General features: G+C 39.5%; 1 protein-coding gene across 3 annotated transcripts; it reads left to right on the plus strand.

Moving 5' to 3' along the window:
- Nucleotides 1-5,078: 5,078 nt before the first annotated feature.
- Nucleotides 5,079-57,723, plus strand: EVI5L (ecotropic viral integration site 5 like). Of its 3 annotated transcripts, XM_058169165.1 has the most exons (20): nt 5,079-5,322; nt 18,984-19,210; nt 21,356-21,545; nt 22,751-22,975; nt 25,940-26,014; nt 29,147-29,272; nt 29,519-29,662; nt 30,205-30,294; nt 35,137-35,234; nt 35,585-35,645; nt 36,070-36,123; nt 37,071-37,103; nt 50,450-50,590; nt 51,582-51,710; nt 52,416-52,556; nt 53,131-53,289; nt 53,826-53,972; nt 54,606-54,701; nt 55,313-55,408; nt 56,614-57,723. In XM_058169165.1, exons 2-20 carry the CDS (start codon nt 19,029-19,031, stop codon nt 56,923-56,925), a joined length of 2,499 nt encoding a protein of 832 aa, XP_058025148.1. In that variant the 5' UTR covers nt 5,079-5,322; nt 18,984-19,028; the 3' UTR covers nt 56,926-57,723. The 3 variants fall into 3 exon arrangements, with proteins under 3 accessions (XP_058025148.1, XP_058025149.1, XP_058025151.1); XM_058169166.1 differs by lacking the exon at nt 37,071-37,103; XM_058169168.1 differs by lacking the exons at nt 36,070-36,123; nt 37,071-37,103.
- Nucleotides 57,724-63,630: the final 5,907 nt, after the last annotated feature.

Genomic DNA, 63,630 nt, shown 5'->3' on the forward strand with positions numbered 1-63,630 from the left:
GCTTTCATGACCAGTTCCCTTGCCAAACTTTGGACACTAGCCACGGTCATCCCAGTCTTCAAAAAAGGAGACCCCAGCCTAGTTGAAAATTACAGACCAATCTCTCTATGTTGTGTCACCTGCAAAGTAATGGAATCTATCATCAACCAATCCATTACCCTCCACCTAGAAACAACCAACCTACTCTCTAATAAACAATTTGGTTTCAGAAAAAAATTATCATGTAATTTACAACTTCTCCATTGCAAAAACATATGGACTACAAACCTTGATCAAGGCAAAGCAATATATGCAATTTACATAGACTTCTGTAAAGCTTTTAACTCAGCAGCACACAATAAACTTCTCCTAAAACTAAAATCCTACAGCATCTCAGGACCCCTCCACAATTGGATAACAGCTTTCCTGTCAAACAGACAACAAGTGGTCAAAATTGGCAATCCTCTATCAAATCCTGTTCCTGTCAAAAGTGCCGTTCCCCAAGGCAGCGTTCTTGGACCAACACTCTTCATATTATACATTAATGATCTCTGTGACCATATTACAAGTAATTGTGTTCTCTTTGCTGACGATGTCAAACTATTTAACACCATTAACAATACAGCTACCCTTCAAAAAGACCTTGACTTTGTATCCGAATGGTCTAAAACTTGGCAACTCCAAATCTCAACCAGCAAATGCTCAGTCTACACATTGGAAAAAAGAATCTGAATACTAAGTACAAGCTTGATGGACATTACCTTACAGATGACTCTCACCCTGTTAAAAACCTTGGAGTTTTCATACCAAAGCCCACTACAACTACATCACAAAAAAGGCTTTAAGAGTTGTAAACCTAATCTTGTGTAGCTTCTTCTCCAAAAACACTACACTACTAACCAGAGCATATAAAACATTTGCTAGACCAATTCTTGAATACAGCTCGACTGTCTGGAACCCATACCACATTTCTGACATCAATACAATTGAACGTGTCCAGAAATATTTTACAAGAAGAGTTCTCCACTCCTCTGAATACAACAAAATACCTTATGCCACCAGACTTGAAATCCTGGGTTTAGAAAATTTAGAACTACGCCGCCTTCGACATGACCTGAGTTTAACTCATAGAATCATCTATTACAATGTCCTTCCTGTCAAAGACTACTTCAGCTTCAATTGCAACAATACACGAGCACACAATAGATTTAAGCTTAATGTTAACCGCTCCAATCTTGATTGTAGAAAATATGACTTCAGTAACAGAGTTGTTAATACTTGGAATACACTACCTGACTCTGTGGTCTCTTCCCAAAATGTAGGTATCCTTTCTATTCTGAAAACATTATAACATTCCTTGAAATGCAATTGGCAATTTTCGTCTACAGGAGGTACAAGGCATTAATTGTTATCCTTACACAGTTTAAATTAACTACAAAATTAACCACAAAACAAGGGAAGATTAGAAGGTAACTTTACACATCCTTGGTCTGGTATTTCTTATAAAAGGTATATATTTCTTTTAAAATATAGGGCAATTAAGAAGATATCTACAGGGCAGTTGAAATATAGAAATATGTCCATTTAGAAAACATGATCAAAACAGAGGTCCTGCATGTGTGAACTTGCAGATTCAAACATTTGAAATACTCTTAAAACAGTAAGAGGACCTTGTGTATATAAATAATATGCTTACTTAATTTAACAATATTTTACAGGACTTGAAAAATACATCCACACCAGTGGTGAAATCCAATTTTTTTACCACCGGTTCTGTGGGCGTGGCAGGGGAAGGTTACTGCAAAATCCTCGTTCCCATTCCACTCCTGGGAGAAGGATATGGCAAAATCCCCATTCCCACCCCACTCCTGGAGGAAGGATACTACAAAATCTCCATTCCTACCCCACTCCGATCCACACCTCTCCCTTTTGGAATCCTAATGACACCTTTTGTGTTATTCCTGTATGTGGAGAAAAGGCATCCTATTTGTCATACGGACAAAAATATTCTTGCTTGGAGGTTTTGCTAGACTTTTAAGTGTTTAAAAAGTGAGGTTTGATGAAGCTGGTTTTGATACAGGTTCTGCTGCAATTGAGAGCTTAATGACTGTCCTTGTCTCCTAGGTCTCCTTGCAAAGAGCAGATATACACTGTCCTTGGCTGAAGAGATTCCATTGGTCCAGGTTCACCACCAGGTCATCAGTCTTGGCTGAAGTGCATTTCTCCTTCGAAGATGTGCTAGTTCGCCATTCCTTACCCGGAAGTCAATATTTTAGCAGTGAGAATTCTTCCCTCTCTGAGATGCACAGTTCAAAAATTAGTAAAATAAATAAATAAATGCTAGCATTTGGCTCCAACCTTTCCCTCATGGCAATATTTTCATGCTTACGCATCTATACTCACAACCTTGCAGAAATGCTTATTAACATAAAAATTTACATTAGTGCCTTATGTAACCCAATTAATTATCCTGCCAAAAGCTGTTTTGATAAAATCTGTTATGGTAACCAACGATGTCTGAAGCATGTAACTTTATTGCATTTGGCAAAACAAACAGAGTGTAGCCAGATAGTTTGGAATGAGCTGTTCTACAATTTTCCCAACCTAGTGGCCTCCAGATGGGTTGAGTATCACTCCACCATCCTCAGCCAACATAGCTACCGGTTGCATTGCCTGGAGAGGATGAAGTCGTAGTCTAGTTGAGCTGGAAAGCAGAAAACTGGAGAATCTGTTTTGAATTGCTACTCTGTGGTAATCTGGTTGGGCATATATTTGTAAATAAACCAGATTGTGGCACCCAGATATGCGTCAACACACTTATATACCAGCTTACCCAGAACAGTGAATATGTTGGGAATAAAGGTGCTGTAGTTGAGCCTATGCAGTGGCATATTGGGCAAAGTGTGCTACAACCAGATATGCAATCCTTATCATTAGCAGGAAAATGTTTCACATGACACACAACATGACAGATTGATAACTAAATTTACACAGTTTCTAGATTAAAAACTATAAAAAAATCTCAACTAAAATATGCTCGGAGCCTTAAGGTAAAGGCTCCCCTCACACATATGTGCTAGTTGTTCCCTCTCTAGGGGCCGGTGCTCATCTTCGTTTCAAAGCCGAAGAGCCAGTGTTGTCCGCAGACGACTCCATAGTCATGTGGCCGGCATGACTAAATGCCAAAGGCGCACGGAATGCTGTTACCTTCCCACCAAATGTGGACCCTATTTTTCTAGTTGCATTTTTTACGTGCTTTCGAACCACTAGGTTGGCAGAAGCTGGAACAAGTAACTGGAGCTCACCCCGTTACGCAGCACTAGGGATTCGAACTGCCGAACTGCCGACCTTTCCATCGACAAGCTCAGCATCTTAGCCACTGAGCCACCACGTCCCTTACAAACGCGCAGAGCCTTACAAATGTAATTAAAAGAAATAAAACATAATCAAATAAAAAACCATCAAATCAAACTTTTGAGGGTTGTATATTTATTAAGAAGCTGAGATATTTTTAATATACCAAATAAGTGAAGTAAGTATTTCAAAAGCGCCTGGGAAGAAAAAGTGTTAGTTTGGTGTCTGAAGTAGCGATTGATTTTTGGGGATAAAAATAAAACAATAAAACTAGCGTAGCAATTGAGAAAACTCTTGTGGAAATTTATAGATCCAGTATTTTAGTACCTTGAACTAGGCACAGAAGTGTGGTCCCAGGGAAAAAAATTCTGCAGTTTCCCAGTTGCATTCTCCTTGCTAGATGACACCAAAGCACTGAACTTTTTAAATGCAATTGTCCCTAGTCCAGTGGTCTCCAACCTAGGCAACTTTCAGCCTGGCGGACTTCAACTCCCAGAATTCCCCAGCCAGCAAAGCTGGCTGGGGGATTCTGGGAGTTGAAGTCCGCCAGGCTGAAAGTTGCCCAGGTTGGAGACCTCTGCCCCTAGTCCATCTACAACCTGGTGGCAGCAGTGGCCAATCTCTCTCTAAAGAGGCGTAGAGCAGCGTTAGAGAACATCCTTCGCGTGTGCAGAAAGGTCCTCGTTTTCATCCCAGCATCATATACAATGCATATATTATACTGGTCAGCGACGGGGGGAGGAAACACGTTGGAGTACCCCCATCTATTCTACAAAAACCGGAAGGGCAGCAGATACAGAAAGCAGCTCGTTGCCATCTTCACTAAATATCGTTTACATTTGTGCGGATGTATTACTACAATATATTGCAGGATTATATTATATGTATCCTAGAGCATTGATAGAGGAAGGTATTTCACCCTTTTCTTCTGAAAGAGTTTATCATCTGTGTATTTCGATATGAATGGAAATATTGTTATTTATCTCCTGCAAGGAACGGCCGCACACAGAGGCTCGATGCAGAGAGAAGGGCGGGGTGATCTTGCAATTTGAGACGTTGATTTCCTGAAGAAGCGCCCGTTATTAAATCTCATTGGCTGGCCGCTTTGTCATTCCCGTAAAATTCCTGCAGATGTTGGTAAACCTCACAGCTGGACTCTCGGGAAACGGGAGTATTTTCCTCCCTTTCCACGTCCCGTCTCCGGAATGCTCGCTCTTCCTTATACTTCGAAATCTGTATCGTCCGACTTTTCAGAGATCCCTCCCTCCACCCCCCAAAAAAAATCCCCTTTTATTTTTTTCTCAGAGCCGATAGGTCCTGGTCTTTCTGATCCTCTCTCAGACACTCCAAGTTCCCGCGTCCGTTATTATTTCTGAGCTCAAGGCGGCTAATAACTTCCCTCCCCCGCCCCATTTGCCTTACAAAACCAGGATAGGTACAAAGAATTGTCTATTGCTGCTTCCCGAGGCCCTATTGGTGGAGGTCGTAGAGGCGGGGTTAATACTCCCGCCCCACTCAGGTTTTCCTTCCTCAATCGCCACGCCTGACGCCGCGGGTGGCTTCCTCGGCTTCGCTTTGCTCTATGAACGGAGGCATCTAAAGGGGCGGGACCAGGATCCGGTGCCTTGGCGAAAGCTGAATCCTTATTGGAGAATGTGGCCAGGTAGGCGGGAACCGAGAGCCCGGGGCCCGGATCCTAATTGGCCAGACGGAGCAAAGGATGTAGAGCAGAGGGCGGAGTTCGCTGCCCATCAATCGGGGAGTGAATTGGGATTGCCGCGGGAGGCGGCGGCGGTTCTGGTGGTTGGTCGTTTTTCCGCCGCTGTCCGCAGCAGCTCCGGCTCCTCCATGGCCGCTGCGGTCCCTGGCGCGGTTCTCCCTGCCGTTCCGGTAGTGGGGGAGGCGGTGGCCGTGGAGGTCAGGCCCGGAGGTTTAGGACCCCCGCCTCCTTGAGGAGAAGGATCCGAAATGGCAACGCCGGCCGCGCAGGTAGGAAGGCGAGGGCGCCCGGCTCCCCCCTCCCCACTTTTTTTCTTCTCCCCCCCCCCACCCGCTTCTGCTAGCTAAGTAGCTGCAGAGGAATCCTTTGCTGCAAAGAGGGCGAAAGGCTTCCCTCCTTCAGCCGCCGTTTGCTCTCCATCCCCTTCTCTCCCCGTGGAGAGAAAACCACCTTCTCCTTCTGGCCCTTCACGCGCGTCCCCCTTTCATGCCCGAGGGGAAGGCCTCCCGTTTTGGTCTCCGAGATGGGGGCATTTGGCCTGCCCGGACTGGGACCTCCCGATTTCGTCTGTAGCTTTCCACGCCTTTGCTTGGGAGTTTTCCGTGGGGTGGGTGGGAAAGGCCAGGCTTTTCTCCCGGTATATCATTTTCTTACTCCGAAGGAGGACAAGGCCAGCAGGCGGGGGGGGGGGTCGGTCGGACATTGACCATCCTTAAAAATGAGAAATGAGGATTTCTCATTTCCTGCTCTCCGAGAGCCTTCCCTCCCCCCCCAGTTAGGTCAGTAATTATAACCATCAAGCACTCTGAATACAAACTGTGTTGCTTCTCAACCATGTTCAGTTACTTCGTGCATATATCGTGAAAGCTCTTTTCTAAACAAACATTGTTTGGGGCTAAGAAAACGTTGGAGGGTGGATATTGATCTGAGGTTTGAGCCTGTTTGCTGGAAAATAAGGTTATCTTAGTATGTTATCTCTAATATTGGAAAGAATAGGCACTTCAGTACCACTTGTTAGGGAGCATAAGCAAAAAGGTGCTATTATGCTCATATCCTGCTTGATATAGATATACCATTAGTCTCTAAATAACCTTGTTTGGATTTAACATGATAGTTTTTTACATTCCTCCATGAATAACCTGTCGACATCTAATCGACACAGGTTCAGTTGCATTTAGAATATTTTTTTTTTTAACCAAAAATGTTCTCCTTTCTACTGTCACTGATATACTTTGGAGAATAATGCAATTGCCGTTTACAATTCCTTTATATTTAGTATTTCTATTTTAGTTCCTTCTGTTTTCCTCTGAAATGAGTGGACAGAGGAATCTTCTCTCCTGTCCAAGAATAGTTTAAACCTATCTTCTTTTTTGTTAAGATTTTATTCTTGAAAACTTTTAGGAAATGTCATTGGGTTCATGTGGGTAAGGTTTAGACTTTCTATTACATTCAGTCTCAAAGATTTTGCGAACACTAATTTTAGGTTGGTGTCCAGTACATTTTTCGTGTTCTAATTGAGGGGTCTCCAACCTTGGCAACTTTAAGATTTGTGGACTTCAACTCCCAGAGTTCCTCAGCCAGCAAAGCTGGGAGTTGAAGTCCACAAGTCTTAAAGTTGCCAAGGCTGGAGACCCCTGGTTTAATTGACTGTTGAACACCCAAAGTAGATGCTTACATTGTCTAATTGTTAATATTCAGATTGCTTTTACTTTTGTAAAAATTTCTGACATTTGTTCCCTTGATATAACTTTTGCACAACATGTTACAAAACATGTTTTGCACAACATGTTACAAAAAGCACAACTGCTTTTTGTTGAAAGATTACCACACATATTTGACTTCAGTGTTAATGTCAATAATGTGTGCAAAATGATCAAAACAGAAGTTTATTTGCTATAATTATTTCTTCTCAAAGGAGAAATCATAGTTTGAAAAAATACAATTGAATCTTTTTAAAGGATGGTTAGAAATTGGGTTTGGGAATTGGCAGTATGAACTTGATTGGTGAAAGTATTGGCCTGGTTAAATACTTGAATGGGCTATATATTAGGCTAAGAAGTTTTTTTAAAAACCCAGAGATGGAGGCTCAACATATCTCTTGATTTGACATAAGACTATTTACAAAACGTCTGTAATATGTCAAACTGTAGTCACATTTCATTGTTGAGTATGCCTTTGATTCTGGAGAGTTTCATTTGGGAATACTAATAGCACAAGAGGACCAAATTTAAGCATAAAATAATTCTACCTTATATTTTACTGTTGTTAGTTCTTGCTGTTTCTTGCTACAAGTGACAACTTGGCTAATTTACAGTTAAGCATTTGTCCAAGCACAGAAGTACTACGTCTGGCCATTTTTAACCATAGTATGTTATGATGACTTCTGCATTTTGTAATGGTTGAAAGCAGTGTTTATAAACCATGCTATTTCATGTTTTGCTAAGTGAAGACGATTGGTAATATATCTTAATTTATAAAAAAGTTCAATCTCAATTGAAATAAATGGTGTTGTACATGCATGGTATATATGAATATTCATTTCAGTAGAGGTACATGTGAAAATGAAACCTATTACATTGTATCTAAATACTAGCAATTGATTTTGGAAATGTTAAATTGTAGTATCTTCTATTCAATCTACGTATAAAGATTCAAGCAGCCTGCCGGGCTGAAAATAGGATGGTTACAGCATCATTAGGTTGTGGATTACCTTGTTCTTGTACTAGTTCATTCCTCAGAGATTCTTTATCCACAACCAGATCTATTGAATATAGATTTGTAGCTTTAGATGGAAAATCATAAACAAGTTGTAAACTGAACTTGAAAAGAGCAAACCACTCTTACATTAAAAGCATAACCATGCCCAGACAGTTACAGAAGTTGCGTGTAAACTGAAGAATACTTAAACTTTTTAACAGAAATTGGACATTGGGGTAGCCTATATACCATCAAGGACCACTGGAAATCTTTCTAATATTAATAGACATTTGATTTTAGCTAGTTGAAGCCCAATGTTTCAGCTTAAACAAAGGGCAATTGTTTGAAGCAATGTCTGTCAAAAGAAAGAAGAATTAATCTATTCATGGGTATAGACTTTTGTTCAGTGGCATACACTGGAAAAAAAACTATTGAAAAGAATTGTAATTCTGATTGCTGGACATGGTTAACTATCTGTAAAAATCTTTTTCAGATGGCTACCAATATAGTGGATGATTATTGAAAACAATCCTAGATCAGGATGTCTTTCTTCTTCAGCTCTATTTTATTTAGAAATCCTTAAATTTCTAAAATCCTGATTTTTTTAAATGGTAGAATTGTCTTATATCTGAGCTAGTTACGATGTAAACCAGAGTTTCTTAATCTTTCTGTGTTCACAATCCTGCTGAGAATCAAATAAAAGTTGTGGACGCACACATCTTCAGGAAAATATAAATTTATATGCACAATTTATGTTAAATTGTAAATAAATGGTATTTCCTTGTCACCTTAATATCAAGTGCCCATAATAGAAACCAAATTTCTAGGTTCTATCATATCGCAAGATCTAAAATAGAATAGAATAGAATTTTATTGGCCAAGTGTGATTGGACACACAAGGAATTTGTCTTGGTGCATATGCTCTCAGTGTACATAAAAGAAAAGATACGTTCATCAAGGTACAACATTTACAACACAATTGATAGTCAATATATCAATATAAATCATAGGGATTGCCAGCAACAAGTTATAGTCATACAGTCATAAGTGGAAAGAGATTGTTGATGGGAACTATGAAACAATTAATAGTAGTGCAGATTCAGTAAATAGTCTGACAGTGTTGATGGAATTATTTGTTTAGCAGAGTGATGGCCTTCGGGAAAAAACTGTTCTTGTGTCTAGTTGTTCTGGTGTGCAGTGCTCTATAGCGTCGTTTTGAGGGTAGGAGTTGAAACAGTTTATGTCCAGGATGCGAGTGATCTGCAAATATTTTCACGGCCCTCTTCTTGATTCGTGCAGTATACAGGTCCTCAATGGAAGGCAGGTTGGTAGCAATTATTTTTTCTGCAGTTCTAATTATCCTCTGAAGTCTGTGTTTTTCTTGTTGGGTTGCAGAACCGAACCAGACAGTTATAGAGGTGCAAATGACAGACTCAATAATTCCTCTGTAGAATTGGATCAGCAGCTCCTTGGGCAGTTTGAGCTTACTGAGTTGGCGCAGAAAGAACATTCTTTGTTGTCCTTTTTTAATGATGTTTTTGATATTAGCTGTCCATTTGAGATCTTGCGATATGATAGAACCTAGAAATTTGAAGGTTTCTACTGTTGATACTGTGTTGTCAAGTATTGTGAGAGGTGGAAGTATGGAAGGGTTTCTCCTAAAGTCTACCACCATTTCTACGGTTTTGAGTGTGTTCAGTTCCAGATTGTTTTGGTTGCACCACAAGGCTAGTCGTTCGACCTCTCGTCTATATGCGGATTCGTCATTGTCTCGAATGAGACCAATCACTGTTGTGTCATCTGCGAACTTCAGTAGCTTAACAGATGGATCATTGGAGATGCAGTCATTGGTATACAGAGAGAAGTGGGGAGAGCACACAGCCTTGGGGGGCCCCTGTGCTAATTGTAGACAACTAACGTCAAAAACATCATTAAAAAAGGACAGCAAAGAATGTTCTTTCTGCGCCAACTCAGTAAGCTCAAACTGCCCAAGGAACTGCTGATTCAGTTCTACAGAGGAATTATTGAGTCTGTCATTTGCACCTCTATAACGGTCTGGTTCGGTTCTGCAACTCAACAAGAAAAACACAGACTTCTGAGGATAATTAGAACTGCAGAAAAAATAATTGCTATCAACCTGCCTTCCATTGAGGACCTGTATACTGCACGAATCAAGAAGAGGGCCGTGAAAATATTTACAGACCCCTCGCATCCTGGACATAAACTGTTTCAACTCCTACCCTCAAAACGACGCTATAGAGCACTGCACACCAGAACAACTAGACACAAGAACAGTTTTTCCCCGAAGGCCATCACTCTGCTAAACAAATAATTCCATCAACACTGTCAAACTATTTACTGAATCTGCACTACTATTAATTGTTTCATAGTTCCCATCACCAATCTCTTTCCATTTATGACTGTATGACTATAACTTGTTGCTGGCAATCCTTATGATTTATATTGATATATTGACCATCAATTGTGTTGTAAATGTTGTACCTTGATGAACGTATCTTTTCTTTTATGTACACTGAGAGCATATGCATCAAGACAAATTCCTTGTGTGTCCAATCACACTTGGCCAATAAAAATTCTATTCTATTCTATTCTATTCTATTCTATTCTATTCTATTCTATTCTATTCTATTCTATTCTATAAGTTAAATATGATATTAGGCATTAAAAAATCAATGAGCTTTTGAAAAATTTACAGTTTTACTTCGTTCACATTGACTTGATTGAGTAACAAATGTTCTTAATGGCCAGGTACTTTTCTTTAACTTTTATCAACAGGAAGGAGTTTAAGACATCATAACATAGCAGTGATAATTATGTATCTAGTACAGGGGTGTCAAACTCGCATCATCACAGTGTTGTCATGTGATGTATTGGGACTTTTTTCCCCTTTGCTAAACTGGGTATGGGCATAGCCAACGTGTGACGCATCCAGCCTAGGGACAGGAGTTTGATAGCCTTGATCTAGTATATTCTATACTTTGGAGTAAAACAAGATATAGAATATACTGTCTTAATAATTTAATTAGATATAAATACAAAATTTCCCCAAATATGTTTTTCAAAGTAATCGGAAAGAAATTGGAGAAATAATGAATGGTTTTGTTTTCTTGCTGTTGTTTTGTGTCTGGTTTATTACCTCTTTGAGGATCATTCATGGTTTCCCAATAGTCCATGCACCAAATTTGAGAACTTCTGGTGTAAAAAAACATTGCTTTCTAGCCTCTGCTAACATTAATGAATTATAGCTGAGGCCAGAAAGCTAAGAGTGAATGATTACTTGAAATCTGTCTTCAGATTTACTTAAAATTTAATATTTAACCTGTTTATTACTGAGTTTTAGAATCATGGCTCAAGTTGAACTGGAAATGGGATCAGAGATCTTTCATGAAGTATGATTTGTCTCTGGTAAACAAGCATTTTAGAAAAAAAAATTCAAATACCACAATATGAAATGTGAGGTTTTATTTCTAGTATTGGAAATACTGTATATGCAGTATATGCTTCCTATGTTGTTGTTCATGTTTTCTGTTACTTGTCTGAAGTCTCATTAGTCTAAAAACATCAGCTAAGTAGAAATTGGTTCCAATTCATCTCTATATTATTATTAAATCTTTATCCCACCTTTTTATATATAAAACCCAACGTAATGAACATATTAATCCTGTATCTTGTTCCCCTATAGAAACAACGCTTTGAGGTAGATTGGGCTGAGAGAGTGTGACTGGCCCAAAGTCACCCAGCAGGCTTCATAGTCTTTATGAATTAAGAAGAAAATGCTTGCTTTTCAATAATTTTTAGAGAAATGTTTTATATGGTGGTCCACCATAGTCACAATTGTTATATGTCTATTTATAGTCAAATAGTATTAATATTTGAATTGGAGTGCCTTCTCTTATAAAATAACTAATATTATAGCTTTGGGGTATGATTATGTAGTCTATTACAACAAAATTAATATTGTTTAATACTATTATTTAAATTATGCTTAATTGGAACATAAAAAGCAAAGCATATTCCCACATATTCTAATTGCTTAATAATGGCAAAACAAAAACCAAACCCACAGGCTCAAAACCCATATTCTGAATCCACTGTGTAATATTGTAGACCTTGTTTATGATTCTCAAGTGCTTCACTGAAGTCTGCTGAAGACAGGGTTATAAGAGGATGAGATCTTATGCATATGAAATTTGTCTTTCTCTGTCATCCCCTTCTTCTTTTGCCCTCAATCTTTCCCAACATTAGGAACTTTTCCAGTGAGTCCTTCCTTCTCATTAGGTGGCCAAAGTATTTGAGTTTCATCTTCAGGATCTGGCCTTCTAAAGAGCAGTCAGGATTGCTCTCCTCTAGAACTGACTTGTTTGTTCGCCTTGCAGTCCAAGGGACTTGCAGGAGTCTTCTCCAGCACCAGAGTTCAAAGGCCTCATTTCTTTGGCACTCAGCCTTTCTTATGGTCCAACTTTCACAGCCATACATTGCAACTGGGAAAACCTTTTTCACTGGACTTGCTCTTAATTGAGCAGTGCAGTTGAGCAAACTATTGGATCTTGGATTTGTTTTATAAATTTTACTTTCTGGATTTCACACAAATACCGTGACAAACAGCAAACAGTTTTGTTGTGTCATCATTAGATCAGAAAGGACTGAGTAATGTTAATGAAATTTTTCTCTATTAGTCAGACTTCTTGTCTGGCGACAAATGATTTTATTTTTTGGGAGCCAGCAAGCCCATTCTGGTTTCTCCTGGATGCTCCAAGAAAATGTAGATGTATATTAAAGATTGAAATATATAAAAGGGAAATATAGTAAAAGCCTGATAAGGATATTTTCCTTATTCTTCTAATGAAATATGATCAGACTCTGCTCTAGGATTAATAATACACAAAAATTAAGTATACAAATGCTTCTAAGAGCACCCATCCTCACATACTTTACTTTTTACTTCCTTGATGTAATAAAAAAGAACCTCTCTGCCTAGGAGACAGTTTTAAGGAACCTGACTCTAATGGCTAGTTTATAACACTGTTCTAGTGTGAAAGAATGTCAGTGGTATGTACTGATTTTTGTCTTCTGGAAGTGATTGTATCAAAGATTTTTAGAGAGAAATTCAAGGTTTTGTCAGCAGTAATAAAATGGCTACAGATAGTTGGTTGGTGTTTTAAAAATACTGTTTTCTAGTCTACATTTTATGGCTCAAAATCTACTAACTGGGAACTATTGTGAAATTGGTCATAGGCTGAGTGAAAGTGACTGGCCCAAGGTCACCCTACCAGCTTTCATGCTTAAGGCAGGACTAAAACTCAATCTCCTGGTTTCTAGCCTTAATTACTAGCCTAAACTAGCTCTTAATTAAATTAAGACTTACGCATTATCAACATTAAAATGCAAATTCAGTTAACTAAATTAAATCAAATATATAGAAGATAAAAAGAATGCTGAAAGGTTCAAGAGTAAACTTTGAAATGGAAAAAGAGAAAGGAGTTGGAAAATAAACAATCATGAAGTTAAATCTAATACTTGTAGTAGCATCTCTAACATTATTTGTGACCTAATATCCAAGTTTCACAGACAGATTTGTCACATTAAATCTAAGATATTTAACACAAAAAGTTTCTACATGGGTATTTCATTAGAAAGAGCAAATTTGGGAGTCCTTGTATGTACACACGCCATTGGCTCTGCAGATCAAGAAAAACATGGACATGTCTCATTGGACACAAATTTACCTTGCATAATTGCAGAGGATAAGACATTCAAACAGATTAAAGAAAAGTCACTTTGGTGCCTTGAGAGCAAATCACTAAAAATAGGATGGGATGAAAATTTTAGTTGAATTTCTGATTGCACAACAAGAGTTCTGCTAATGTAATTGTTTATCAGTATCCTGCGGACATGTTTTATAAAGTCTTTGACTTTTGTATATCTAACAGATGCCATAAGAAATGAAAAATGCTGCAACCTTTGATTTTGATTCCAGGAAAATTGTATGCCTGGAGTGAAGTTGATCAAACAGAGCTAAGGGGATTAGACCTTATGGACAATATATCAGCTTAAGTCAATCAGACAATCTGCTTTGTAAGATTGTCACTTCTAGGGTAAAAAAGACTTTATAATAAAAAAATCTTTCACTTATTTTCAGAGATGTTTTGTGTCAAATGTCCTTGGGCATTTCAACTGACCTTAACAAAACTGTTTTTGTGTAGTTTTCATATATGAAAATAAAGCTTTTAATCTAGGACTGAAATTTCTAGCTTTTTCCAAAGTGTGTCATTTGGGATATACTTGAAGACAAATTCAAGATCAATAAAGGCAGCATGAAGGGCCCCATAAAATTTGCCACAGTATTTTTCTGCCAGCTGTTGAAATTCAGGCAGTGGTCACTTTTAGTTAAACTTGCCAGTTGTAACACTAACCTGTTCATGGGTTTTTCTTAAACCCCCAGCCAATTGCAAAACAAAACATTCTTGACTGTAGTTTGCTGGTTACATGCCGCAGATTAATGGAATGACCATTGCTAAAGTCTTCACAGAAATCATTACTATACACGGGAACTGGGAATTGTAATTGTGAGTCTTTTGAAATTACAGCAGGGAATCAGTGGCAAAAAAAGGGCTGCTAAAATTTGTGCCCATCTGTGAATATTAATTTTGAAAAGTTCTACAGGGATATATCATCCCATCCCATCCCATAGCTTTGACTAATTTAACCTGTGCTTCTAATTCAGGGGTGTCAAGCTTAAGGCCCGGGGCCAAATTCGGCCTGCGGCGTGATTAGATCTGACCCATGGGGCCACCCTGGAAACAGTGAAGGACCGGCCCACGGTGCCATTGCCAGCAAAAATGAGCTCAAGAAGGCTGTGGGCGGCACTCCCAAGCTCCATTTTCACTGTCAGAGGTTGCAGGAGGCTGTTGCAGACAAAAATGGAGTTTGGGAGCCCGTTTTCACTGGCAAAGCGCTCAGACCACCACAGGTGCCCCCATACGAATGATATTGAACTGGCCACGCCCACCTCAGGTCCCCACGGTCAAACACAAATCTGATGCAGACCTCAATAAAATCAAGTTTGACACCCCTGCTCTAATTTCTTAAAACTATCATTATAATGCAGGCCAAACTGGGTGATTAAGGGGTACAAGGTTCTAGGGTGAGACACACTTCTGAAAGTAAAAGGTTTGAAATTGCGTTTGCCAATTCACTGGAGGAAAATGATAGATTTAATCAAGGAGCTTCATTTTTTGTCTTTTTGCTACAATCTGCCAAAAATTAACTGCATTTCTCAGTTGTCACTGTCCTTCATTTGACTTTTATTTACATTATTTGTACCCTATCCCTTTGCCCCTAAACATTCTTTATAGTAAAAACAGAACAAAATAAGACAGGAGAGTGGAATTAGGTTGATCTGACATACCTTTTAAAAGTGTAAGTACTGCAGAAAGGCAGATTAATGAGATCCTATAAACTATACAGCTGCTTAACAGATTCAGTAAAACTATTGACTATATTTTAAAATTATTTGAAATTTTTCCTCAAGCATTTGCCTTTCACCACAATTAACTGAGTTTAGTAATGCAAAATTTCACTATCTATCTATCTATTCATTGTATAATTACAAGGGAAGAGATCATAAGGAACAATGTAAACTAATAAATATTAAAAATAAACCAATAAACAATTCTCAAGTCTAGTGTCACATATATCTTCTATGTTTTCAGTTTTTCCTCCAGACCATAGCAATTTTACCTATATCTCTGTACTGGCAAGTACAGAGGTATATCTCAAGTTGTTAACATTCAGAAATCTGTACTCAAAAGCAACATGAATCACAGGACAATAATTCTTTGTTTGGGATCCACAATGATTTTTTTTTCAAAAGAGATTTAATTACTGCCTGTCTCAAAACACCTAGTATAATGATACAGGAGATTTACGTTTTCCTGAATCGCCTTGCCAATCCCTTTTTGCTACCTCTGGTCAGATAAAACAGATTGCATTTTGAGATTATAAACTATGAAATATATTGATTCAAGCATTTTGTTCTGTTTATAGATTACAGCAACTGTAGCTGATCTCCAAAATCCTGATTTGGTGGTCCTCTAGATATTTCTTTTGATATTGTGAAAAGTATGGAATATAGAATAGAAATAGAAATACAATACAATACAAAACAAAACTACATTTATTGGCCAAGTGTGATTGGACACACAAGGAATTGTATCTGGTGCATAAGCTCTTAGTGTACCTATTGTACATATAACATATCACACACACACACACAAATATATATAATTTTTTTATTATTTATTTTATTTTATTTAAATATTTCCAGTTCCAATATGCTCAGCCACTTGAAACAGTTCTCTTGGATGATACCTTAAGGGTACAAGGAGATGGTAATAGTAGCCTTTCAGTAATTCTCTATAAATCCATTTAGTTAGTTGTTAGGTGCTATTGAATCATGGGCCACCATCTGTTTTTATAGACAAAAATTTATCATCTCAGCCTAGTAACAACTGGTAAATCTTCCAAGGACGTTATTTCTCTGAATCTTCTCCATCTATCATGTCTGTAATCTTTTCCTTTCTTCCATCAATCCTGCCAAGTGTAATTATTTTTTTCTAGTTCGTTATCTTTTTGCATCACATGCCCCATATATGTGAGTTTCTCCTTGCTGATCATTGTCTCAAGGGGGCAATTTTTATTTTCTCCATGAACTGTTGAAATGCATAGTTAAGAGATACCTTTTTTTTCTTGCTTGTTTCTCAATATCAGACATTTAAGGCAATACATTATTACACTGAAAATAATCTTTATATTTATAATAGTCTGGTTTTTGTTGCATTTAGAATACCTGGTAAGTCTTGTCTAGGTTTATAATTGCCTTTCTCTTAAACTTTAATCAGTTTTCTGTTTGACCTCAACACTCTTTATCTTTCTTGTACTCCCCCCCCCCAAAATTATGCAGTAACATCTATTTATTTATTTATTAGAATTGTCAAACAAAAATGAGAACAAGAATAAAAGAATAAAAATACAATGACAGGGACGATAGGCACATTACTGCACTTATGCATGCCCCCTCTATTGACCACTTAAGTATGATGTTCATTAATTGTATGAGAAAACACGTGCCTACTGTATTTCTTTGACAGCTTTTAGAATAAATGTGTTGTTGCATTGAAATTATAATTTATAAAAATCAAGAGATAATAGAAGGTTCAGGGGTACAAAATTAGAGAGAGATTACGTTGTTCATGTTCATGATTTAAGCAGGATTCAAATAGATGTTTTAAGTATAAACTAATTAATGTTTAATAAAATAATGCTTCTCTTAACATCAAAACACAAGTCTTGAGAGCCGGTGTGGTATAATGGTTCAGGTATTAAGTTATGACTGGGAGACTAGCCCCATACAACCTTTAGATCATGAAGATTCACTATGAATTTTGGGCAACATGCTTCTGCAGGATAGTAATGGAAAATTATTGGAGGTGTGGGAATTATTTATAACAACTTGGAGGAAAGGCAGAATATTACATATTCAAAAATACTACTGTATGGGTTTACTTTTTTCACACATCCTCACAATCAAATGTTTGTTTAAATTTGTTTTTTTAAAAAATAGAAAAATAAAAGGTAAATCTTCTTTATGTCTTATATCAGAACAATTGATAGTTGTTCCAAATGACTAGATTTATGTGCTAAGTTTACTTATGGGACTAAGAACTTACAGGAGTTATGAAGTAGAAGTTTCCTGTATTTATGTGTTATAACACATAACATACCAGCTAGCTGGCCATGTTAGATCTTTACGTCCCCTTGCTTCTTTCTTTGTACTTATTTGGTGGTGCAAGTACAAGACAGTGGCTAGATATCAGCATGGTGATACTAGGCTAAAGTATGAAACTAGGCTGATGCTAGGTGATACTAGGCTGTGCATGAAACATAGCAAAAGCCACCAAATGACCAACCAGGTCAACAAAACAAATAAGGTAAAGACCAAATAAAATTATTTACAAGGCTGGAATAAATCAAATCAAAAACTCCAAAAGTGTATTCACTTATTTATTTAGCAAATGTATATAGCTGTTTACCCAGAAAAGTCTGGGTGATGAACAGAAACAGAAAAACAATCAAATGGTAGAAATCTATTAAAAAGAAACTGGGTTAAGTCCCCCCCCCCTTCACATCCATATTAAATGTAACCAAAGCCATGGCAGTACTCCATTAACATTCTGGCCATAAGGCCTAGGGGGGGAAAATCAGGTCTTCACAGCCCTCTGGAAGGCCAACAGGGTTGAAATTGTCTGTGTCTCATTAGGAGGCTGGTCCATGAGGAAGGCACCCTGACAGAGAAGGCATGCTTCCTGGGGTCCACCAGGTGACACTGCTTCATCAGTGGATCTGGAGGATATCTAGTCTGCCCTATGTGATAGGGTGAGCAGAAACCATCTGGAAGAAATGGTTCCACAAATTAGTGCTTGGCAGACTTCTTGACAAGCATTCTGCACCAAAACTCCACAATAGAAGTTTTTTTCCCCAGTCTGATTAAAGTCAGGAGAGAATGAAACAGAGCTGTGAAAGAGAAATGTAATTTACATTTATGATGTAAGTCCTTTAGCTTTCTTAGTTCCAAGCAGCAGCAGCAGCACCTCCAAATTGCTCCCATAGTTTCTGTATAATTTTCAGATTAATTATATTGATCTATGGTAGTATGAATTATATTGATTTAGTTACTCTCTAAGAGAATCCAGTTTTTTTAGTTTAATGCTGCAAGCAGAAAGTGTGACTATATGGATGTTTTTGTGAAGAAGGCTTGAGAATATTCATAATATTAATTCTGCTGTAAAATACAATGACCTGTCCTGAGTGTTTGGTAAGGATAAAATTTGTTACTTACATTCAAATTATAGTGTCTTGTTTTTGGAAAAGCAATTCACATCCTCTGAATATTTTACAATTTTGCAGTCAAATATTCCTAAGGATTATTGGGAAAATCTAAATGATTATCTGAAAAGAAATGCTTCTTCACAAAATAAATGTGAAAAAGAACTCTTGGTTATCTGTTATACTGTTTCTTTCTTATTTGGTCTGTATTCAGTCTTGAACTAGAACAATTATGTTCCAATCTTGTGAACAACTTATTTTGGCATCAATTATTAAGAAGAAGGGAGAAAAACCACTGCTGTTTTGAGTACTATGTTGTCTTTTACAGGTGATTCCTTAACTTTCCTGATCACTGTCTCCAAATACTTTCTAAATGAACATTCCTGTTACTCTCAAATTGCTGGAGATGGCAAGTCCAGCCATCAGCCCTGACTCTTCTTCCCATGAAGCACTTTCTTCTGTCAACTCTATGCCTGCATGTTCCCCTACTTCCGATTCTGAGAACCTGAGCCCAGATGAGCTGGAGCTTCTAGCCAAGTTGGAAGAACAAAACAGGTAGGACATTCTGAAGGTCCAGTAATGCTCTGATACTAACTGAAAGCCAGAGGATGTAAATAGTTTAATGTTTAAACATTTGTCAAATGTTCAAGTTTTAGGGGATGGCTCCTGTAAACACAACAGTTTAAATACATTATTTCTTGAAGCATTAATGTACAAATACTAAATAGATCTTATGGCAACACTTTTACAGCCTACACCAGAGATATATAACCGCAAAGCATAAATTCCAAGGATACTTCACCCTATGGCAATAGATAATTTTACTTAGTGGCTTCATGTAATTGATGAATAGGAACAGGGAGAGTTGAGCCCTGTGGCACCTCACATATCAAAGGTCTAGGGCTAGACCTCTCCTTTTCCCATCTATACCACCTGGGACTGGCCTCCAAAGGAGAACCACTGCAGAACTGTGCCCCACTCTTCTCAATTTCCTGAGCCAGTGCAGAATAATACCCCAATCAATGCTGTTATCAATATTTAAAGCTTCTAAAAGAATCAGAAGGATCAGGATAGATCCACCACTCTATTATTAGCCATCTAGTATGATCAGTGCCTCTAGTAATACAGCCTGACCTGAAACCCAACTGGATACGTCCAGGTACTCTACTTCCCCACCCACTGATGTTCAGCTATTTTTTGGTAACATATACCAGGTCAGCCCTCCCATTTATAACCAGCACTTTCATTTAGTAATTAACTTTAATCATATGGAACAATCTCTGTAGAGAATGAACACTCTTATTAATGATTAAAAGTCATTTTATAGTCTCCTTGAGCTTTCTATCATGTTCAGCTTCAATTCCTCCAAAATATCAAAAGATAGCCAGAGGTGCAATTTGGTAATATTTTAGTAAGGATTGACTACTTCTCATTCACAAAATCAAATGATACTTGTTCCAAAGAAATTAAATGTTTTCCCTTGTATCAATTATTGTATTTCCCATGCGGTAGATGTTAAAGCATAAACGCTAAATCAGACATTGAAGGAATGGTGATCGATGAATGGCTATCTATTTATTAATATTTTATTTTATATTTTGTATATTAGTATTGCTCAAGCTCCATCCAAACTAAGAATAGAATTTGGTTTAGGTAGATCCAGATCCAGATCCAGTACTGAGCTATTGGTCGGAATCCTAGTTTGAGTTTGTCTTCATTTAATTGGTATGCCTGGATTTGACAGTTGCTTAAAACATTTAAAAGAGTATATGTTCCTTTGGTTAGTTTATTTCTATTAATATCTTATTTGTTTGCTGTATGATTATGTTGTGACAATGTAACATCAAATGCTTTATTGTAGTGAAAAATCTTATATAATGAAAGTATTGAGAATCTGAATAAACAAATTCATGTTGCTCTATGCTGTGAAAAAGATTACTTATTGAAGTATAGTACTGTACAGACTATAAATATTATAAATGTACAAAATTGACTATAAATGTACAAAATTGGCTAAAAGGTGAAAGAATCCTTTCAGACTGGTACATGATGCAACCTTGTACAAAATGAAATTGAAAATGATTTGTAAAAAATAAACTGAATTCAGTTTGTTTTAATTGTATTTAGTCAATTTCTTTCACTGCCTATCTCAGCCAAGTGACTTTGGATGACTTAGAATTTTAAAACTATAAAACTGATAAAACAATTACAAACAAAATAATAAAAATATCCAAAAATAAAATACATACAGACAACTAAGGTAGTTAATCAACTAACAATAAAGCAAAAACAAAAACAAAAACCAGAATGCAGTCTAAAGATAGAAATGTTTCTCTATAGCTTTGATTTTAAATATATATTGAAATTCTTTTACAACTAAGAAGTATGCCATGTTCTGTCATATTCTCTATCCTGCTCCTCAAACAGAATAATTTGCATAAATTACAAATTTATGCATGTATCCTTTCATTCCTCTTCAGTGATAGAAGAGTTTCTGATGAATATTCAACATTACAAGAGAATTTTCAACATGTTGATTGGCAATCCAAATCTCTACAAGTGTCATAATGCCACTTAGTTGAAATGTTTGAAGAAGCTTGTTTATGTGGAAGTTTCATTATGCTCTAGAGCATTTGTTGCATTCTAACCTGGTTATGTAACTGGTAAGGAAACAAGTAATTTTTTTTTACATTTTTCAAGGCTTTTGGAAGCTGATTCAAAGTCATTACGCTCTATGAATGGCTCACGAAGGAATAGTGGGTCATCTTTGGTATCCAGTTCTTCTGCATCATCCAATCTGAGCCATCTTGAAGAAGATACCTGGATCTTGTGGGGAAGGATTGTCAATGAATGGGAAGAATGGCGGAAAAGGAAAGAGAAGTTACTCAAGGTAAGGAAAGTAATTGCCTTTCTAGTGGTAGACGTATTTTATAACACTTGTAAGTCATAGTCATGTTTATATGTTATACATGTTATACTTGCATCTTATCCAATAATTCCTTTTTTGATTGTGTATTTCTGAATTATATTTATGGACTCAAACAAGGCAGTGAGAAACAAAATTCTTTTTATGTAAGAATAAACTATATTACATGAATACTGTCGTGTTCCACTCCCCCTCCGACGACCGGGTCTAGGAACTCCGTATCAAGCGTGGCAATGAAGCCGCTGCAGCTTGTCAAATTCCTTCGAGGTTTCTCAGGGCAGGCAGGAGTCCAAGTTGTGACTTCAGCGATAGCAGCAAACTAGATGAGACTTTACTTGACTCAAGGTTGGAATGCCAAAAGCAGGTCCTTTATATAAGCTGTGGGGTGTGGCTCCATGACTCAGCATTTATCCAGGCCTGCCCCCCCCCTTCCTTCTGCTGGCATCGCCTCTCAGATCTCCGGAAGCGAGGATCCTCCCACTCTGAATTGTCTTCAGCTGTCTCTGCTGTCAGATCTGGGAAAGGGAGGGATCAGAGGGAGCAGGTCCGGGTAATTGCACCACTTGGCTGACTTCCTGCTCTGACGGCTGCGTGGAAGGAACACACACAGTATGAGTGAGCTGTATTGGATTTCTCTTTTCACTCCTTGACTCCTCTCCGGGCATGGGGCCAGGGCCGGGGGCTGGAGGCATGACAGGCCGTTCATCTTCACTATCAGACTCAGAGTCTGATAACAGGCCCAGGAGGAGACGAGAGGGGCCTGGCTGAGGAGGACGAGGCACAACAGACTCTTTGCAACAAATGCATGTAAAATGGTGATGCAAGAACTCTGTAAAGCCGAGGGCAGGAACCAGAGGAGAAACAATCTGTTTTCTAAAAGCCAGTTCGTTAAGGTATTGAATGTTTATTTTATGGATTCAGATATCCAGAACCACCTCAGGATAAATATGAAAACCTTAATTTAGAGAGACTTTATTAAAATAACTTCTTGATATGTTATAATTTTGGATGCAATGACAGCATTATACCCAGTATTCCTCTTAGTTTATGTCAAGGGTTTAAAATTGACCATATCCCTTTATAGAAATTTGGAAAATACATGAAGTGTGAACCAGCTTTGCATAATATCACTTAGGGTATCTTGTAGTCTTTTTTTCTCCATTGCTTAGGAACTCATAAGGAAAGGAATCCCTCACCATTTCCGAGCAATTGTTTGGCAGCTTTTGTGCAGTGCCACAGACATGCCTGTGAAGAATCAATATTCAGAGTTGTTGAAAATGTCTTCTCCTTGTGAAAAGTTAATCAGAAGAGACATTGCCAGGACATACCCCGAACATGAGTTCTTCAAGGGGCAAGATAGTCTGGGCCAGGAGGTTCTCTTCAATGTTATGAAGGCAAGTTTAAGACAATACTTTTTTGTGAAAATTACATACAATGTATATCTCTTTATATGGAATAGAGGTCTATTTCATGAAATTAACGTCAACATTTCAACTTAAACAAGTTTTTGTTATTTAGAATGTCAGCTTTCTTAATTTGGCATCTCCTTGATAGATGTTTATAATATTTCTAGGTCGATAATTATCCTCACAGATCATACTAAAACTGCTTTGCATGCTAATTGTATTGGAATATAATTGGAAAAAATAGTCTTATTCTAATAAATTATTTTTCGTGTAAGACTGTATATGCACCAAAGATCAAATGCAGAGGTTGATTTAGAAAATGAATTGTTGTGTAATAGCTACAGATGAAGCAGATATGTTTCTGACATACTATAAAATTAGTCTTTTCAAAAGTAGGGCCCTCCATCAGTGCTGGAATTTAAATTTCCAGAATCCTCTCTCAGTGTGTCCTTAGCTTTTTTTAACAAATAAGCCTGATGAAAATTTCTGAAGGCCTATCACTCTCTCATTTCATTTTGGTTTTATATATTCACAGTTACATAATTAACAAGTTGACTAGTTTCTCTGGTTGAAATATCTCACTCTTCTCTGATTTCTCATAACAGCTGTGTAAGATAGTTTGGGTTAAGAGAGTGCAGGTGGCCCAAAATCATCCATTGGTCTTCTGTGGTAGAAGACACATACTGTCCTATTGGTTTTAATAAAACTTTCTATGGTCTCTGTTTCCTTTTTACCAGTTCCCCTTCTCCGTGTGAGTCTTGAATTTCCATGGCAATATTTCATTTACAGCTCAGTGTATAACTAATTCCATGTGGTTCAACAACATTCACACTGTATAATTGGTGTTAGGTACCATTAAGGATTAAGTCACTTCCTCTTTGATTACAGTTATTTAGAACATCCAGAATATTTCCTTCTTTGTTGTGAGTAATATATGCATATATCCAATCTATCTGTGAATATTTACAGTCTCCTGTATTATCAGGTATTTTTTCTTTCACTCTTCTCTTTATCATTGTCTCTCATGGATAGTATTATCATTGTAGGTTTTTCATACTAAATCAATATTGGTAGTCTTGGAAATACTTTTTATGTAATAAATATATAATTGGAAGAAAGGAGTCCTTATTTTTTAAATGATATCAATAGTACTGAAAGTTTTTTAAAAACAAAAACAAAAGACAAAATAAACTAAATTCAGAAAGGAAAACAAAGCATAGAAAGTACAAGAAAAGAGGTGGAAAGAAGAGGAAAAGAAATGATTTCTGATCTTCATCACAATACAAATTTAGTAATTCTTCATCCCCTATAAGACTGCATGCAAGTTTCTCATCTTCCTATAAATCATCTCTTATCCATATGAAAATCCACAAATTGTTTCAGTCCTGGTGTCAACAAAAGTCCATAAAGGGTTCCTGGAATTTTATAAGAACCCTGGTGGCTCAGTGGTTAGAATGCAGTCAAACTATGCCCACAATCTGGAATTCAATCCTGATGGGGCTCAAGGTTGACTCAGCCTTTTGTCCTTCCAAGGTCCGTAAAATGAGGGCCTAGATTGTTGTGGGCAATATGCTGACATTATAAACCACCCAGAGAGTGCTATAAAGCACTATGGAGTGGTAGATAACTGTAAATGCTATTGCTATTATAGAAATGTGTCTGTAATTAGAGCAGAGGAACATGTACAAGAAAATTAAGATATCACATTCTGTATTTATCATCATTACTGTTGGTTACATTAAAAAAGTGTTTTTTTGAATTATAGTGGAAGCCTGTCCCTCAGACAAATTGGCCATCAGCAGGAACATAGACATAAACAACATATACATACCATTCAAAAAAGACAATCAAACAGCCAAAAAGGAAATAAAAAGACCAAAACACCTCCTTATCAGCAATCGACACCCAGATGAGCAGAGGTTAATACCAAGATTAAGATTAGACCAACAATCAAGAAACAAACAGTAAACCAATCAAGGAACTGCCAAACAAGCTAACAGTAAGCAGCCCAATCAAGGAACCACCAACATCACTCCACCAACACTGACAGGGCAGGCCTCTGGTATATAAAATGAGAGCAAACTCCATTCCCTGCTAGGACTGATGATATTACCTAGTTTGAAAATGAAATGTCTCCAAGAAAACAACCAAGCTCAGAGAGCACCAAACATCCCACAGTTCAACTCTGAGCTACAAATATTCTCTTCTTTTGGATATATCTCAAATTTCAAGAACGAAAAGAAAGGTCACGATAAAGGCATAAGGAAAATAAATTCAAGTGGAGCAACAAATTGCTGTTAAACCCTATAAAATCAAAGCATGTTTTAAAACTTTTGCATCTTTTATTACAATTTTGACAATATAGTCTTGTTCCTTATATATCCTATTCATGTAGTCAGCAGAAGTCGAGACTGACTTGAATGCACCAGAAACAGCTACCTTGTATTCCTCAGAGTGTGTCACATTCAAAGAACACCCAAATTCTTAAATTCCCCAAGAGTTGCCTGAAATGCATCCCTCAGTTAATATATGTGGCATCTTTTTTTCAGTTAAAGCTGCTGCTTAATTCCATCATATTTTACATTTATTATTATCTTTGTTGTCTAAAATGTTTATCTTAATTCCTCCCTACCATATCACCACTCGCCTACCTTCGTATTATATCAAATTTCCAGGATAATCAAGTTCCAGATTCATTATTTTCCCACAGTTAATATCTGAAAAGTTGTCATGGTGAGAAAAATTCTATGGCTAAGTTTATACATCTTATAAAAAGAAGTGTGATTCATGAAGCCTTGTTCAATAATACATTGACTAAACTTCAAGACATCACAAAAATCTTTGCATATTTTAAAATAAAGTTGTGTACATCTTGTTTTACCTCTTTCAGGTAAATTAACGGCTAAATTGTGAGCTATAAATTTTTTCTGGCTTAAAATTCTTATCTTTCAGGCTTATTCTCTAGTAGACCGTGAGGTTGGGTACTGCCAAGGTAGTGCATTCATCGTGGGACTGCTACTCATGCAGGTTTGTGAGGTTTGTTCATTGGAAATCTCAAACAGCAGTTTGTAGTCATACTGAGGCACTTTGTGTAACTGCAAATTGTACTCCAGTTATGCCAATTCCTTGACCAATGTGTCCTCTTCACCCATGCCCTGATCATCTCCAGTTTGGGCTATTGTAATGTGCTCTATATAGAGCTGCCCTTGAAGAATCTATGGAAACTCCAGTTGGTTCACAATACAATGGCCTGCATATGTCGGCACAAGTCAAGATTTACACATTTGTCACATCTTTTTTGGGAGCTACATTGGTTACTTATTTTCTTCTGGGTACAATTCATGGTGCTGGTTGTCACCTTTAACTAGGGCCAAGTTATTGGAAGGACTGTTTCCTCAGCTATCTCTATCCAGCCCACCAGAGTGGGAAGGCAAGTATATTGGGGGTCCCAACTAGTAGGAAAGTTCATCTAGTGAGAGAGGGGAAAAGGGCCTTCTCTGTGATGGCTCCCTTCTTTCGGAACACCATTCCCCTCAATATAAGATTGGCCCTTTCCGGAAGGCCATGAAGACATAGTTCTGTTTGTTATCTGGGGGCCCCAGGTTAATATAGTCAAGGTGGCTATGTGATTGTGTGATTACTGCTGCTGGGGATGGAGAGGGATTTATGGGTTGTAAAATTTTAATGTATGCCACCCAGAGTCATCTTACATGAGTTGGGGAGGGAGGGAGGGAGGGAGGAAGACCTTAGGAATGTTTAGATCAGTTCATTATCTTACAAAATATTACAGGTCTGTAATTTACGCTCACATTTCTTTCAGAAACTCAGAGCAGAATACCTAATCACACACTCCTCCAAAACAGTTCCCAAAACAACTACCTTGCAAAGGCTGGGGGGTAACTGGCCCAATATCAACTGCTTAGTTTCCGTGGCTAAAAGTGGATGACTTTGGTTCTCCTCTAGTTTCTCAAACTATAATATTAGCATGAATTTGTTATTTAAAAATAGGAACCAAGCTTAATTTTTGTTTTAGATAGAAAGGAATTTTTGTCAGTATAAACTTACTTGAAAGCATTTCATTAATCAAAAAGTTTGCTTAGAAGCAGGTCCCTAAGTACTCTGCTTTTCAAGGAATTTAAATAGTCAATCTCTATAGATTATACTCAATTCACATTGCACATTTAATATATGCTATTTTAATAAACTGTTGAGGCCAGGCTGGTTCAATTTTATATGTGTGTTTCACACTTATTTTTACTGGTTTGAAATGAAATAGGGCAACAGCTTATTCTAACCTTTAGAAGTAGTTGATTGGTTTGTTCTGCAGCCTTGTTTTGAAAGGAAGGCTTTAAACCTTCCCTCATAGAGAAATGCCATTTTGAAGATTACAGATCCTTGATAGTCAGTTTGTAATAGATGACACCTATTTTTTTTTCCAGTCTATACTAGAAAAAGTATAACCTAGAATGCAGGGGCAGGTTTCAAAACCCATTGCTACCAGTTCGCTCATGGGCGCATGCGACGCTTATGCACATGCGCAGAAGCGTCTGGGCAGGTGGGCGGAGCCTGATCCGGGGCGAACTGGTAGCAACCCACCACTTCTAGAATGAACTGTAATATAATTGCCTGCATTTATTTGGAAATTAGTGGATTTGTGTCTGGCTGAATAGAATAGAATAGAATAGAATAGAATAGAATAGAATAGAATAGAATAGAATAGAATAGAATAGAATAGATTTTTTTTTTATTGGCCAAGTGTGATTGGACACACAAGGAATTTGTCTTGGTGCATATGCTCTCAGTGTACATAAAAGAAAAGATACGTTCATCAAGGTACTGGTAAAAGAAATTATTGGTCAAGTGTGATTGGACACACAAGGAATTTGACTTGGTGCATATGCTCTCAGTGTACATAAAAGAAAAGATATGTTCATCAAGGTAAGAACTGGACTTTCAGGGCATCTTATCAATAAATTGGGAACTACAAAAACTTCCCTGACAGAGGCAGTGGGAGGACATTTTACTACTGTTGCCAAGATATTGTGTGGTTATGTATTCATGTAGTCATCAAGGAAGAGAGGGTAGGTGCTCAAAACTGAGAGAAAAAAGCCAAGTGCCCTTGTAGAAAATTATTCAGGTCTGCTATGTTTTGGATGTGTATCTTTTTCAAGGACAGTATGAAAAAAAAAGACATAAAACCATAATACATGATGTAAACATTGCAGTGTTGTATATGCAGTAAACAGGTCAAAACAGTCACTTGATTTTAATACAATGACTTAAAAGCATTGCATTGATTGCAGTGAGTTATTATTACATTATTATGTAACATGAATGTAGCATTAATAAAAATATTACAAAAACAGTTACATATATTGCTTCGTTAATCTCCATCCTATTTAAGACATGTGGTTATGTTAAATAAGTTCCTATGTATATTTATGCTTATTATTTTCAAAACCATTCATATTAAATAATCATATTGCTTTAAAAAGTTTTTTTAGGTTGTTAGACATTGGAGTTGAACAATGGAGGCAACAGTTTTGTTAGTTTTGATAAACTGCTTCCTTTTAAAGCAGCAGTCCCCAACCTTTGTGGCTTGGTGGTCCGGCTTGGAAGGGGATCTGGGCCATGCAAGTGCACAAACAGCCTTTATGCGAGTGGTGGGCCAGCATGCACGTGCGCGGCTCAAATTGTACAAGCAGCGGGCCGGCATGCTTTGCGCAAGTGCCTGCCAGCAGCCATATGTGCTCCATCCAGCCACTCAGGCCTAATTCTAAATAGGCCAAGGCCCAGTAGTAGGCCACGGCCCAGGGGTTGGGGACCCCTGTTTCAAAGGACATAACACAGACCCAGTTAAAGAACCTCTATATGAAAAAAATCTGTTTTTATTTATTTATTTATTAGATTTATATTGCCACCTATTCACCCATGGCGACTCAAGGCAGCTTTATTTTTATTTTATTTTATAGTTTTATTAATTTTTGAGAATTTGAATTATTAAAGTTTTATTTTGCTTTTTATTTACTTCCCTTTTTAAAAATGGAATCCATAATTAGTAAGACAAATTTAGGTTTTGAGTGCTGCATACTGAAAAGAATGTTTTTGTCCTTCATTAAGTTTGACAGAGACTCATGCACATGCACTGTCTGCTTCTAGATGCCGGAAGAGGAGGCCTTCTGTGTATTTGTACGACTGATGCAAGAGTATAGACTACGGGAATTATTCAAACCCACTATGGCTGAGTTAGGACTTTGTATCTATCAGTTTGAATACATGCTGCAGGTAAATACATTTCCAAATATTGGATTTTAAATATGTACTACTTTCTTTTTAGATGAATTCCTAAAATCCATCAGAAGTCTGAAGTACCAGAGCTTACTAGCTTAACAAATAATTAGGAATGTTTGTTGCTGTATCTATTACTTTAACTTTGAGAATCCTGCTGAGAAATCTCTTAATGTCTGTGTAGTAATTAATGTTAACTGGAATTTCTCATAAGTTAAGACTTATGTTTTATGTTTCTGTCAGGAACAACTACCTGAGCTGAATATCCACTTCCGGTCCCAAAGCTTTCTCACCTCTATGTATGCATCATCTTGGTTTCTTACACTTTTCCTCACTACTTTTCCTCTGCCTGTGGCCACACGAGTATTTGACATCTTCATGTATGAGGTAAAACATGTAATTAAACATACAGAAGGGGAAGAAATTGAGTGGTCTGCATAATTGATTTGATAGTTAAAATTTTCATGGGAAAAATAGGATATGAGGGCAACAGCTTTTTTATCTTGCTGCACCCTGGCAATAAAACATTATTTCTACTTCTAGTCGGTGGGGGGTAGAGGGGAGAGAGACAATCATAGGAAGTAATCATTGCTATTCTTATTGTTCATGGATTCGTCTATTTCCAAAAATTATATCTGAATATTGTGAGTTCTAGTTCTGCCTTATGTATGAAACCAGCTTGGTGAGATATATAAATAAATAAACATTAGCTTCTGATTGAATTGAATTTAGAATTCTTGTTATAACTTGATTAAAGGAGAAACGGACATTTAAAATGGTGTATGCAAGTGGATAGTTGAGTCGGGAGGGGTTGGGGGACTAAAACATTAAATTCCCTTCACATAGGAAGGGGTGTTTGACCTTTGTTGTAAACCCTAGGATATTCAATTATAGGTGGAGTCGTATCTAAATTTTGTAACATCTTTTAGGGATTGGAAATAATCTTCCGTGTAGGAATGGCTCTTCTCCAATTCAACCAAGCTGAACTGATGCAATTGGACATGGAAGGGATGTCACAGGTCAGTTCTATCATGCATTGTGAGACTAGAAGAAAGATTGTTCAGTGTTGATACAACAAACTTTCAGCGATCTGCAATTCCATATTTAGGCTTGTACAAATGAAGAGATTTACAGGATTGAGGATAGTTTGAGATAAAGAACTGATTCCAATAGTATGCTAAATGTAAGCCTTTTAGAACCATGGTTCCAAAGTGTAAAAGCTCAAATCAGTTTTCAGAGAAGAGAAACTTAAAAGACCCAGACCCTGGCTGTTTTCTGAACTGATGTTCAATGTTGTTGCATGTGATAAGGCAGAATCAGCTGTTTCAATCTCTGGCTATGAAGACCTAGAAAGTAGTTTCAGAGTTACATCCAGAATGACCAGAGCAAAAGAGATGGAGAAGCAACAACTCATCTGCCCCCTGCCTGTATGTTTTATTCTTCCTTCTATTTAGAAAAAGTCTCTCGTATCTTTTCCATCTTTTTGTGGCAGTATATCGATATGTCAAATATTGAGAACATACATTAACTGCCTACAGGTAATCTTTGACTTAGGGGTACAATTAGGACCGGAATTTCTGTCATAAGTTTTGGTGATCATAAAATGAGTCAAACCTGATTTTACTACCATTTTTACCATGGTTGTTAAGTGAACCCAGCTTTCCCAATTGATGTCCTAGAAACCAGCTAGGAAGGTCACAAATCACAATCATTCAATAGCAGGATGATGTAACTGGTCATAAATGTGAGCCAGGGCCAAGTGCCCAAATTCCAGTCACATGACAATTGAGGTGGTATGATGATTGTAAGGACAGGTTGTAAACCAGTTTTTTTTCTGAGGCCATCATAACTTTGAACAGTTATTAAATGAACAATTGGAAGTCAAGGATTATCTATACTAGATACCAGACAGAGATTCCTGAGAATCGTATGAGTTTAGATCCACTGAATTGCAGATAGGGAGAGAGCTATGAGTTCTCTCCTCTTGATGGTTTCAACATTAGTTATCAAATATAGTGTTTCTCCATTGCTTTTCGTAAGCTGACATGTAAGCTTAGCCCATGCACTGTGCCAAGCCATAGTTCAATTTGTGTGGCTTTAATCTAGTCTTTTTTTTTTCAAAATTCAGTCACATCTTTCACTGATCAGTTAAAACAAACCATGGCTTAGAATGAAGTATGTTTGTAATCTCCCTGTAGTAAGTACTCTTGCTACAACAACAGAAACTTATCTTGGCTACATTAGGAATCCATGGGAGTGGTATATTGTCAAGGTAACTTTCAAATATCTATACATCGCCATCTGCTAAAAGCAGCTTCACAGGATTACTGGCTCCTGACTACTTTTTGCTGGCCAGCGATGATCTACTGATCAGTGAAGAGTATGATACTCAGTGGGCAGACCCAGGCCTCTGGTGAATGAAATCAAGTACGGGAAGGACTATTCCAATAAAATACATGCATCTGACTTTCACACACACACTGCACCCACTCATTTATATCCCACTGTAATCACATACAAGTTCTTGGCAGCTCATAATAATAAAAAACCCCAGTAACAATCAAACTGAATATATTAAAAAGCCCAACAGCCAAAATAAACAAACCTACACTTCACAAAACATCTGGTGTCAGCCCTTAAATGCACTTCTCATGGGAGGCCATCCAGAGGGCCTGGCCAACTACAGAACATGTCTCTTACCCAACCACCTTGCCATAACCTCCCCAAAATGGTGGGATGACAAAGTTGCCTCTCCTAGTGTGATCAAAGGGGTTGGGAGGATTCCAGTGGGATTCCACATATTCCATATGTGTATGTAAAAAATAGATGTAGGTGTATAGTGAATATGCTGTCATTCTGGTAATATAAATAGCTATTGTGTCTACATCAGCGGTTCTCAACCTGTGGGTTGCGACCCCGTTGGGGGTCGAATGACGATTTGCCAGGGGTCGCCTAAGACCATCGGAAATATGGGAAGTTTACTTGCGAGTCGAAGAATTGCCTCCAATGGTTGACTCCACAAGCCAACTGCAGGCTCTTCAAATCGCTAGCCAAATTCGGCTTCAGGCGCGATAATTAAAAAGGAGAGAAATCTTTGCTCTGATGTCTCCCTCTCAAGCCAGCTGCAATCACTCCCAATCGCTAGCCTAATCTGGCTTCAGGCAATAAACTTAATAGGGGAGGTGTTCTGTTTCCCTCCCCCAATACTCCCAACAAAGAGTCAGTCAAAGGCCTCCTCTTCTACTTTATTTACATAGATAAATGTCCTGGCCACGTCTACCCACGGGCCTGCCAAGTTTCTGGAGATAACGAGGAAATTATAGATAAGGCCAGAATTACTCATGAATATATTCTTCCCTCCATTGATACAGTTTGCCCGCGCAAATTCATTGCTTTGTCCAAGACAAAAAACCAGGAAGTCCCGCCTCCTATTTATAGTCTCTGCAGATGTCACTGCATGACCATCATTCCTTGGCTTTATCCCAACGCTGCTTCTGCTGCGCGCGCCGGTCACGTCTGCACAGTCTTGCATCACTCCAAAACTGTTCTTGGGGCGTTGCCAAATCAGAAGAAGGCTCGAGAGAATCAGGCCTTGCCGGCCCCTCCTCCTCCTGTTGAGTGGGTGCCAGGGAGGGAGAGGGCCCAAGAGAAGCAGGGCCTGCCAGGTCTTCTCCCTCACTTTCTGAATCATCCGAGTCCAGGAGTCCAGGTCCAGGAACCTGGGTCACAAAAGGAGGAGTCTCCGCTTTAATGTCTCCGTCTTCAAAGCAATCGCAAGCAGTTCAGATCGCTAGCCAATACGGCTTCAGGTGTGATAAATTCAAAACGAAAATAATTTTACGGTTGGGGTCGCCACCTTGTGGGGAATTGTATTAAAGGGGTCGCAGCACTATAAAGGTTGAGAACCACTGGTCTACATCCTTTAAAATAGTTCTAAAGAATTGACAGAATATTTGAAATACCCATGAGTATTTCCTTTTTCGGAAATGCAACAGATATGTGTTTCTCCAGCTATAAAAATACAGCTCACTACTTGGGTGGGTATTTGAGAGTAAAGTGAGAGGTTGCCTTGTGGCAAGTATTATGGGCTGGCTTTGGCATATGTATTTCCCTACTCACCTAAGTCTTCAATCTTTGTGGCACTAGGGACCAGTTTCATAGAAGACAATTTTTCCACGGACTGGGACTGGGGGAGGAGGGAGGGGAGGAAGAATGTGCAACCTAGATCCCTCAGAAGTTCATTTTACAGCAGGGTTTGCACTCCTATGAGAATCTAATGCCTAATCATCTGAGGGTGGAGCTGAATGGTGATGCTACTGCTGGGGCTACAAATACAGATGAAGTTTCGCTTGCTTGCCTGCTGTTCACCTCCAGCAGTGCAGCCTGGTTCCTAACAGACCATGAACCAGTATCAATCTTTACCCCAGGAATTGGGGAACCCTGCGCTAGATGACTGGCAATTTACAAAGTTGAACAAGTAAATTTCAAAGCTCCAGGCCCATGGAGTTAATAACTGAAAACATTTCCATTTGTGATATTGCCACATGGGTTTGTTTTTGCTTAACAGGTAAACACTTTGAGCTAAATCTAGTCTGCATATATCAGATTTAATCTCTATGGGAAAGCTTTTCTTCCACAAGATACAATTACTTCAAACAAGTATAATATTCTAAGATACCTTCCTTCCCTTCCTAAAATATAGTATATTTATTTGTTCATTATACAACTCAATAAACTGACTGTGAAAAAATGTTTTATTCATTGCAACATAGAATTAGAGAATGAAGAAAAAACTGAACTCTAATGAAGCTATTTCTTCCTAATTTATGAAATTGGAATATTGAACATTTCTACATGTATGAAGAATTATTTAGGCAGAGAAAAGATTTATTATTTTTATTGCATTAATAGCTGAGATTATTTTCATCTAAATAAGTTCTAATTTGTATGATTAAAAAACCTGCATTCTATCAGGCTCTGGCTTCATAAACTAATGCACGCCAAGACATGTTCTATCCAGGTATTAGAAATATGCTAGAAGTTTTCCTTGAAGCTGGGAATTATCCTATACGCATGATTTGAGATTGTAACTAGCAAAAAGCTTTGTTCTAAAAAGTTTTCTTCTCTGTGCATTTGTGCTCACGTAAGCATCCAGGCTTAGAATATTTTAATGAGCTATAATAAATGTGGTCAGTAATACCTCTTTACCTATTCTACTCTAAAAGCTGCCCTATCATAGTGTTAGACCTGAATTTTAATTCACAATCATTAAATATTTGAATTCAGTGCATTCAATTTTAATTTAAGGCAAATGGGCCATATTTGGAAGAATCTTTTCACAAGAAGCATTCCAGAGATTAACCGTCGCTCTGTTGTCCAATGTAATCAACTGAGAAAGAGGTAATCCTGGATTTACAACCACAATTGAGCTCAAAATTTATCTTGCCAAGCAAGGCAGTTGTTATGTGAGTTTTGTTCCATTTTGTGACCTTTCTTGCCACAATTATTAAGCAGTTATTTAGTGAATCATGCAATCATTAAGTGAACTTGGCTTCCCTCACTGACTTTGCTTGTAGGAAGTTGGCTGGGAAGGTTACAAATGGTGATCACATGACCCCCAGAACAGTACAATTGTCATAAATACATGTCAGATGCTAAGAGCCCAGATTTTGTTCACCGACTATGGGGCTACTACAGCGGTTGTAAATATGAAAATAGGTCATAAGATATATTGAAACTTCTTCACTAAATGAATGGTTGTAAATTGAGGATTACCTGTCTAATAAAAATGTCAGAAATTACATTTGATGATAAGACCATATTATCTCGATGCATATTCATTTGAGAATTGTTTACTGCAGTATTTTCAGAAGGTGATTCCTCATCAGTTTGACAGCTGTCCTGATAAGCTGATCTCAAAGGGCTATCAAGTCAAATACAACCCTAAGAAAATGAAACGGTATGTTTTCAATTTTTATTTTTCATATATAGCTTAAATACTAAAAAATACAGGATTTAGGCAAAACTCATGTGGTGGACTAGTTCACAATGTTCATGTTCCAAGTCAATATATAAAAGAGAACTTAGTTATCCTTTCTATCTTGACGCATTTCCCTGAACAAAAACTGAACATCAGATGTGTTAGGAAAAATATACTCAATCTGCAGTTTTTGTGCTGACTTTCTAAATAAAAGTGATAATCTTAAAATGGAGGCTATTAGAAAAAGGACATTTTCCCACCCATTGCCATACTTTTTCTGCCACCATATTATGTTTGATGCAGAATGAACCCTATTCTCTATTTTCTAGACTGGAGAAAGAGTATACTGCAATCAAAAACCGGGAAATGGAAGAACAGATTGAAATCAAGGTAAGACTCCTCTTGTCTATGTCTTGCAATACTGTAATCAAAATGAAGGGTTGGTGTAATGTGTAATGCTCAGTGTTATCAGAAAAATAATCTTTCTTAAATAATTCTCAGGTTACATTATTTCCTCTTCATATCATCCTGGACATCTTGATTAGTAGTTTTGTTATTTATAGTGGGCATATATTTTAAGCATTCGACTTATTTCTGTTGGGGTAAAATGTGTGAAATTAAAGAATTCCCTTTTTTGAACTTTAGATCCATCAATCTGGATGTGGCGTGACTTTTCCTCTTCTAGTTATTTATGACGCTTGGCTTTAGTTCAGGAGTCAAGATTTCAGCATAATATTTTGATATGCTGGTTTTCACTTGACAAAAGCTCATGCTCACACAGCAGAGCACATGCTGATTCTAATCTTGCTTGCAGAGGCTCCGTACTGAGAACCGCCTTCTGAAACAGCGAATTGAAACCCTGGAGAAGGTGAGAAGTGTACCCAGCCGCATGAGAATCCACTTCCTCCGCTTCCAGACTAGCTTGGCCACCAAAAATGAGGCCTTACACAGCTCTCTGTCTCAGTTGACTGTAGACAATACACAGAATGCCAGCCATTAGTCTTTGTGCATCCTCTCAGGGACTACCCTGCACATGTATTTCTGGAATCATTCTTAATGTAAGCACCCAAGAGAGTATTTCTCACCCTATCACTACTGGAAATAATTAAAAAGTGATCTGCTGCCAGGATTCCTTAAAATAAAAAAAACCCTAATCTGTAAAGATGTTAGATGTAGTTTCTCTGCCAATCCAAAATACTTTGATCAAAATGGTAAAATGGACCCAAAGTAATTTATTTGTCTTGTGGTTGATAATGACTGTTTTTCAGCCTTCTTGTGGCATATTCTTACACTGATCTTGTTTTTGTGTTTAAATATTAAACGCTTTCATGAAAAATGTAAAAACTCCTTGGATGTTTTTTATTGTAGCATAAATACGCTAATAGTTAACTTGAGGACATCTTGGTTAATTGCCCAACAAAGGCATAACCACTTAAAAAGCGTCCTTGTTACTAATGGCTTCTTTGAATTTCTGGACAAAGGAAGTATGACTTCTGAAATGCAATGAGATCCTTGTCCATTGGTGAAGTAGGCAAATTACGAATCCTGATAGTTCTTGCAGTCTTGGGGCAAAATTAATATGTGAAGCTGCTTCTGAGAGTTATCTGTCATTCCTTATGCACAGGAACATTCTTATGATCTGCATGATGGAAATGACATGCTGCAAATTTATGACAATTCTGGAAGTTCCTTTTCTTGGGGTCTTTTGGGCTTTTCATCTTTTTTCCTCTGTGCTTGTGTGACCCTGCTGTTGTATCTTTTTTCTTTTCTTCATCTTTCCTTCCTTGTCTGGATCTTCCTCTTCTGGGTCTGTAGGAGAGTGCTGCCTTGGCAGATAGATTGATCCAGGTACAGTAAAATATATTTTTTTAAATTTCCAACTCTCCTTTTAGTTTTCCATTTCATTTCACTTGAAAAATAGTGTCTGCAACATTTAATGTTATTAGTAACTCACATTTAATAAAATTCAGACTAACAATTCTATTTTGGTTGTTTAATTTTCTGCAATATTATGCAGCTGTTTTTTATACAAAACAGCTGATTTTGAAATGTTGATTTAACACGTCACTGTTTATTTTAGCATGAGGCTAATTAATTATGCTGCTTATACACCAGCCAATATTTCTGGCTCAGGACAGGTTAAATATTTTATTATGGCAAACCTACTTGGTGAAATATTTGTTTTAGTATTAAATATTATAGAAAGTTCAAATCTCCTGCTCTCTGAATTGTAATTGGGGATTACAGAGAAAGAAGAAGAATGCCACTGGGGCACTTTTCCCTGTGAAAATCACTACAGAAAGGGAAACATTTTGCATTCTTAGGTTTGCATCTAAACAAGTCTAATTTCTTATACTGGAACTTCCATATTTTTATATCAGTTCTACCACTAGAAACTCATTGTACGAATGCCGTTCTTTTAATTCAGCATAGACCTGCAAGAAAAATTCAAGGCACTTTTAAAACTGTGTAGCTACATCATGGGAATTGTTGGAAGATGTCAAAGTGTCCCAGTGGGGCTGCAAACTCTAATCTGCAATTTCTGTTTTATATTTTAAGCATGGATTTTCTTTTAAAACACTATAAAGAACTATAAACATTTCTAAATTTTATGTGGGAGATCAGGCCCTTTATAGAAGATTACAAAAAGTAAGACTGGGTACATAATACTCCTTCCTCCTCCTATTTTCCCCCACAACAACAACCCTGTGAGATTAGTTGGGCTGAGACAGAGCGATTGGCTAAAAATCAGTCAGATTACTTTTATGCCTAAAATGGGAATAGAACTCATAGCCTCCTGTTTTCTAGGCCTGCAGCTTAATCACTAGACAAAGAGGATATTGATGCTTAAAAAGTAGTTTTTTATGGAGGAAAATATATTGTGGGAATGGCCTTGGCAATTTGCTAAAAAACCTGTGACTTTCTGGTGCCACCCAATGCTTGCAACTACCACTTTTCTTAAACAGGTACCTGCAACAGTAACAAGTAGGAAGATGAAGACATAGTGCTTCCCATCAGTCTCAATTGCCTGGAAATTCTGCCACCATCTGCGATTACATTAGAATGGGGAAAAGAAATTTGCCATTGGGAATTTCATGTGATACTTATATACACTGATTATATGCTTCTGTATGTAGAACAGTACAATAGATCATGCTGAACAATAACATTAACTTGGCTTTCAGCTTGGCTTTCAAACAACCTAATTTGTGTTCTGTGTTGCTTCAGATATTGTAAGCAGAGAAGCAGTGCATGAATTCTGTTGAAAGCTCCTGCTCTTTATTAAAAAGAAGTGTGAAGCTTAGAATTTGTCCCGAATATAGGAAGCATCCTTACAGAACGTAATAGTGCAGTTATGGTCTGGCATCTGATGATGGTTAAAGCAGCATAACAACCAAATGAACATAATGTTTAAGGTCATGCCATAAAAAAACTTTGAATTGAGCATTTGTTGTTTGAAAAAGCTATACGAAAATATCCCAAAGAATGAATTTGCATAAGATTGTTATGTAGACAGATGCTACATTCTCACTCCTGTGTGTTCCATAGTGTTTTTTTGGAGACTGAATACAGATGCATGAATATATTGCATAGATCTAATGTTTACATCGTCTCTTACACATTAATTTACAGCTACAGGCAACTCCAATGCACACAGCAAGCAAATGCTTTTCCAGTTGTTTATTATTATGCACAAATATGGAATAAGCATAGATTTTAAACTTTGAATATGGAAGCACCTGGGGAATTAGACATTTTATTTATCAATCAAGGGATATAAACATGAGGATTATCAAAGAAGAGTATCTTATCAGAATCTACGAATATGGCTGAATTTACTAATATTGGTATTCAGTAGCCTTTTCTCAAATCTCTCTAAGCACTTAATCCTGTTCAGGTTTTTAATAAGTAAATTGCAGCACTTTAAGTAGGTATTTCATTAGAGTAATTACTGTTTTTCACCTAACAATCATGATTAATGACTTTTTTGTTTGCCTTTTCCTATGTTCCTTAAGTGTTAAATCTGAAACATTGAATAATGGGATCAAAATATCCATTTGCAGACATCTTATAGCAATAACCTGACTGTAAGAAGGACATTTTATCTCTAGTTCCTCTTCTCATGCAATCCTGTGTGCAAGTAAATAAAGACTAGTATAAGTGTCTGAAAAGTACCACAGTATTCCCTTGTGAAATGAACCTAAAAAAAAGTTCCCAAAGGGAAAAAAATTGCCATGCCATTGTAGTCAGGCCTTGCTGTTTCCAATTATTAGTGTATACAATGCTAAGAGGATGCTAAGTGGGCAGATATTTTGAAAGAGAAAAACTATTCCACTCATTTCACATCCTGTGGTGAGGTTTACTAAATCAAAATCTTTCTGTATAGGATGAGATGTGTCATAGCAAGCAACTTTTATGAAGCTGGAGGCCATTCTGTGAATTTATTGTGGGTAGCAAAGGGGATGGTGGGTGGTGTAAAGATGCCAGAGAAGAAGGCAGAGCTTTTACTGGACTGAAAATGCTTTGTGAGTAGGATTTTAAGTATGCTAAGCCTTTGAGTATTTCATTTATCTGTAACGCTGTTTAATTTAGACTTGTGTATTGTATGAATCCGGTTAGCTATGGCTTATTCAATACCTCAGGGTTAAATTTGTTGTATGAATTCAGCCATAGTAAAAATAAAGTTGTGAATAAAAGAAGGCTCATTAACTGAAAGCTAAAGAATACAGAGTTTGGGAACACTTACTCTTGTGTTTAGAGTTGGTTGACAATTGTAATTACTAGGGAGATAGCAGCTGATTTATAGTTGTTGATGTTACAGTTGCAAGACAAAACATAGGCATTCTGATCAGTTTGTATGTTTCAGTAAACAGAAGTTGATATAATTTTATAATATTAAACATGACATTTTCTGCAAATTTGCAGGCATAATATTTAAATATACTTGTTTACAGATTCAGATATTTGAGGGGTAAAATTTTGGACCTTTTCAATTCAGTACTAGTTACTTTTTTAACATTTACATAGCTTTATTGGTTTTCAAAAAATTACAAAGACAAAAGATAAACAAAAAAAGATTTTAAAAAATTAAAAGGCTTGGGGAAGAATAAAGGAAAGTGAAAAAAGGCAGAAAAAAGAAAAATAGAAAAAAAATGACTTGTGTCTTTTTTTGGTCAGAATATAAATAAATATAAATAAAAAATACATCAAACTAAGATTAGCATTTGACTGCTTTATTTCCATAATTCCATATAAATCTGACCTCAGATCCCAAAGTCAACTTCATTTCTTTTAGTTTCTTGCAAAAAGTCCCAAAATGGTTTCGAAGAAAAAATAAAATTTGTCATAGCCTTTTTTTTGGTCAAGGCAGTCAGCTTCATCATTTCTGCCAATTCACCATTCTTCCATTATAGGTATTTGTTTTAACATTAATGTTGTTAGGATTATGGCTTTATTAGGCTTGCATTTAACAAATTGAACAAATATGAGTGAGATCATCAGTGGGTTCGGTGTGAGGTACCAGCTGTATGCGGATGACACCCAGCTGTACTTTTCCACACCGGACCACCCCAACGAAGCCATCGAAGTGCTGTCCCGGTGTCTGGAGGCCGTACGGGTCTGGATGGGGAGAAACAGGCTCAAGCTCAATCCCTCCAAGACAGAGTGGCTGTGGATGCCGGCATCCCGGTACAGTCAGCTAAATCCGCGGCTGACCATCGGTGGCGAGTCATTGGCCCCGATGGAGAGGGTGCGCAACTTAGGCGTCCTCCTGGATGAACGGCTGTCTCTAGAAGATCACTTGACGGCCGTCTCCAGGAGAGCGTTCTACCAGGTTCGCCTGGTGCGCCAGTTGCGCCCCTTTCTGGACCGGGAGGCCCTATGCACGGTCACTCACGCTCTCGTGACGTCTCGCCTGGATTACTGCAACGCTCTCTACATGGGGCTTCCCTTGAAGGGCATCCGGAGGCTGCAGTTAGTCCAGAATGCGGCTGCGCGGGTGATAGATGGAGCCCCCCGTGGCTCCCGCATAACACCCATCCTGCGCAGGCTGCACTGGCTACCTGTGGCCTTCCGGGTGCGCTTCAAGGTTTTGGTGACCACCTTTAAAGCGCTCCATGGCATAGGGCCGGGTTATCTACGGGACCGCCTACTGCGACCAGATACCTCTCACCGACCCGTGCGCTCTCACAGGGAGGGACTCCTCAGGGTGCCGTCAGCTAGGCAGTGTCGTCTGGCGACGCCCAGGGGAAGGGCCTTCTCTGTGGGGGCTCCCACCCTCTGGAACGAACTCCCCCCAGGACTCCGTCAACTTCCAGATCTTCGGACCTTCCGTCGCGAGCTCAAGACTCATTTATTCATCTGTGCAGGACTGGCTTAGATTTTTAAATTTAGAGGGGTTTTAAATTGATTTTAATATTTATATTTCTATTTTTAACAATTAGTATTATTAACTATTGGCATTAGAATAAGTCTTTTAATGATTATTTTAATTTGTATATTGATGTTTTTTATATGCCTGTAAACCGCTCTGAGTCCTTTGGGAGATAGGGCGGTATATAAGTTTAAATAATAAATAATAAATAAAAATATTCTAACCCTTTCAGATTGTGATAGTTGTTCAGTATTCTTCACCAATCTTTGGCTCCTCTAAACAGCTTTTGAAAATGAATAATTCTTACAAAGCAGGAAAAGGATATTTCAAAAATCTCTGAACTCTTCCAACTAGGAATTTGAATTCAGTTGGAAGTTTCATGAAACTGTTGATGTAGTAGGAATATCTAGAAGAAGAAATGTCTTTTTTTTTAATTTATTTATAATTTAATTTCTATACCGCCCTTCTCCCGAAGGACTCAGGGCGATTTACAGCCATATTAAAAACACAGAATATACATAATATAAATAACAAATTTAAAACGAATATTTAATAGGCCTAATTAACTAAAACGGTCAAAGACCGACGTAAAACCCTTTAAAATTTAAAATTATAATTAAAATGCACTTAGGCTAGTCCCGCACGATTAAATAGTAAAGTCTTCAATTCCCGTTTGAAGGTTCGGAGGTCGGGGAGTTGGCGTAACCCCAGAGGTAACTCATTCCAAAGGGCCGGTGCTGCCACAGAGAAGGCTTTCCCCCTGGGGGCCGCCAACCGACATTGTTTGGTCGACGGCACCCTGAGCAGGCCACTCTGTGGGAGCGCACAGGTCGTTGGGAGGCTATTGGTGGCAGAAGGCAGTCTCGTAGATAACCCGGTCCTAATCCATGGAGCGCTTTGAAGGTGGTCACTAACACCTTGAATTGCACCCGGAAGGCTACCGGCAGCCAGTGCAGGCCACGCAGGATAGGTGTTATATGGGAGCAACATGGTGCTCCCTCTATTACCCGCGCAGCCGCATTCCGGACTAGCTGGAGCCTCCTGGTGCTCTTCAAGGGGAGCCCCATGTAGAGAGCATTGCAATAGTCCAGGCAAGAAGTAACGAGGGCGTGAGTGACCGTGCGTAAGGAGTCCCAGTCAAGGAAGGGGCGCAACTGGCGAATCAGGCGAACCTGATAAAATGCTCCCCAGCGACGGCTGTCAGATGTTCTTCTAGGGACAGCCGATCGTCCAGGAGAACGCCCAAGTTGCGCACCATTCCCCTGGGGGCCAAGACTTCACCCCCAACAGTCAGCGAAGGCGTAAGCTGACTGTACCAGGACGCCGGAACCCACAGCCACTCTGTCTTGGTAGGGTTGAGCTGGAGCCTGTTCCTCCCCATCCATACCCGCACGGCCTCAAGACACCAGGCCATCACCTCGACAGCTTCGTTGGGGTGGTTCAGGGTGGAAATGTACAGCTGAGTATCATCAGCGTACAGATGATAATCCACCCCGAAACCACGGATAACCTCACCCAGCGGCTTCATATAGATGTTGAACAGGAGAGGCGAGAGAACCGACCCCTGAGGCACCCCACAAGTGAGGCACCTAGAAGTTGATCTCTGCCCCCCTGCCAACACCGTCTGCGAACGGTCAGAGAGATAGGAGGAGAACCACTGATAAATGGTGCCTCCCTCCCCCAATCCCTCCAACTGCTGCAGCAGGATACCATGGTTGATGGTATCAAAAGCCGCCGAGAGATCTAAGAGGACGAGGACAGAGGAACATCCCCTGTCTTGAGCCCTCCAGAGGTCATCTACCACCAAACCCATCTCCGTTCTGTATCCAGGTGTGAAGCTGGACTGGAACGGATCTAGAAAGACAGATTCCTCCAGGTATTGGGGAAGCTGATATGCCACCACACTCTCAAGAACCTTCGCCAAAAAGCGAAGGTTGGAGACTGGACGATAGTTCACCAATACAGCTGGGTCCAGGGAAGGCTTCTTGAGGAGGGGCCTCACCACCGCCTCTTTCAAGGCGGTGGGGAAAATGCCCCCCAACAAAGAAGCGTTGGTAACTCCCAGGTAGTTGTTGTAACTCCCAGGTACTCGTTGGTAACAGCCTGTCCATGTCATCAGGAGTCACAGGATCAAACTCAGCCCAGGTAATATCCACAAGACTCGTCCCTGTCATCCCGCCCGAATCTATCCAATCAGCATCCAGTCCGTCCCGGATCCGAGCGATTTTTTCGGACAGATACTGTACAAAATCCTCAGCATGTCCCTGCAAGGGGTCCTCCCGAGCCTCCTGCAAAAGCAGGGAGTGGGTCACCCTAAACAGGGTAGTTGGGTGATTATCTGCCAATGCGATAAGAGCGGAGAAATAGTTATGTTTCGCCGTTCTTGTTGTCACTAGATAGGTCTGAATATGTGACCTAACTAGTGTTCGGTTGGATTCGGTGCAGCTGGACCTCCAGACACTTTCTAGGCGTCTTTTCTGACGCTTCATCTCTCTCAGCTCCTTGTTATACCAAGGAGCTGGTCAAGTTTGGCACCGGGTCAGTGGCTGCAAAGGCACGACGCGGTCCAAAGCCCCGGCGGCCGCCTCCTCCCAGGCGGCCACCAGTTCTTCGGCCGAGCGGTGGGCTAATTCCCCAGGCAACGGCCCAAGCTCCGTCAGAAACCTCTCTGGGTCCATCAGAGAGTCTGTTAGAATGGCCCAAACACTGGTACAATATGTGAAGCAGAACCCACAGATTATTGAAAATTATCTACTAAAAAGTCTAACTGACGCTGGAGTAGTCTATCCACCGGTGTACAATATATGTTATGTATACTGCAGTGGTCTGCATAGGAAATGAAATCTTTTCTCTGACATAACCCCCAGATACTAAAATATACAAAATAAGATATCAGAAAACATTTTGGAACAAAGTAGTTTACTAATGAAATCAAAACTGAACTGTCTGCTATTTGGAGAAAAAAGGGTGAAGCATTGGGGGGGGGGGGGCAGAATAATTTAGCAACTATTAACAGAGGTTATCCTTTCAGATTTTGTGGAAGACAATATTGTGCAAATGGAAGAAAGAAAGGATTCAACATTATTTAAATACCAACATTATCTAGAAGCGAATGTCCCATAGTCAGTGAAGAAACTGCAGCTGAGAGAAGCTTGTTGTCTTGCAGAAATATCCAATCCGAAACATAAACCCCAAATCAATGCTAAAATACTTAAAGAAAAGTAAAGGTCTGGGAATCTCTTTCATCATTGTAAAACTGAGTATTACTGAAAATCTGCAGGAGATCTCACACTTGCAAAAAAATAATAATAAATCACTAAATCAGAGATGAAAGAGTTCTGAAAGGAAGAGAGAGGGAGGAAAGTTTTTTGAAATCAAGATCAGAAAAACTCTTAACCAGATAGAGGAAACTTTTGGAATCTGTTATTTCTGCCAAAAGGGGACACTGAAATGATGCCCAAACCCCTGCACCTGCTATAATGTAGTTACTTTTCCTGTAATCTGTTTTTTTTTTAAAAAAACTTCACATTAATTATGCATTCAAATTTGTTAAACAATACTGTGTTAATATAGCTGTATCAACTTTTGCTTATTTGGGAATTCCTTGAAAGATGCATGTCATAGCCTTTTGCGAGTTCTCCAGATTTGACTTAAGTCCCAACACATCAGATACTGCTCGATTTTTTTTTCTTCTCTTAATTCAGCAAGCAGACACAAGCCTCTAGTTTCAGTCTGAGGCAGTATTTTTTCTCCTTCCTCTCTTGTTACATTTACTGATTGATTAGCCAATGAGAAATGGTTGTAAAGTCATAAAGCACAGTAAAATCAGTACAGACTTACTAATAAATGAATAAATTATATTTCTAAGCCAAGAACGTCTTTATCAATTAAAGTAGTTTCCTGCTCCTGGCAAGCTTCATCTTGTTATGTGTGTAGTTAGAGGGTTGTCTTTCTATTGAATACTACGGTATTATTTCTGTATTCCTATTCCTACTTCCTACTGGGGGTGCCGTGGCTCAGTGGTTAAAGACATTGAGCTTGTCCACTGGAAAGCTGACAACCTGGGTTCAAGACCTGAGCGCTGCGTGATGGGGTGAGTTCCCATTATTTGCCTCAGCTCCTGCCCACTTAGCAGTTTGAAAGCCTGCAAATGCAAATAGATAAATAAGTATCACTTTAGTGGGAAGGTAACAGCATTCTGTGCACATAGGCATATAGTCATGCTGGCCACCTGATCATGGAAATGTCTTCAGACAACGCTGGCTCTCTCGGCTAAGAAACTGAGATGAGCACCATCCCCTAGAGAGGGACATGACTAGACAGGAGAAACCTTTACCTACTTCTGTTTAGCGGGAAATTATGCTACATGACATTGTTTCCTTCTGTTTAAAAATTACATTCTCACTTCTGGTAGGGTATGACTCCCCTTCCACATCTTCCTCAGTTTCCTGCACACCATTTTTAGAATTGTTCCACAACGATTCCTCCTGTTCTTCAGGTGAACCCTGCTCCACTTCTAAGAATCTTAGCCCAACCTTTTTTTTTTAACTAACAACAGCCCTTCAGTAGCCAGTACTGTATAGATCTATCTTGTTTGTGCCAGACCTTATACCTCCATCTCCTTTCCCTTTCCCTTTCTAATGTTCCTTTTGTTTTTAAGGCTCCACCTTTCTTTTCCCTCTGCTACCCTAGCAGAAATACACACACTACTGACTACAAAGAACCAACAGTTGCATGTGGGTGCGTATGTGATAGGATGTTACAGAAACACTGGCAATTGCAGACTGCCATGATTCAACTTGAGCAAGATAAACTTTGCATGGAACTTAATTATTTAAGGGGATTAGGGCATTAATTCCCTTAAATTAATTAATTAATTAATTAATTAAATCAATTTATTATAATTAGTTAATTAATTAACTAATTAGGGCACTAGAGTCGGCAACGACTAGCACGTATGTGCGACAGGAACCTTTATCTTTACCTTAGGGCACTGGAGGCTAAAACATACAATGAATGGTTGCAAGTACTCAGCATGCCTAGTCTAGACCAGGGGAGATGTGATAGCAGTGTTCCAATACTTGAGGGGCTGCCACAGAGAGGAAGGGGGTCAAGCTATTTTCCAAAGCACCTGAAAGCCAGACAAGGAATAATGGATGGAAACTGATCAAGGAGAGATTCAACCTAGAAATAAGGAGAAATTTTCTGATGGCGAGAGCTTGCCTTCAGAAGTTGTGGGAACTTCATCACTGGAAGCTTTCAAGAAGAGACTGGACTGCCATTTGTCAGATTCCAGTGTAGGGATTTCTGTTTGGGCGGGGGGGTTGGACTAGAAGACCTACAAGGTCCCTTCCAACTCTGTTAATACGGGTTTAAGAGAGATCTAAAAAATCTGTTGTTAAATCCGTATAGTTTGAGATCAAAACTGATTAAAAATGAATCTAGCATGATGCAGTTCAGTAATTTTATCCAGTGTACACTGTACAGAATATTCCTACTCAGGTGTGAGGTAGATGTCATTTTTAAATAATGCTGTTTATTACTTCAAATGTGGTGAATTAACCCACTGAAAAATCCATTTCTCCATTCCTCAGATGGGAAATAGTACAGTTGTAACAAAAAGAGACCTCCATGCACATTTTTGTTACGTTCCACTGAGTGTTCTTTGGAGGAACAATAACTTTAAATTCCCAATTCTCTTTTTACCATTGTTTCTATGCTTAATGTCTATAGTAGCAAAAATTGTTTTCATTTCTTGATGCCTAGTTCAATCTTCTATTATAAAATTAAAGGTATTAAGAGGTATAAGCTGGAGGGAACATAAACTCCTGGTTTTCCTTCAGCTAAATATCAGTTAAAATGAGGATCTTCTTAACTTATAGTAGAATTGATTCTTAGCTGGGCAGTTATTTTGAGGAGCCACAACCAAGCCACCTTTGATTTTGAATAAATGATATGGGTGATGGAAGGATAATGAGATATGAAAATAGGTCTTGCTAACAATTCATGCAAATACCTACACAAACTTATTTTTTTTTTATTTTGCAATGGAAATCTTCTGGAATGTTTGATTCTGGAGTGGAGCTTTTTGGTTGAAGGCTAGTTCTGAAAAAGGAGGAGGAATCACTGCACGTGGCAACTGCTGTGAGTTAACGCACAGTAAATTGTTGGTTTTAATGTGATGAAAGAATGCCATCCGCACATTGAAGTTTGCTGTAGTTAGGCCATCTGCCCAGGACCAAGCCTGACTTAAGCCTGTTTTTTTAAGGCTAGTGTCCCTGATGATAGTGCAGTGAGAGTTAATCATCAATGAAGATGTAAGCAATTTTGCCCTTTCTGCTATATATGAAGAACATATTTTGCTGATATATCTCAAAAATGGTATTGGAAACAGGGCTACAAGCTTTTAAAATATCCAAATAATGCATTATTTCAGTCATATTTTGATGATAAAAATATGCCAAGCCATATTCAGGGGGAAGCCCCCTCCCCATGATATCCACCTGTGTTTCTCCTGAATGTGATATGGCAGATCACGTATTTAGGTTTAGAAAAGTATTCACTAAAGCTTGTACAGAATGCCTTCCAATGTTGAAATGACAGTGCTGTTGGCAAATCACCTTTGTTTACTCTATTAAAACAGATCTACTTTAAACTTTTCTTTTAAATTTGGTGTAGAAGTGAATTATGATCATTACAAATTATATTACAAAGTCACTGGGTGCCTTGGGTGAATTAAATTAGGCTGAAATATTCTCAAGTATTATGGCTATAAGCCTAAATTTTTGTTTTCAGCTCATTAGAAAAATAACTGTAATACATTTAAAGATCTACATATGAAATTTTAATATCCAGTGCATTTGAATAAGGAATAAGATATGCTTCTAGGAGACCCAGATCTTTCATGCGTTCACTACAGTCATTTTTTTTTCAAAAGTAACCTTCTTTTATTCATCAATCCATCAAGTGGCCCAATTTAACTATCTCCTTTGACATTTCACTTAGCAAAGTCCTTAACAATTTTGCCATGTTACTCTGAAATGTTTGTGAAGTGTGAAGAAAATATAGCACCTTTTCCCTTTGATTTCATTTCTTTGAAAGGCAGAGATTAGAGAGCTTGGTGCCATCACTTCCAACTATAAATAAAGCCTATCTCTATAAATCTATTGCATTGATTTTTTTTCTTGCAGAAATAGATCTGCACATGAAGACTGAGTTACTACGAGTAGAGTATTAGTCTTAAAGCTAGTATTGCTCTAACACAGCTTTCCTCAGTCTAAATGCCCTCCAGATCAATCACAAATCCCAGAATTCTTCTGCCAGTAACTTGACTGGGGATGGTTGCCCTATTATTAGAATAACCAACCCAAACGTGATTGATTTTCTGCTGTGCTACTGAATCTATTTGGCTTTTTGCAAATTACTTTTGTAATCCAGACAGCATGTCTGAGAATAAGTTCTATTTAAATTTTGAATAATATTTTCATACTTAACTTAAAAGAAAGAAATCCTGAATGGGGTAGCCTTTGATATCTTTCACAACTAGCCATGCTTGCTGGAGCAACAGGAATTTGAGTATAACAACAAAAAGTCAACAGATTTCCTGTGCTTTAGAAAATATGACTGTATTTGAAGAACACTAGTATCTACATGAATTTATAAGAAGTTGAAGCATACTGGTATGAATTACTTTTTTAAATTGATACAAGCTATTTAATACTTCAAATTAATGTGTGAGTCTCTTCAGATCTTGATTATTTGTCCTTGTTTTGTTCTTTGATCCTTGTCATGCAAACTATCTCTGTTTCTCCAAAGATAGAGCAAGGTTTTTCAAGCTGGGTTCCCTGACCACTAGGGTCCAATGGAAACTCGATGAAGTTTTGTGAGAGCAAGGAAAAAATGTCAGATGACTTTAATGCATGAATAAACTAATTATTACAAATGCATGCTTTGGCTCATTGCCAGTTTTCTAATCTCTAAAACTTTGCCTCTTGATCAAGGGAATCAGGTTTTTTTAAATTAACAGATTTTATGGCTGAAAAATAATCTGTGGTAGAATCTTAAATTTCAAGAGTCTGTACTAAATTCTCGTTGAGCTTGTGGGCTGCGAGTTGTACTTATTGGGAATTTGCAAATTTGGGGATGCTAGGGATGGTGCAGAAATCAAGCAAAAGATGGACAATATGGGCTTCCAGTTATCATAGAAGAGTATGGGTCAGGCAGGAGAGCAGTCCAAATGCCCTCTATATAATCTTCTCACCCTTCACTTTTCACCGTGAAACTTCAGAGGATTAGAAAGTTAGTCTCCCTTTTTAAGGCATTGTTTTGCCTTAACAGTGAAGGCTTAGGATACTTTCAAATGGATAGTATTGATCATTTTGAGCTCGGACCGCTTTCAGATTGGTCAGAACAGCTTTGAGACAATTTTTCTTCAAGCCCAAGCAGGGTGTTTTGAACTCAGATATTTTGAATTTGAAACCCTTTGAGCACATATCAGCAATAATCACTCTTACTTGCTTTATGATATGGTTCTGATTCTGAACATAACTCATTACTCATTCTGAAAAGTCTTGAGTCAAACTTCAGGTAAAACTATTTTAAGATGTATGAGCAGTGGAAATGTCTTCTTGTATTATACTAGAGTGACACTTCAGAATGCTGAAGTTTAGTGAGGATGCGAAAGTTTTGTTTTAAATCTAACTGTATTCATCTTACTATCATCAAACAAATGCTTCTTTTGTTTTGCTGTTCATAAAGAAACCCCACATGAATGTCACTGTCTTGAAAGAAAAAAAACAGCTTTGAGTCTTCTCTTCTTTAGGGCCAAGTTACCCGTGCACAGGAGGCTGAAGAAAATTACATTATCAAGCGGGAGCTGGCAGTTGTGAAGCAACAATGCTGCTCTGCCACAGAGAATTTGCAGAAGGCGCGAAGCACCATTCAGCAACTTCAGGACCAACAAGTAACTATAAGAATGGAAGATACACGAAGTGAAAGGGGATGTATGATGAAGGGGGGTACATAGAGGTGAAATTACATGCAAGTGCCCAGTTGGTTAAACCACAGGCTTTTAAAATTCATGTGACTTGTATTGTGGGGGACGCCTGGAACGGACAAGTCTAGAGATTACCATTCCCATGACAATTTGTTAGAACAGGCTATATACAAAGCTATATATTTTACTGGGGTGATTTTGTCAGGTTTTTTTCTTGAGATCAGTCACACCAATGCAGGGCTTTCTTTTGCTCTTTTCCCAGTATTAGATTTAGAGAAGATTGTATCTACTCCGAGTCTTGCTTGAATAGCTGTCCTACTTTAGTCTTTTCCTTAACCTGGTGCATCTGAATGTGTCAAAAATAAACTCCTAACCCCAGCTTTTATGCCCATTAGAGATCTTGGCTGCTAAGATGACTTATCGTATGAAACATCCCAAGAGCACCAAATTGAGGAAGCCCCATCTAGAAAAAGAATTACACCTGGTTATTCCTAATAATTATAACCTATGATTGAAGACCAAATTTGAGAGTTCTATGCATAAGTCTCCTGAAATGAAAAAAGGGACAACTGAACTGTAATTCACAAGGAGGCCATGGTTTTTATAGAGCAGAGTAATTTTATCCTCTTTTTCCATGGACTATAATTTTATTTGCAGTCAGTCATCCTCCCTGCACTGCTTTTTTCTTTCAAAAAGATACAGCAACTAAAAAAGAGTAGTTTGTTTAGAAGAACGGCTTTCAGGAAAAGCCTTAAGCGTCTCTTTTCTTTGCTCTCTTTATTGGCATCCCTTTAAAATAACCCATTCAGAGTATTTATAAGTTACCTACCTTTCAATTTATGCATTTCTGGCTTCTAATTGTAGAAATTAGAGTTGGTTACAATTAAAATTATAGGAATGTTAGCACTCATTCATTCCTGGTTTCCATTGATTCACTAACATTTCTTTTACTCTGTAGGGAAATCCCCGCTACTCTGAGGAATTTGTGAGCCACCTAGAAACAGAACTGGAGCAATCCCGCTTGAGGGAATCTGAGACTCTGGGTGCTCTTAAAGAGATGCAGGATAAAGTTCTGGACATGGAAAAGGTATCTTTTCTTCCAAAGACTGATACAGAAGCACACAAGTGTTAGAAAATAACTATGGCAGGATTCCAGATAGCAGTATTTGAATTAGCTAAAGTTTAAGAATAGATGCTTTGATAGAGTCTTCTCTGCATCGTGAATTTTGATGAAGATTGCAGCAAAAGCTTAGATTTATTCGTTCCAGCAAGTAAAAGTTGCAGGACTGCTTTTTCCTTCCCCCCTGTTCTATTAGGACAGGGCTGTCAAACTCGTGGCCTGCAGGCCAGATGCGTCAAATGCCGGCCACACCTGGTTTAGCCAAGGGGGGAAAAGTCCCGATATGTCATGTGACGCCACCATATTAACGCAAATTTGACACCCCTGTATTAGAAGTATCCCCTTTTATTCTTTGTGGTAACATATTTACCTGTAACAAATAACAATTTTGAAGACATGTATAATTTTGTGTTGGGAAAGCAAACAAAGGCAGCCTCTGTGTGCAGATCATAGGTCCTTTGGTAGAATGTCTAGAACCATCTTCAACCATTCAGTGCTACTGGACAGTTCTGGGGCCTAAAGCAGCAACACTGCTGGGTGGAAATATGAAGAAGGAGGGACAGATGTGCTTGAGTTGCATAGGGAGACCTAACAGGCCAGAGGTTCTTCTGTCTCTGCAGTGGCATACCTAAAGAGGTATATAGTGTTAATACTAAATCATCTCCTTTTCAGAAAAACAGTTTGCTTCCAGATGAAAACAATGTAGCCCGTCTACAGGAAGAACTGAAGGCTATGAAGTTGCGGGAGTCTGAGGCAATGAAATCCTTCAGAGAGCTGCAACAGCAAGTGAAGGAGCTCAATGACAATTGGCAGGTATGCTGTAGTTGAAGGATGCTATATACCTGATAACACCTCCCTTGTTGGGCCTTGTTGCCCAGGTTCATGGTTTTAATGAAAATCTTTGTATAGAAGGCTCTTGGATCTTTAGCAGTTAATAAGTAGTATTTTTGGGATTGTAAATGTTTAGATAACCACTAGATGGCAATAAGTGACTAGAAATTCTTGTATCTCCCTGCTACCATCTACTGGCCATCAGGGTTTTATAGCCTAGATTTGGGAGTTCCAGGAGTTTATAAAATATGATTTGATGCATAAATCACTTTAAGGAACAAGATCCTAAATATTTGATAAAGCAGCAATGTGTTTATGGTTACAGGTGAGAGAACCTGGTATAGCACATAATTTTTTATGTTATGGATTGTTCCCAATTTCTTCCTATAGGATTGAAAAAGTCTCTCTCAGATCTTGGAGCAAAATGGGTTGTCACTGTACATGGTGGATCAACAAATATTAAGCATGTGTTGAGGAAACTGGTACCTTGGAACCCCTGGATCCCATATACCTGTGCCTAGATTTGCAGATAATTGTTTGGCTGCCTTTGCTTTAGGCCCATCTGAGCAGGACCGGAGGGCGGTGGAAGGACTCTCCACGAAAGAACACAATAAATGATCTCCAAGATGAACTGATGAATCTCCGTCTGCGTGAGACACAGGCTCAGGGTGAGGTCCGGGAGTTGCGTCAAAGAGTGGTAGAGCTTGAAACCCAGGTGAGGATATGACAATTGTGGTACTTCTCCCAATTAAGAGTATTTCTGAGTCTAGACAGTTATGGCTAGACTTTATAAGATCTTTCTAGCTCTAATTTCTTTCTTTCTAACTATATCATAGCTATAGCAATCCTTCCTTTTTTTAAAAACGTGCAGTTTTATATTGAATGTGGAACTGCAAAGTTTTTCACGCATAAGGAATTATCTATACGTATCTATATGAGTGTGCACACACATTGGGCAACAAATTCAATAATGTAGTTATTTATTTGAGCTTTATCATGCCTTTATTGCTTTATAAGTAACTCAAGGCAGCAAACATACAAAATATTCCTTTCTCCGCCTATTTTCCCAATAACAGTAACCCTGGGGGGGGAGAGGTTGGGCTGAAAGGGTGTAACTGGCCCAGCCAGCTTTCATGGCTAAGGTGGAACTAGAACTCACAGTTTCCTGCTTTCCAGGCCAGCTTAACCATTACACCAAAGTGGCTCAATGGGTTTCAAGGGTATCAACGGCCCCTAATTCTCCTTTTCTAGGATCAGATTCACAGCAACCTCCTCAATCGGATGGAACAGGAGTGTTCTGGGCTGCATGAAAAGGTGCAGTATCTCACCGCCCAAAACAAAGGGTTGCAGACTCAGTTGAGTGAGACCAAGCGCAAGCATGCTGAATCTGAGTGCAAGGTGAGTTTGCCCTTTCAACCAGAGGTGGGTTTCAGCAGGTTCTGACCAGTTCTGGAGAACCGGTAGTAAAAGTTCTGAGTGGCCCCGCCCCCACCTATTCTCTGCCTCCCGAGTCCCAGCTGATCGGGAGGAAATGGGGATTTTGCAGTAACCTTCTCCTGGAGTGGGGCGGGAATGGAGATTTTACAGTATCCTTCCTCTGCCACACCCACCAAGCCATGCCCACCAAGCCACACCACAAGAACCGGTAGTAAAAAAATTTGAAACCCACCACTGCTTTCAATAGTACCAAGGCATGTGGCTTTCCCACAGAAAACGAGTCAGGCTTGCTCAGTTGCTTCTCAAAGGTAAGGAGCTCCAAACAGATTTCTGAACTGTAAAACTAAGCTTGTTTTTAGCTTTGGGATGTTGGAATTACCTGGCACTAGTGCACACAGTATGCAAACCTTCTTACTGTCAAAATGACCCAAATCATGACTTTCAGATAGTGAAATTTGTGACTCGGCATGGGTTTAAATGGTATCTGTAGCTGCCACGAGGAATTCTAGGAATTCAGACTTTTTTTCTGTTCTGCATGTCATGCAGATTTCAATCTGATGGGTTTCTACCATTGGTTTGTATTCTCTCTTACAGAGCAAAGAAGAAGTTATGGCTGTTCGTCTGAGAGAAGCTGATAGCATGGCTGCTGTTGCAGAGATGCGGCAGAGGGTTGCTGAACTGGAAATTCAGGTTCGGGGAGAGTAACCAGCGGGTGTCCTTTTCAGCCACAAGTGAAACAAGGGCCAACAGCGAGTCGCATCTGAAAAGAAAAAGCAAATGCTCTTGCACTAAGCTAGTGAATGATCTCCTGAACTAACTTCTCTGTGTATCCGTTGAAAGGTCTGATAATAATATATATAGACTAGAGAAAAGACTGAGAAGTATCAGATACCTGAAGAGTTATCCCACAATGGTTGTTTTCCTTTGCCAGAGTTCTTCAAACTCATTGGCTGAAAAATAATCTCCCATATTGCCCCAGTGCACGACTGTCAAACTTGTGGCATCACATTGTTGTCACGTGACGTTTCGCAACGTATTTTCCCTTCTCAGAGCTGGGGTGGGCATGGCCTGTGTGTTACACATTTGGCCCACAGGCCACCAGTTTGATACCCCTGCTCTAGTGGATCCTGCACTGGGAAGCAGAAAAAATAGTGGACTAGATGGTCTCTAAAATCCCTTCAACAATAGTTTAGTTATTTATGCAGGTTGTGAAATAATATATGGGCTGGGCTAAGGTCTGAAGCACTTGTGCCCTCTTCTCCAACCAATTATCATTTTTATCCCTCTCTTTTAACATGCAGAGAGAAGAAGGAATGATCCAAGGTGAACTCAACAATTCTGATGCCTCGCAATACATCCGTGAACTCAAGGAGCAGATTGATGAACTCAAGGCAGAGGTAAGCCCAACCTAGTGGGAGAAAACCACGGAGGAGTTTCAGATATACTGTGTTATTATCCTTTAGTAAATCACAGCTATTGTTTCTACACGAAATACAGGCGCTATGAGCAATGCAACTATGAATTCTCTCTCTCTCTCTCTCTCTCTCTCTCTCTCTCCCTCCCTCCCTCCCTCCCTATGTTTTCTGAGGTTTTCGCGGGTGTTTGTATGTAGGTCTTTGGTTATTCGGGTTTTCTCCCGCGTAAAATTGGAAGTGTCTTGGCGACGTTTCGACGAAGTCTCATTCGTCATCTTCAGGCTTCAGCTTCATGCTTCTGGGAGCAATGTGTGATTGCAGCTGTTTCTTCCTTTTTAACTGCTAGTGGGGGTTTGAACTGATTGGGTGGGAGCTTGGCTGTGCTCTGATTGGATGGGGGTTTTTTGTGCCCAGCCAATCAGAGCACAAAAAAAAACCCCATCCAATCAGAGCACAGCCAAGATCCCACCCAATCAGTTCAAACCCCCACTAGCAGTTAAAAAGGAAGAAACAGCTGCAATCACACATTGCTCCCAGAAGCACGAAGCTGAAGCCTGAAGATGACGAATGAGACTTCGTCGAAATGTCGCCAAGACACTTCCAATTTTACGCGGGAGAAAACCCGAATAACCAAAGACCTATATATATATATTATATATATATATTATAAATATATATTATATTTATATATATATGTAAATCAAATAGTATCAGTTTGAACTATATTAGTACAGTAGCAGCCAGACTTTGTCAAGTACAGATCAGTTTTCTATTGAAAAAGAAACCCCACATAAACAAACCCCTTCTTTCACTTGTGGCTGAAAATGTCATGTTAGAAGACACAAAGTTCAAAGGCCCCATGTCATGTGATTTAAACATCTGTTTTCTGACTTAAGAATGCATCTCTTTAGGTTTGTAAAATAATTTAGAGAGAAATGAAGTAGGTTGCTACTGTTGCCATTTTATGCTTGAGGTGCCTTGCCAATCCAAGGAAAAAGAGGATATCTCTATACAACCTCACACTTCTAGTAAATCTTAAGCCAAGGCATAGCTTCTGTTACATCATAGCAGGAATTTTCCTTATTTTTTCCTAAATCCAAGCTATTCCAGAGCTTAAGCGGGTTTCGTAGTGCTGAATGCCAAGCCATCGTGGCTGCCCCAGTGTCTTCTCTTTCTCTCTCCTGCAGATTCGGCTAATGAAAGGACAGAAGCCTTTTGAGGACTCTATGGGTTTTGATGGTATACATATTGTGAGTCATCTGGCAGTGGACGATGACTCACTACATTCTTCAGATGAGGAATTGCTGACCAGCCCTATGGTAGTGGGTGCCCTGCAGGATGTTTTGTATCCACTGTCTCCTCACAACACACACTTTCTGCATGGGGCTGAAAGCTCTGGTAAGGAGAGTGATGGCACCACAGATAGCGACCCAGATGACCCTACCTCTGCCACTGAGGCCAACGGTGAGATCATCTTTGCAGAGGCCCTGGGCAAATGAGGAGTGATGCTGCCGTCCCAGCTCAGTCAGTTGAGCCACTGGCCATGTTGTACTGAGACGTCAGGGATCAGATGTAACTGAGTCTTCGGCCCATTGAGTGTCCTGGCTCAGATGCAGCATGGAGTGCCCCACATGAACAGTACGGATTGTTATCAGCACTGCCTTTTTTTCAGCTTTGCCACTGGGAGTTAAAATCCAAATCCAGGTATTGGCCTCATCCACGTCCTGCTTTCCACACTTTTTTTTTTCCTTCTCTACACAAAGATTTGCACAGATGAGGACTGTGAAGGGGCAGCAGAAGCAATCAATCCACTGATCACTAAAATGCAGCCCAGCTGTGTTCCGTCTCTGTCTCCTTGCTGTGCTTGGAGAAGGGAAAGGGGTTGGTCTTCCCTTTATTTATATTTGTCTCCTAGCATGCTGCTCTGCATCCAGAGGAGAAAACGGAGTGCCTGCATACTTGTTTGTAATTTTCCACCCTGGAAAAGGACAGGAAGGAGAAATGAGCTTCTGAAGAGGTTATTTGTTCTGGTGAGGGAGATAATATTTTTGTTGCTGTTTATTATTTATTTTTAGAGTGCAATTAGTAGTCCAGATCTTTGAAAAGTTCAATGGTTTTGAGGGCTTTTATATGGAGGAGCCAAAATTGTTTCTGTACGTGATCATACAACATTTTCTATTTAATTAAAAGGGATATGCTTTACTAACTCCACTTTTATATCATATTTTCAAACTCTGATTTTTGCAGCATTATGGCTCAGTGCCTAATTGGCTCGGATAGGAAGACAGTCCATCAGTGCACGTGTACATGCGTGCACATATACAAACCTATGTAATTTGGAGGGGGGACATATGTTAGTAAGCTGCTACTTGATTCATGAGATCAGTATTAATTGCTAAACTATCAGGCAGCTGAGAATTCGACAAAGTTACTATGTGGCAAGAGACGAATCCTGTGAAATGTCTAGATAGCTGATTCTGCCAAGATAATAAAAATGAAGGCCCTTCAGGGCTCAAATTTGAATTACACATCAAGTAAAAATGAATTTCCTAATATGTTTGCCTCCAAACATTATTAGGGTCGGGATAGCAAGGGAGAACCCACAGGAAAGTTATGCTTAACCCTTGTGCGTTTACTGATTTATTTATTTATTTATTTATTTTATTTAATTTTTTATACCGCCCTTCTCCCGAAGGACTCAGGGCGGTGTACAGGCATAATAAAAACCAGCAATACAATATACAAATTTAAAATCCCATTTAAAAAACTTATTTAAATTAGCCCAATGATTAAAATTTACTCTACTAAAACCCCATATAAAATTAATAAATTTAAAATTTAAAATCCCAATTTAAGCCAGCCCCGCGCGGATAAAAAGGTGAGTCTTGAGTTCGCGACGAAATGTCCGAAGGTCAGGAATTTGGCGTAAGCCGGGAAGCTCGTTCCAGAGTGTGGGAGCCCCACAGAGAAGGCCCTTCCTGGGGCCGCCAGCCGACATTGTTTGGCGGACGGCACCCTGAGAAGTCCCACTCTGTGGGAGCGTACGGGTCGGTGGGAGGCGTATGGTAACAGCAGGCGGTCCCGTAAGTACCCAGGTCCTAAGCCATGGGCGCTTTAAAGGTCGTAACCAACACCTTAAAGTGCACCCGAAGGCCACAGGCAGCCAGTGCAGTCTGCGCAGGAGGCGGTGTTACATGGGAGCTACGTGTAGCTCCTCTATCACCCGCAGCTGCATTCTGGACTAACTGAAGCCTCCGAGCGCACTTCAGGGGAGCCCCATGTAGAGAGCATTACAGTAATCCAAGCGAGAGGTAGCAGGCGCATGAGTGACCGTGCATAAGGCATCCCGATCAAGGAAGGCGCAACTGCGGACCAGGCGAACCTGGTGGAAGGCCCTCCTGGAGACGGCCGTCAAATGATCTTCAAGCGACAGCCGATCATCCAGAAGGACACCCAAGTTGCGCACCCTATCCTTTGGGGCCAGTAACTCGCCACCAACAGCCAGCCGCGGCTGCAGCTGACTGAATCGGGGTGCCGGCATCCACAGCCACTCCCTCTTGGGGGGATTAAGCTTGGGCCTGGTTCTCCCCATCCAGACCCGTACAGCCTCCAAACACCGGGACAGCACTTCAACAGCTTCATTGGGGTGGTCCGGGGTGGAAAGGTACAGCTGAGTGTCATCAGCGTACTGCTGGTATCTCACCCCGAAACCACTGATGATCTCACCCAGCGGCTTCATGTAGATGTTGAACAGCAGGGGCGAGAGAATCGACCCTGAGGACCCCACAAGTGAGGCCCTCGCGGTCGACCTCTGCCCCCTGTCAACACCGTCTGCGACCGGTCGGAGAGATAGGAGGAGAACCACCGATATCGGTGCCTCCACTCCCAATCCTCCAACCGGCGCAGCAGGATACCATGATCGATGGTATCGAGCGCCGCTGAGAGGTCTAATAGGACCAGGGCAGAGGAATATCCCTGTCCCTGGCCCTCCAGAGATCATCCACCAATGCGACCAAAGCTGTCTCCGTGCTGTATCCGGGTCGGAAGCCGGACTGGAGCAGGTCTAGATAGACATCTTCATCCAGGTGTTGGGGCAGCTGTCGCGCCACGGCACTCTCTACAACCTTCGCAACAAAGCGAAGGTTGGAACTGGGCGATAATTAGCCAAAATAGCTGGGTCCAAAGAGGGCTTCTTAAGGAGGGTCTCACCACCGCCTCTTTCAAGGCGGCAGGAAAACCCCATCCAACAAAGCGTTGATAATCCTCTGGAGCCAGCCTCGTGTCACCGCCTGAGTGGCCAGTACCAGCCAGGAAGGGCACGGGTCCAGTAAACATGTCGTGCCGTGAAGCCTCCCCAACAACCTGTCCACGTCCTCGGGAGCCACAGGGTCAAACTCATCCCAAATGTGCTCAACAAGACGTGCCTCCTCTCCCTCGCTTGGATCATCCCAAATTCGGTCCAGACCGTCCCTCAGCTGAGCGATTTTATCGTATAGATAACCACTAAACTCCTCGGCTCGTCCCTGCAAAGGGTCATCCCGCACCTCCTGATGTAGGAGAGTGGGTCACCCGAAACAGGGCGGCCGGGCGGTTATCTGCCGGCGCAATGAGGGTGGGCGTAGGGCGCCTCGCTTCCCTCATTGCCACTAGGTAGGTCCTAGTATAGGTCCTAACTAGTGTCCGATCAACCGGGCGACTGGACCTCCAGGTGCTCTCTAGGCGTCTTCTCCGGCGTTTCATCTCCCTCAGCCCCTCGGAGAACCAAGGGGCCGGACGAGATCTCGCCGGGTCAGAGGCCGCAAAGGCGCGACACGGTCCAGGGCCCGGCGCGGCCTGCTCCCAGGCCACGACCAGTTCCTCAGTCGTGCCGTGGGCCAGATCCTCAGGAAATGGCCCAAGCTCCGTCTGGAACCTCTCAGGGTCCATCAGGCGCCTGGGGCGGAACCACCGTATAGGTTCCGTCTCCCTGCGGTGGTGAATAGCGGTTCGGAAGTCTAGGCGAAGGAGAAAATGATCCGACCATGACATTGGTTCTGTTACTAAATCATCTAATACCAGATCATTTAACCACTGTCCAGAGATAAAAATCATATCTAGCATGCCTCCCCCTGTGTGCGTAGGGCCATCATTTACTCGAATCAGGTCCAAGGCCGTCATGGAAGCCTGGAACTCCCGAGCTGCCGTTGATGACAGGCCAACAGATGGCAAGTTGAAATCCCCCATAACTATAAGTTTGGGGGTCTCACCCGCCACAGCAGCCAGTACCTCCAACAGCTCGGGCAGGGCTGTGGTCACGCAGCAAGGAGCCAGGTACGCGATCACCAAGCCCAACTGATTCCTATAGCCCCAGCGCACACAGAGGGATTCGCAGCCAGCAATCTGAGGAACAGTGGTCTCCCTCGGCTCTAGATCTTCCTTAATAACAACCGCCACCCCCCCACCCCTACCTTGGACTCTCGGCTGATGAAATGCTCGGAAGCCTGGAGGGCACATCTCAACAAGGGGGACCCCCCCCTCAGGGCCCAACCAGGTCTCCGTAATGCCCATGAGGTCCGCGGACCTCCCCTGAATAAGGTCACAAATCAGGGGAGCCTTATTAACCACGGACCGGGCATTACATAACATCAGCCGAAGGTCCAAGCTCTGAGGATCATGGCCACCCGGGGAACGGGTAGGGACTGAGGGGCCGGAGCACGTGATCGCTCTCAAACTTCGAGCACGTGCCCCCATAACTCGATACGGCCCCTCCCCCCCGCCATATCTGCCTCTCCCACTTACCGTACAATGATGATTCTGTGCAAATGCTCCTTGGTTCCATTAAGCATTGGATTGTATAAAATGTATTCTGCTCCAAGGAGCAATTCTTTGCAGAAACAAGCCTCCTCTTGAAGTGTGTTTTTGTGGGGGGAGGTTGGGGGCAAGGCAAGGCAGAGGAGAAAAGAACATGTTTTCTTAACAGAATTAGCTTCTAACAGCGAAAGGATTGCTGACAGCCCACTTAATGACAGTTGGCAAAGAAAGAACCCATAATTTATGCAGGGATTCTGATGAAGAAGGGTTTGAATAAAACTGTAAAGTGATGCGTATTTCAGTTGGAAATACTACAGTCATTGCAATGCTATTTGTAATTCAGTTCATACTCAGTTTGCTGCAAAAAAGCTTGTTTTTCACAAAGGTAGGTGGGATGGGCATCAGTAGTTGAGAACATCAGTGGAGTATTACTTAGGAGCACTGCATGTTTTTTGAGGCTACAAATGCTGCCGTTGAGACCGCCCCTTCATTTTTGAAGTATAGAACTGAAAATGGTAGTTTAATTTTGTCCCCTTTCCTTAACAGAGTCCATGTTTAAGAGTATTAAAACTACTGTGCCATAGCAGGATTTTGGGGGATTGGTGTAGTACTCAGACATCACTGCAAGTAACAGTCCAGACTCTACCCCAAAACCCCACCCCCCAAAAAAAAAGTTAGGGCAGGGCAGAAAATGCCTTTGAAAGATATGCAGCACTGTTTCTTCCCAGTTAAATTAAGAAGTTGTGCGGGTTTTGAAATACTTAGCATTGCAAGGTATCTGAATAAAGGTATTGTTGCCACTGATGATGTTGCAGCTGAAAATAAAGCTCACCTAACACTAGAAGATGGAAAGGGTTTCACAGAAGGTCTAAGAAAAAGACTGGGCAAGTGCAGAACGTGGAAGATGTGAGGCTTTGACCCTGGCAAGAAGGTAGGCGATGTTGTTAAACAAGATCTCTGGTTGCGGATGGCCATCGACTAACAGGTTTTTTGGAATTGGGGAATGAAATATTCCGCCTCTCAGGGAAGGGGGCCATTTCTTGCTACGGATGTGTTTTCTTCATCCTCGGCTCAATTTTCTTTCCTTTCTCATCTGTAGTGAACCAATCTGCCTTTTAAGTTTACCTAAAATTGTAAAGCTTGCAACTTTATTAATAACCGACCATGTTCTGTATCAGACACATAGGCCTCTCTTTTGGATGCCATTGTCCCATCCTGTTTAAGCAGGATGCATTGAACTTACTTAGATTCTAACTTTCCTAACTTTGGACGACATATTGTAAATTATACTAAAGAGGTACCTTTCTTCCCCACTCTTATCCTGGGCTTAAATGAACCTAAAAACAATGTGTTTTAGGGAACTGGGTGTAATTAAAATTAGAAGAAGGGGAAACTGGTCTGTATTTCCAAGGTCCTATTTTATTTAGCTTTTGATCATAGAAACCACATCATTTTAATAATAGTGGAGCCAAATTGAGGGAATGGTACTTTCTATTAACAAAAGGTACATTTCCTATCCTAGACTAAATTCTGTGAATCTACTTTGGTTATTTAAGGAGTGTACTGCTTAGCATCTGTGAAATTGCCAGCGTACACGGTTAAAAACAATGCCTTTGTTTTTAATGAGCAAGAGTAAGAGTGTGAATGCTCTTGTTGTTCTGTATTGTTGTAAATTAATTTTATGTAACAGGTCAAAATCTCATTATGAATGCCTGTAAAATGTTTTCTTAGTCTTTACCTCAAATTGTTAAACACTACTGTTAAAAGACATAAGATTTTTTTTTTCGTTACATTCATTTTTTTATTATTTTCTTAAGAAAATATAATGAAGAAAGGCATCTAATCCCTGTGGGATTTGTTTCCCCCAAAATAGTTTATTATTCTGTTGGGATACATTGTCCTTTCTGTATTTCTCCTCCTCACATGCAAACACACTTTTGTATTGTGAAGAGAGAATTTTTAAACGGTACCAAAATTAAGCTTGATCAGAATGACTTTGCAACAGATTTCAATAAAGCAAGAGCTTTGGGTTATAAAAACGTATGTTCAGGCAAAATAATGATAGAAAGGAAGGAATAATAATAATAATAATCTGAGATGGTAGCCCAGATTAAGAATTTTATTTAATCAGGATAGACAATAGGAGATCGCGTTTTGGATTGTGAATAATCTGGTGCCAAATGCATTTGATTATGCAAATTGCTTAAGCAGATTTGATATTGACATGAGGAAAAAAAAAAGACAACTTCTCTCTTTGGCTATGAAATTATTGCCTAGAGAATCCTGAGGAGCCATTGTTTTGAAGAACATGTTTTCTTAGTCTTTACCTCAAATTGTTAAACACTACTGTTAAAAGACATAAGATTTTTTTTCGTTACATTCATTTTTTATTATTTTCTTAAGAAAATATAATG

The sequence above is a fragment of the Ahaetulla prasina genome, chromosome 2 (assembly GCF_028640845.1).
Source record: "Ahaetulla prasina isolate Xishuangbanna chromosome 2, ASM2864084v1, whole genome shotgun sequence".
In the NCBI taxonomy this organism is placed as follows: domain Eukaryota; kingdom Metazoa; phylum Chordata; class Lepidosauria; order Squamata; family Colubridae; genus Ahaetulla; species Ahaetulla prasina.

Excerpts from the sequence above, each read along its gene's own strand:
- EVI5L (XM_058169165.1), top strand. The coding sequence starts at position 19,029 with ATGAACATTCCTGTTACTCTCAAATTGCTGGAGATGGCAAGTCCAGCC. Across the intron at positions 26,015-29,146 it reads TGGGACTGCTACTCATGCAG|ATGCCGGAAGAGGAGGCCTT; the intron begins GTTTGTGAGGTT and ends GTCTGCTTCTAG. Across the intron at positions 51,711-52,415 it reads AAGTTCTGGACATGGAAAAG|AAAAACAGTTTGCTTCCAGA; the intron begins GTATCTTTTCTT and ends TCTCCTTTTCAG.